Consider the following 72,089-nt stretch of genomic DNA (forward strand, 5'->3'; position numbering starts at 1 on the left):
CTAGAGTTAAAATATCAGACAGGTAAGAAGAACCAGGGCCCTGCCAGGGTACGAGAGTTAAAATATCAGACAAGTAAGAAGAACCAGGGCCCTACCAGGGTCACTAGAGTTAAAATATCAGACAGGTAAGAAGAACCAGGGCCCTGCCAGGGTCACTAGAGTTAAAATATCAGACAGGTAAGAAGAACCAGGGCCCTCCAGGGTCACTAGAGTTAAAATATCAGACAGGTAAGAAGAACCAGGGCCCTGCCAGGGTCACTAGAGTTAAAATATCAGACAAGTAAGAAGAACCAGGGCCCTCCAGGGTCACTAGAGTTAAAATATCAGACAAGTAAGAAGAACCAGGGCCCTGCCAGGGTACGAGAGTTAAAATATCAGACAAGTAAGAAGAACCAGGGCCCTGCCAGGGTCACTAGAGTTAAAATATCAGACAAGTAAGAAGAACCAGGGCCCTGCCAGGGTACGAGAGTTAAAATGTCAGACAGGTAAGAAGAACCAGGGCCCTGCCAGGGTACGAGAGTTAAAATATCAGACAGGTAAGAAGAACCAGGGCCCTGCCAGGGTACGAGAGTTAAAATATCAGACAGGTAAGAAGAACCAGGGCCCTGCCAGGGTCACTAGAGTTAAAATATCAGACAAGTAAGGACAACCAGGGCCCTGCCAGGGTCACTAGAGTTAAAATATCAGACAGGTAAGAAGAACCAGGGCCCTGCCAGGGTCACTAGAGTTAAAATATCAGACAGGTAAGAAGAACCAGGGCCCTCCAGGGTCACTAGAGTTAAAATATCAGACAAGTAAGAAGAACCAGGGCCCTGCCAGGGTCACTAGAGTTAAAATATCAGACAAGTAAGAAGAACCAGGGCCCTACCAGGGTCACTAGAGTTAAAATATCAGACAGGTAAGAAGAACCAGGGCCCTGCCAGGGTCACTAGAGTTAAAATATCAGACAAGTAAGAAGAACCAGGGCCCTCCAGGGTCACTAGAGTTAAAATATCAGACAAGTAAGGACAACCAGGGCCCTGCCAGGGTCACTAGAGTTAAAATATCAGACAGGTAAGAAGAACCAGGGCCCTGCCAGGGTCACTAGAGTTAAAATATCAGACAAGTAAGAAGAACCAGGGCCCTGCCAGGGTCACTAGAGTTAAAATATCAGACAAGTAAGAAGAACCAGGGCCCTGCCAGGGTACGAGAGTTAAAATATCAGACAGGTAAGAAGAACCAGGGCCCTGACAGGGTCACTAGAGTTAAAATGTCAGACAGGTAAGAAGAACCAGGGCCCTGCCAGGGTACGAGAGTTAAAATATCAGACAAGTAAGAAGAACCAGGGCCCTGCCAGGGTCACTAGAGTTAAAATATCAGACAGGTAAGAAGAACCAGGGCCCTGCCAGGGTACGAGAGTTAAAATATCAGACAGGTAAGAAGAACCAGGGCCCTGACAGGGTCACTAGAGTTAAAATGTCAGACAGGTAAGAAGAACCAGGGCCCTGCCAGGGTCACTAGAGTTAAAATATCAGACAGGTAAGAAGAACCAGGGCCCTGCCAGGGTCACTAGAGTTAAAATATCAGACAGGTAAGAAGAACCAGGGCCCTGCCAGGGTCACTAGAGTTAAAATATCAGACAGGTAAGAAGAACCAGGGCCCTGCCAGGGTACGAGAGTTAAAATATCAGACAAGTAAGAAGAACCAGGGCCCTACCAGGGTCACTAGAGTTAAAATATCGGACAGGTAAGAAGAACCAGGGCCCTGCCAGGGTCACTAGAGTTAAAATATCAGACAGGTAAGAAGAACCAGGGCCCTCCAGGTTCACTAGAGTTAAAATATCAGACAGGTAAGAAGAACCAGGGCCCTGCCAGGGTCACTAGAGTTAAAATATCAGACAAGTAAGAAGAACCAGGGCCCTCCAGGGTCACTAGAGTTAAAATATCAGACAAGTAAGAAGAACCAGGGCCCTGCCAGGGTACGAGAGTTAAAATATCAGACAAGTAAGAAGAACCAGGGCCCTGCCAGGGTCACTAGAGTTAAAATATCAGACAAGTAAGAAGAACCAGGGCCCTGCCAGGGTCACTAGAGTTAAAATATCAGACAAGTAAGAAGAACCAGGGCCCTGCCAGGGTACGAGAGTTAAAATGTCAGACAGGTAAGAAGAACCAGGGCCCTGCCAGGGTACGAGAGTTAAAATATCAGACAGGTAAGAAGAACCAGGGCCCTGCCAGGGTACGAGAGTTAAAATATCAGACAGGTAAGAAGAACCAGGGCCCTGCCAGGGTCACTAGAGTTAAAATATCAGACAAGTAAGGACAACCAGGGCCCTGCCAGGGTCACTAGAGTTAAAATATCAGACAGGTAAGAAGAACCAGGGCCCTGCCAGGGTCACTAGAGTTAAAATATCAGACAGGTAAGAAGAACCAGGGCCCTCCAGGGTCACTAGAGTTAAAATATCAGACAAGTAAGAAGAACCAGGGCCCTGCCAGGGTCACTAGAGTTAAAATATCAGACAAGTAAGAAGAACCAGGGCCCTACCAGGGTCACTAGAGTTAAAATATCAGACAGGTAAGAAGAACCAGGGCCCTGCCAGGGTCACTAGAGTTAAAATATCAGACAAGTAAGAAGAACCAGGGCCCTCCAGGGTCACTAGAGTTAAAATATCAGACAAGTAAGGACAACCAGGGCCCTGCCAGGGTCACTAGAGTTAAAATATCAGACAGGTAAGAAGAACCAGGGCCCTGCCAGGGTACGAGAGTTAAAATATCAGACAGGTAAGAAGAACCAGGGCCCTGACAGGGTCACTAGAGTTAAAATGTCAGACAGGTAAGAAGAACCAGGGCCCTGCCAGGGTACGAGAGTTAAAATATCAGACAAGTAAGAAGAACCAGGGCCCTGCCAGGGTCACTAGAGTTAAAATATCAGACAGGTAAGAAGAACCAGGGCCCTGCCAGGGTCACTAGAGTTAAAATATCAGACAAGTAAGAAGAACCAGGGCCCTACCAGGGTCACTAGAGTTAAAATATCAGACAGGTAAGAAGAACCAGGGCCCTGCCAGGGTACGAGAGTTAAAATATCAGACAGGTAAGACGAACCAGGGCCCTGACAGGGTCACTAGAGTTAAAATGTCAGACAGGTAAGAAGAACCAGGGCCCTGCCAGGGTCACTAGAGTTAAAATATCAGACAGGTAAGAAGAACCAGGGCCCTGCCAGGGTCACTAGAGTTAAAATATCAGACAGGTAAGAAGAACCAGGGCCCTGCCAGGGTCACTAGAGTTAAAATATCAGACAGGTAAGAAGAACCAGGGCCCTGCCAGGGTACGAGAGTTAAAATATCAGACAAGTAAGAAGAACCAGGGCCCTACCAGGGTCACTAGAGTTAAAATATCGGACAGGTAAGAAGAACCAGGGCCCTGCCAGGGTCACTAGAGTTAAAATATCAGACAGGTAAGAAGAACCAGGGCCCTCCAGGGTCACTAGAGTTAAAATATCAGACAAGTAAGAAGAACCAGGGCCCTGCCAGGGTACGAGAGTTAAAATGTCAGACAGGTAAGAAGAACCAGGGCCCTGCCAGGGTACGAGAGTTAAAATATCAGACAGGTAAGAAGAACCAGGGCCCTGCCAGGGTCACTAGAGTTAAAATATCAGACAAGTAAGAAGAACCAGGGCCCTGCCAGGGTACGAGAGTTAAAATGTCAGACAGGTAAGAAGAACCAGGGCCCTGCCAGGGTACGAGAGTTAAAATATCAGACAGGTAAGAAGAACCAGGGCCCTGCCAGGGTCACTAGAGTTAAAATATCAGACAAGTAAGGACAACCAGGGCCCTGCCAGGGTCACTAGAGTTAAAATATCATACAGGTAAGAAGAACCAGGGCCCTGCCAGGGTCACTAGAGTTAAAATATCAGACAAGTAAGAAGAACCAGGGCCCTACCAGGGTCACTAGAGTTAAAATATCAGACAGGTAAGAAGAACCAGGGCCCTGCCAGGGTCACTAGAGTTAAAATATCAGACAAGTAAGAAGAACCAGGGCCCTCCAGGGTCACTAGAGTTAAAATATCAGACAAGTAAGGACAACCAGGGCCCTGCCAGGGTCACTAGAGTTAAAATATCAGACAGGTAAGAAGAACCAGGGCCCTGCCAGGGTCACTAGAGTTAAAATATCAGACAAGTAAGAAGAACCAGGGCCCTGCCAGGGTCACTAGAGTTAAAATATCAGACAGGTAAGAAGAACCAGGGCCCTGCCAGGGTACGAGAGTTAAAATATCAGACAGGTAAGAAGAACCAGGGCCCTGACAGGGTCACTAGAGTTAAAATGTCAGACAGGTAAGAAGAACCAGGGCCCTGCCAGGGTACGAGAGTTAAAATATCAGACAAGTAAGAAGAACCAGGGCCCTGCCAGGGTCACTAGAGTTAAAATATCAGACAGGTAAGAAGAACCAGGGCCCTGCCAGGGTCACTAGAGTTAAAATATCAGACAAGTAAGAAGAACCAGGGCCCTACCAGGGTCACTAGAGTTAAAATATCAGACAGGTAAGAAGAACCAGGGCCCTGCCAGGGTACGAGAGTTAAAATATCAGACAGGTAAGAAGAACCAGGGCCCTGACAGGGTCACTAGAGTTAAAATGTCAGACAGGTAAGAAGAACCAGGGCCCTGCCAGGGTCACTAGAGTTAAAATATCAGACAGGTAAGAAGAACCAGGGCCCTGCCAGGGTCACTAGAGTTAAAATATCAGACAGGTAAGAAGAACCAGGGCCCTGCCAGGGTCACTAGAGTTAAAATATCAGACAGGTAAGAAGAACCAGGGCCCTGCCAGGGTACGAGAGTTAAAATATCAGACAAGTAAGAAGAACCAGGGCCCTACCAGGGTCACTAGAGTTAAAATATCGGACAGGTAAGAAGAACCAGGGCCCTGCCAGGGTCACTAGAGTTAAAATATCAGACAGGTAAGAAGAACCAGGGCCCTCCAGGGTCACTAGAGTTAAAATATCAGACAGGTAAGAAGAACCAGGGCCCTGCCAGGGTCACTAGAGTTAAAATATCAGACAAGTAAGAAGAACCAGGGCCCTCCAGGGTCACTAGAGTTAAAATATCAGACAAGTAAGAAGAACCAGGGCCCTGCCAGGGTACGAGAGTTAAAATATCAGACAAGTAAGAAGAACCAGGGCCCTGCCAGGGTCACTAGAGTTAAAATATCAGACAAGTAAGAAGAACCAGGGCCCTGCCAGGGTACGAGAGTTAAAATGTCAGACAGGTAAGAAGAACCAGGGCCCTGCCAGGGTACGAGAGTTAAAATATCAGACAGGTAAGAAGAACCAGGGCCCTGCCAGGGTCACTAGAGTTAAAATATCAGACAAGTAAGGACAACCAGGGCCCTGCCAGGGTCACTAGAGTTAAAATATCATACAGGTAAGAAGAACCAGGGCCCTGCAAGGGTCACTAGAGTTAAAATATCAGACAAGTAAGAAGAACCAGGGCCCTGCCAGGGTACGAGAGTTAAAATATCAGACAGGTAAGAAGAACCAGGGCCCTGCCAGTGTCACTAGAGTTAAAATATCAGACAGGTAAGAAGAACCAGGGCCCTGCCAGGGTCACTAGAGTTAAAATATCAGACAAGTAAGAAGAACCAGGGCCCTGCCAGGGTACGAGAGTTAAAATATCAGACAAGTAAGAAGAACCAGGGCCCTGCCAGGGTCACTAGAGTTAAAATATCAGACAAGGAAGAAGAACCAGGGCCCTGCCAGGGTACGAGAGTTAAAATGTCAGACAGGTAAGAAGAACCAGGGCCCTGCCAGGGTACGAGAGTTAAAATATCAGACAGGTAAGAAGAACCAGGGCCCTGCCAGGGTACGAGAGTTAAAATATCAGACAGGTAAGAAGAACCAGGGCCCTGCCAGGGTCACTAGAGTTAAAATATCAGACAAGTAAGGACAACCAGGGCCCTGCCAGGGTCACTAGAGTTAAAATATCAGACAGGTAAGAAGAACCAGGGCCCTGCCAGGGTCACTAGAGTTAAAATATCAGACAAGTAAGAAGAACCAGGGCCCTGCCAGGGTCACTAGAGTTAAAATATCAGACAGGTAAGAAGAACCAGGGCCCTGCCAGGGTACGAGAGTTAAAATATCAGACAGGTAAGAAGTACCAGGGCCCTGACAGGGTCACTAGAGTTAAAATGTCAGACAGGTAAGAAGAACCAGGGCCCTGCCAGGGTCACTAGAGTTAAAATATCAGACAAGTAAGAAGAACCAGGGCCCTGCCAGGGTCACTAGAGTTAAAATATCAGACAGGTAAGAAGAACCAGGGCCCTGCCAGGGTACGAGAGTTAAAATATCAGACAGGTAAGAAGAACCAGGGCCCTGACAGGGTCACTAGAGTTAAAATGTCAGACAGGTAAGAAGAACCAGGGCCCTGCCAGGGTCACTAGAGTTAAAATATCAGACAGGTAAGAAGAACCAGGGCCCTGCCAGGGTCACTAGAGTTAAAATATCAGACAGGTAAGAAGAACCAGGGCCCTGCCAGGGTACGAGAGTTAAAATATCAGACAAGTAAGAAGAACCAGGGCCCTACCAGGGTCGCTAGAGTTAAAATATCAGACAGGTAAGAAGAACCAGGGCCCTGCCAGGGTCACTAGAGTTAAAATATCAGACAGGTAAGAAGAACCAGGGCCCTCCAGGGTCACTAGAGTTAAAATATCAGACAGGTAAGAAGAACCAGGGCCCTGCCAGGGTCACTAGAGTTAAAATATCAGACAAGTAAGAAGAACCAGGGCCCTCCAGGGTCACTAGAGTTAAAATATCAGACAAGTAAGAAGAACCAGGGCCCTGCCAGGGTACGAGAGTTAAAATATCAGACAAGTAAGAAGAACCAGGGCCCTGCCAGGGTCACTAGAGTTAAAATATCAGACAAGTAAGAAGAACCAGGGCCCTGCCAGGGTACGAGAGTTAAAATGTCAGACAGGTAAGAAGAACCAGGGCCCTGCCAGGGTACGAGAGTTAAAATATCAGACAGGTAAGAAGAACCAGGGCCCTGCCAGGGTACGAGAGTTAAAATATCAGACAGGTAAGAAGAACCAGGGCCCTGCCAGGGTCACTAGAGTTAAAATATCAGACAAGTAAGGACAACCAGGGCCCTGCCAGGGTCACTAGAGTTAAAATATCAGACAGGTAAGAAGAACCAGGGCCCTGCCAGGGTCACTAGAGTTAAAATATCAGACAGGTAAGAAGAACCAGGGCCCTGCCAGGGTCACTAGAGTTAAAATATCAGACAAGTAAGAAGAACCAGGGCCCTGCCAGGGTCACTAGAGTTAAAATATCAGACAGGTAAGAAGAACCAGGGCCCTGCCAGGGTCACTAGAGTTAAAATATCAGACAGGTAAGAAGAACCAGGGCCCTGCCAGGGTCACTAGAGTTAAAATATCAGACAAGTAAGAAGAACCAGGGCCCTCCAGGGTCACTAGAGTTAAAATATCAGACAAGTAAGAAGAACCAGGGCCCTGCCAGGGTACGAGAGTTAAAATATCAGACAAGTAAGAAGAACCAGGGCCCTGCCAGGGTCACTAGAGTTAAAATATCAGACAAGTAAGAAGAACCAGGGCCCTGCCAGGGTACGAGAGTTAAAATGTCAGACAGGTAAGAAGAACCAGGGCCCTGCCAGGGTACGAGAGTTAAAATATCAGACAGGTAAGAAGAACCAGGGCCCTGCCAGGGTACGAGAGTTAAAATATCAGACAGGTAAGAAGAACCAGGGCCCTGCCAGGGTCACTAGAGTTAAAATATCAGACAGGTAAGAAGAACCAGGGCCCTGCCAGGGTCACTAGAGTTAAAATATCAGACAGGTAAGAAGAACCAGGGCCCTCCAGGGTCACTAGAGTTAAAATATCAGACAGGTAAGAAGAACCAGGGCCCTGCCAGGGTCACTAGAGTTAAAATATCAGACAAGTAAGAAGAACCAGGGCCCTCCAGGGTCACTAGAGTTAAAATATCAGACAAGTAAGAAGAACCAGGGCCCTGCCAGGGTACGAGAGTTAAAATATCAGACAAGTAAGAAGAACCAGGGCCCTGCCAGGGTCACTAGAGTTAAAATATCAGACAAGTAAGAAGAACCAGGGCCCTGCCAGGGTACGAGAGTTAAAATGTCAGACAGGTAAGAAGAACCAGGGCCCTGCACGGGTACGAGAGTTAAAATATCAGACAGGTAAGAAGAACCAGGGCCCTGCCAGGGTACGAGAGTTAAAATATCAGACAGGTAAGAAGAACCAGGGCCCTGCCAGGGTCACTAGAGTTAAAATATCAGACAAGTAAGGACAACCAGGGCCCTGCCAGGGTCACTAGAGTTAAAATATCAGACAGGTAAGAAGAACCAGGGCCCTGCCAGGGTCACTAGAGTTAAAATATCAGACAAGTAAGAAGAACCAGGGCCCTGCCAGGGTCACTAGAGTTAAAATATCAGACAAGTAAGAAGAACCAGGGCCCTACCAGGGTCACTAGAGTTAAAATATCAGACAGGTAAGAAGAACCAGGGCCCTGCCAGGGTCACTAGAGTTAAAATATCAGACAAGTAAGAAGAACCAGGGCCCTCCAGGGTCACTAGAGTTAAAATATCAGACAAGTAAGAAGAACCAGGGCCCTGCCAGGGTACGAGAGTTAAAATATCAGACAAGTAAGAAGAACCAGGGCCCTGCCAGGGTCACTAGAGTTAAAATATCAGACAAGTAAGAAGAACCAGGGCCCTCCAGGGTCACTAGAGTTAAAATATCAGACAAGTAAGAAGAACCAGGGCCCTGCCAGGGTACGAGAGTTAAAATGTCAGACAGGTAAGAAGAACCAGGGCCCTGCCAGGGTACGAGAGTTAAAATATCAGACAGGTAAGAAGAACCAGGGCCCTGCCAGGGTACGAGAGTTAAAATATCAGACAGGTAAGAAGAACCAGGGCCCTGCCAGAGTCACTAGAGTTAAAATATCAGACAAGTAAGAAGAACCAGGGCCCTGCCAGGGTACGAGAGTTAAAATGTCAGACAGGTAAGAAGAACCAGGGCCCTGCCAGGGTACGAGAGTTAAAATATCAGACAGGTAAGAAGAACCAGGGCCCTGCCAGGGTACGAGAGTTAAAATATCAGACAGGTAAGAAGAACCAGGGCCCTGCCAGGGTCACTAGAGTTAAAATATCAGACAGGTAAGAAGAACCAGGGCCCTCCAGGGTCACTAGAGTTAAAATATCAGACAGGTAAGAAGAACCAGGGCCCTGCCAGGGTCACTAGAGTTAAAATATCAGACAAGTAAGAAGAACCAGGGCCCTCCAGGGTCACTAGAGTTAAAATATCAGACAAGTAAGAAGAACCAGGGCCCTGCCAGGGTACGAGAGTTAAAATATCAGACAAGTAAGAAGAACCAGGGCCCTGCCAGGGTCACTAGAGTTAAAATATCAGACAAGTAAGAAGAACCAGGGCCCTGCCAGGGTACGAGAGTTAAAATGTCAGACAGGTAAGAAGAACCAGGGCCATGCCAGGGTCACTAGAGTTAAAATATCAGACAGGTAAGAAGAACTAGGGCCCTGCCAGGGTCACTAGAGTTAAAATATCAGACAGGTAAGAAGAACCAGGGCCCTGCCAGGGTACGAGAGTTAAAATATCAGACAAGTAAGAAGAACCAGGGCCCTACCAGGGTCACTAGAGTTAAAATATCAGACAGGTAAGAAGAACCAGGGCCCTGCCAGGGTCACTAGAGTTAAAATATCAGACAGGTAAGAAGAACCAGGGCCCTCCAGGGTCACTAGAGTTAAAATATCAGACAGGTAAGAAGAACCAGGGCCCTGCCAGGGTCACTAGAGTTAAAATATCAGACAAGTAAGAAGAACCAGGGCCCTCCAGGGTCACTAGAGTTAAAATATCAGACAAGTAAGAAGAACCAGGGCCCTGCCAGGGTCACTAGAGTTAAAATATCAGACAAGTAAGAAGAACCAGGGCCCTGCCAGGGTACGAGAGTTAAAATGTCAGACAGGTAAGAAGAACCAGGGCCCTGCCAGGGTACGAGAGTTAAAATATCAGACAGGTAAGAAGAACCAGGGCCCTGCCAGGGTACGAGAGTTAAAATGTCAGACAGGTAAGAAGAACCAGGGCCCTGCACGGGTACGAGAGTTAAAATATCAGACAGGTAAGAAGAACCAGGGCCCTGCCAGGGTACGAGAGTTAAAATATCAGACAGGTAAGAAGAACCAGGGCCCTGCCAGGGTCACTAGAGTTAAAATATCAGACAAGTAAGGACAACCAGGGCCCTGCCAGGGTCACTAGAGTTAAAATATCAGACAGGTAAGAAGAACCAGGGCCCTGCCAGGGTCACTAGAGTTAAAATATCAGACAAGTAAGAAGAACCAGGGCCCTGCCAGGGTCACTAGAGTTAAAATATCAGACAAGTAAGAAGAACCAGGGCCCTACCAGGGTCACTAGAGTTAAAATATCAGACAGGTAAGAAGAACCAGGGCCCTGCCAGGGTCACTAGAGTTAAAATATCAGACAAGTAAGAAGAACCAGGGCCCTCCAGGGTCACTAGAGTTAAAATATCAGACAAGTAAGAAGAACCAGGGCCCTGCCAGGGTACGAGAGTTAAAATATCAGACAAGTAAGAAGAACCAGGGCCCTGCCAGGGTCACTAGAGTTAAAATATCAGACAAGTAAGAAGAACCAGGGCCCTCCAGGGTCACTAGAGTTAAAATATCAGACAAGTAAGAAGAACCAGGGCCCTGCCAGGGTACGAGAGTTAAAATGTCAGACAGGTAAGAAGAACCAGGGCCCTGCCAGGGTACGAGAGTTAAAATATCAGACAGGTAAGAAGAACCAGGGCCCTGCCAGGGTACGAGAGTTAAAATATCAGACAGGTAAGAAGAACCAGGGCCCTGCCAGAGTCACTAGAGTTAAAATATCAGACAAGTAAGAAGAACCAGGGCCCTGCCAGGGTACGAGAGTTAAAATGTCAGACAGGTAAGAAGAACCAGGGCCCTGCCAGGGTACGAGAGTTAAAATATCAGACAGGTAAGAAGAACCAGGGCCCTGCCAGGGTACGAGAGTTAAAATATCAGACAGGTAAGAAGAACCAGGGCCCTGCCAGGGTCACTAGAGTTAAAATATCAGACAAGTAAGGACAACCAGGGCCCTGCCAGGGTCACTAGAGTTAAAATATCAGACAGGTAAGAAGAACCAGGGCCCTGCCAGGGTCACTAGAGTTAAAATATCAGACAGGTAAGAAGAACCAGGGCCCTGCCAGGGTCACTAGAGTTAAAATATCAGACAGGTAAGAAGAACCAGGGCCCTCCAGGGTCACTAGAGTTAAAATATCAGACAGGTAAGAAGAACCAGGGCCCTGCCAGGGTCACTAGAGTTAAAATATCAGACAAGTAAGAAGAACCAGGGCCCTCCAGGGTCACTAGAGTTAAAATATCAGACAAGTAAGAAGAACCAGGGCCCTGCCAGGGTACGAGAGTTAAAATATCAGACAAGTAAGAAGAACCAGGCCCCTGCCAGGGTCACTAGAGTTAAAATATCAGACAAGTAAGAAGAACCAGGGCCCTGCCAGGGTCACTAGAGTTAAAATATCAGACAAGTAAGAAGAACCAGGGCCCTGCCAGGGTACGAGAGTTAAAATGTCAGACAGGTAAGAAGAACCAGGGCCCTGCCAGGGTACGAGAGTTAAAATATCAGACAGGTAAGAAGAACCAGGGCCCTGCCAGGGTACGATAGTTAAAATATCAGACAGGTAAGAAGAACCAGGGCCCTGCCAGGGTCACTAGAGTTAAAATATCAGACAAGTAAGGACAACCAGGGCCCTGCCAGGGTCACTAGAGTTAAAATATCAGACAGGTAAGAAGAACCAGGGTCCTGCCAGGGTCACTAGAGTTAAAATATCAGACAGGTAAGAAGAACCAGGGCCCTCCAGGGTCACTAGAGTTAAAATATCAGACAAGTAAGAAGAACCAGGGCCCTGCCAGGGTCACTAGAGTTAAAATATCAGACAAGTAAGAAGAACCAGGGCCCTACCAGGGTCACTAGAGTTAAAATATCAGACAGGTAAGAAGAACCAGGGCCCTGCCAGGGTCACTAGAGTTAAAATATCAGACAAGTAAGAAGAACCAGGGCCCTCCAGGGTCACTAGAGTTAAAATATCAGACAAGTAAGAAGAACCAGGGCCCTGCCAGGGTACGAGAGTTAAAATATCAGACAAGTAAGAAGAACCAGGGCCCTGCCAGGGTACGAGAGTTAAAATGTCAGACAGGTAAGAAGAACCAGGGCCCTGCCAGGGTACGAGAGTTAAAATATCAGACAGGTAAGAAGAACCAGGGCCCTGCCAGGGTACGAGAGTTAAAATATCAGACAGGTAAGAAGAACCAGGGCCCTGCCAGGGTCACTAGAGTTAAAATATCAGACAAGTAAGGACAACCAGGGCCCTGCTAGGGTCACTAGAGTTAAAATATCAGACAGGTAAGAAGAACCAGGGCCCTGCCAGGGTCACTAGAGTTAAAATATCAGACAAGTAAGAAGAACCAGGGCCCTGCCAGGGTACGAGAGTTAAAATATCAGACAGGTAAGAAGAACCAGGGCCCTGCCAGGGTCACTAGAGTTAAAATGTCAGACAGGTAAGAAGAACCAGGGCCCTGCCAGGGTCACTAGAGTTAAAATATCAGACAAGTAAGGACAACCAGGGCCCTGCTAGGGTCACTAGAGTTAAAATATCAGACAGGTAAGAAGAACCAGGGCCCTGCCAGGGTCACTAGAGTTAAAATATCAGACAGGTAAGAAGAACCAGGGCCCTGCCAGGGTACGAGAGTTAAAATATCAGACAGGTAAGAAGAACCAGGGCCCTGCCAGGGTCACTAGAGTTAAAATATCAGACAGGTAAGAAGAACCAGGGCCCTGCCAGGGTCACTAGAGTTAAAATATCAGACAGGTAAGAAGAACCAGGGCCCTGCCAGGGTCACTAGAGTTAAAATATCAGACAGGTAAGAAGAACCAGGGCCCTCCAGGGTCACTAGAGTTAAAATATCAGACAGGTAAGAAGAACCAGGGCCCTGCCAGGGTCACTAGAGTTAAAATATCAGACAAGTAAGAAGAACCAGGGCCCTCCAGGGTCACTAGAGTTAAAATATCAGACAAGTAAGAAGAACCAGGGCCCTGCCAGGGTACGAGAGTTAAAATATCAGACAAGTAAGAAGAACCAGGGCCCTGCCAGGGTCACTAGAGTTAAAATATCAGACAAGTAAGAAGAACCAGGGCCCTGCCAGGGTACGAGAGTTAAAATGTCAGACAGGTAAGAAGAACCAGGGCCCTGCCAGGGTACGAGAGTTAAAATATCAGACAGGTAAGAAGAACCAGGGCCCTGCCAGGGTACGATAGTTAAAATATCAGACAGGTAAGAAGAACCAGGGCCCTGCCAGGGTCACTAGAGTTAAAATATCAGACAAGTAAGGACAACCAGGGCCCTGCCAGGGTCACTAGAGTTAAAATATCAGACAGGTAAGAAGAACCAGGGCCCTGCCAGGGTCACTAGAGTTAAAATATCAGACAGGTAAGAAGAACCAGGGCCCTCCAGGGTCACTAGAGTTAAAATATCAGACAAGTAAGAAGAACCAGGGCCCTGCCAGGGTCACTAGAGTTAAAATATCAGACAAGTAAGAAGAACCAGGGCCCTACCAGGGTCACTAGAGTTAAAATATCAGACAGGTAAGAAGAACCAGGGCCCTGCCAGGGTCACTAGAGTTAAAATATCAGACAAGTAAGAAGAACCAGGGCCCTCCAGGGTCACTAGAGTTAAAATATCAGACAAGTAAGAAGAACCAGGGCCCTGCCAGGGTACGAGAGTTAAAATATCAGACAAGTAAGAAGAACCAGGGCCCTGCCAGGGTCACTAGAGTTAAAATATCAGACAAGTAAGAAGAACCAGGGCCCTGCCAGGGTACGAGAGTTAAAATGTCAGACAGGTAAGAAGAACCAGGGCCCTGCCAGGGTACGAGAGTTAAAATATCAGACAGGTAAGAAGAACCAGGGCCCTGCCAGGGTACGAGAGTTAAAATATCAGACAGGTAAGAAGAACCAGGGCCCTGCCAGGGTCACTAGAGTTAAAATATCAGACAAGTAAGGACAACCAGGGCCCTGCCAGGGTCACTAGAGTTAAAATATCAGACAAGTAAGAAGAACCAGGGCCCTGCCAGTGTACGAGAGTTAAAATGTCAGACAGGTAAGAAGAACCAGGGCCCTGCCAGGGTCACTAGAGTTAAAATATCAGACAAGTAAGGACAACCAGGGCCCTGCTAGGGTCACTAGAGTTAAAATATCAGACAGGTAAGAAGAACCAGGGCCCTGCCAGGGTCACTAGAGTTAAAATATCAGACAGGTAAGAAGAACCAGGGCCCTGCCAGGGTACGAGAGTTAAAATATCAGACAGGTAAGAAGAACCAGGGCCCTGCCAGGGTCACTAGAGTTAAAATATCAGACAAGTAAGGACAACCAGGGCCCTGCCAGGGTCACTAGAGTTAAAATATCAGACAGGTAAGAAGAACCAGGGCCCTGCCAGGGTCACTAGAGTTAAAATATCAGACAGGTAAGAAGAACCAGGGCCCTGCCAGGGTCACTAGAGTTAAAATATCAGACAGGTAAGAAGAACCAGGGCCCTCCAGGGTCACTAGAGTTAAAATATCAGACAGGTAAGAAGAACCAGGGCCCTGCCAGGGTCACTAGAGTTAAAATATCAGACAAGTAAGAAGAACCAGGGCCCTCCAGGGTCACTAGAGTTAAAATATCAGACAAGTAAGAAGAACCAGGGCCCTGCCAGGGTACGAGAGTTAAAATATCAGACAAGTAAGAAGAACCAGGGCCCTGCCAGGGTCACTAGAGTTAAAATATCAGACAAGTAAGAAGAACCAGGGCCCTGCCAGGGTACGAGAGTTAAAATGTCAGACAGGTAAGAAGAACCAGGGCCCTGCCAGGGTACGAGAGTTAAAATATCAGACAGGTAAGAAGAACCAGGGCCCTGCCAGGGTACGATAGTTAAAATATCAGACAGGTAAGAAGAACCAGGGCCCTGCCAGGGTCACTAGAGTTAAAATATCAGACAAGTAAGGACAACCAGGGCCCTGCCAGGGTCACTAGAGTTAAAATATCAGACAGGTAAGAAGAACCAGGGCCCTGCCAGGGTCACTAGAGTTAAAATATCAGACAGGTAAGAAGAACCAGGGCCCTCCAGGGTCACTAGAGTTAAAATATCAGACAAGTAAGAAGAACCAGGGCCCTGCCAGGGTCACTAGAGTTAAAATATCAGACAAGTAAGAAGAACCAGGGCCCTACCAGGGTCACTAGAGTTAAAATATCAGACAGGTAAGAAGAACCAGGGCCCTGCCAGGGTCACTAGAGTTAAAATATCAGACAAGTAAGAAGAACCAGGGCCCTCCAGGGTCACTAGAGTTAAAATATCAGACAAGTAAGAAGAACCAGGGCCCTGCCAGGGTACGAGAGTTAAAATATCAGACAAGTAAGAAGAACCAGGGCCCTGCCAGGGTCACTAGAGTTAAAATATCAGACAAGTAAGAAGAACCAGGGCCCTGCCAGGGTACGAGAGTTAAAATGTCAGACAGGTAAGAAGAACCAGGGCCCTGCCAGGGTACGAGAGTTAAAATATCAGACAGGTAAGAAGAACCAGGGCCCTGCCAGGGTACGAGAGTTAAAATATCAGACAGGTAAGAAGAACCAGGGCCCTGCCAGGGTCACTAGAGTTAAAATATCAGACAAGTAAGGACAACCAGGGCCCTGCCAGGGTCACTAGAGTTAAAATATCAGACAAGTAAGAAGAACCAGGGCCCTGCCAGTGTACGAGAGTTAAAATGTCAGACAGGTAAGAAGAACCAGGGCCCTGCCAGGGTACGAGAGTTAAAATATCAGACAGGTAAGAAGAACCAGGGCCCTGCCAGGGTACGAGAGTTAAAATATCAGACAGGTAAGAAGAACCAGGGCCCTGCCAGGGTCACTAGAGTTAAAATGTCAGACAGGTAAGAAGAACCAGGGCCCTGCCAGGGTCACTAGAGTTAAAATATCAGACAGGTAAGAAGAACCAGGGCCCTGCCAGGGTCACTAGAGTTAAAATATCAGACAAGTAAGAAGAACCAGGGCCCTGCCAGGGTACGAGAGTTAAAATATCGGACAGGTAAGAAGAACCAGGGCCCTGCCAGGGTCACTAGAGTTAAAATATCAGACAAGTAAGGACAACCAGGGCCCTGCCAGGGTCACTAGAGTTAAAATATCAGACAGGTAAGAAGAACCAGGGCCCTCCAGGGTCACTAGAGTTAAAATATCAGACAGGTAAGAAGAACCAGGGCCCTGCCAGGGTCACTAGAGTTAAAATATCAGACAAGTAAGAAGAACCAGGGCCCTCCAGGGTCACTAGAGTTAAAATATCAGACAAGTAAGAAGAACCAGGGCCCTGCCAGGGTACGAGAGTTAAAATATCAGACAAGTAAGAAGAACCAGGGCCCTGCCAGGGTCACTAGAGTTAAAATATCAGACAAGTAAGAAGAACCAGGGCCCTGCCAGGGTACGAGAGTTAAAATGTCAGACAGGTAAGAAGAACCAGGGCCCTGCCAGGGTACGAGAGTTAAAATATCAGACAGGTAAGAAGAACCAGGGCCCTGCCAGGGTACGATAGTTAAAATATCAGACAGGTAAGAAGAACCAGGGCCCTGCCAGGGTCACTAGAGTTAAAATATCAGACAAGTAAGGACAACCAGGGCCCTGCCAGGGTCACTAGAGTTAAAATATCAGACAGGTAAGAAGAACCAGGGCCCTGCCAGGGTCACTAGAGTTAAAATATCAGACAGGTAAGAAGAACCAGGGCCCTCCAGGGTCACTAGAGTTAAAATATCAGACAAGTAAGAAGAACCAGGGCCCTGCCAGGGTCACTAGAGTTAAAATATCAGACAAGTAAGAAGAACCAGGGCCCTACCAGGGTCACTAGAGTTAAAATATCAGACAGGTAAGAAGAACCAGGGCCCTGCCAGGGTCACTAGAGTTAAAATATCAGACAAGTAAGAAGAACCAGGGCCCTCCAGGGTCACTAGAGTTAAAATATCAGACAAGTAAGAAGAACCAGGGCCCTGCCAGGGTACGAGAGTTAAAATATCAGACAAGTAAGAAGAACCAGGGCCCTGCCAGGGTCACTAGAGTTAAAATATCAGACAAGTAAGAAGAACCAGGGCCCTGCCAGGGTACGAGAGTTAAAATGTCAGACAGGTAAGAAGAACCAGGGCCCTGCCAGGGTACGAGAGTTAAAATATCAGACAGGTAAGAAGAACCAGGGCCCTGCCAGGGTACGAGAGTTAAAATATCAGACAGGTAAGAAGAACCAGGGCCCTGCCAGGGTCACTAGAGTTAAAATATCAGACAAGTAAGGACAACCAGGGCCCTGCCAGGGTCACTAGAGTTAAAATATCAGACAAGTAAGAAGAACCAGGGCCCTGCCAGTGTACGAGAGTTAAAATGTCAGACAGGTAAGAAGAACCAGGGCCCTGCCAGGGTACGAGAGTTAAAATATCAGACAGGTAAGAAGAACCAGGGCCCTGCCAGGGTACGAGAGTTAAAATATCAGACAGGTAAGAAGAACCAGGGCCCTGCCAGGGTCACTAGAGTTAAAATATCAGACAAGTAAGAAGAACCAGGGCCCTGCCAGGGTACGAGAGTTAAAATATCAGACAGGTAAGAAGAACCAGGGCCCTGCCAGGGTCACTAGAGTTAAAATGTCAGACAGGTAAGAAGAACCAGGGCCCTGCCAGGGTCACTAGAGTTAAAATATCAGACAGGTAAGAAGAACCAGGGCCCTGCCAGGGTCACTAGAGTTAAAATATCAGACAAGTAAGAAGAACCAGGGCCCTGCCAGGGTACGAGAGTTAAAATGTCAGACAGGTAAGAAGAACCAGGGCCCTGCCAGGGTACGAGAGTTAAAATATCAGACAGGTAAGAAGAACCAGGGCCCTGCCAGGGTACGATAGTTAAAATATCAGACAGGTAAGAAGAACCAGGGCCCTGCCAGGGTCACTAGAGTTAAAATATCAGACAAGTAAGGACAACCAGGGCCCTGCCAGGGTCACTAGAGTTAAAATATCAGACAGGTAAGAAGAACCAGGGCCCTGCCAGGGTCACTAGAGTTAAAATATCAGACAGGTAAGAAGAACCAGGGCCCTCCAGGGTCACGAGAGTTAAAATGTCAGACAGGTAAGAAGAACCAGGGCCCTGCCAGGGTACGAGAGTTAAAATATCAGACAAGTAAGAAGAACCAGGGCCCTGCCAGGGTCACTAGAGTTAAAATATCAGACAAGTAAGAAGAACCAGGGCCCTGCCAGGGTACGAGAGTTAAAATGTCAGACAGGTAAGAAGAACCAGGGCCCTGCACGGGTACGAGAGTTAAAATATCAGACAGGTAAGAAGAACCAGGGCCCTGCCAGGGTACGAGAGTTAAAATATCAGACAGGTAAGAAGAACCAGGGCCCTGCCAGGGTCACTAGAGTTAAAATATCAGACAAGTAAGGACAACCAGGGCCCTGCCAGGGTCACTAGAGTTAAAATATCAGACAGGTAAGAAGAACCAGGGCCCTGCCAGGGTCACTAGAGTTAAAATATCAGACAGGTAAGAAGAACCAGGGCCCTCCAGGGTCACTAGAGTTAAAATATCAGACAAGTAAGAAGAACCAGGGCCCTGCCAGGGTCACTAGAGTTAAAATATCAGACAAGTAAGAAGAACCAGGGCCCTACCAGGGTCACTAGAGTTAAAATATCAGACAAGTAAGAAGAACCAGGGCCCTCCAGGGTACGAGAGTTAAAATATCAGACAGGTAAGAAGAACCAGGGCCCTGCCAGGGTACGAGAGTTAAAATATCAGACAGGTAAGAAGAACCAGGGCCCTGCCAGGGTCACTAGAGTTAAAATATCAGACAAGTAAGGACAACCAGGGCCCTGCCAGGGTCACTAGAGTTAAAATATCAGACAGGTAAGAAGAACCAGGGCCCTGCCAGGGTCACTAGAGTTAAAATATCAGACAGGTAAGAAGAACCAGGGCCCTGCCAGGGTACGAGAGTTAAAATATCAGACAGGTAAGAAGAACCAGGGCCCTGCCAGGGTCACTAGAGTTAAAATATCAGACAAGTAAGGACAACCAGGGCCCTGCCAGGGTCACTAGAGTTAAAATATCAGACAGGTAAGAAGAACCAGGGCCCTGCCAGGGTCACTAGAGTTAAAATATCAGACAGGTAAGAAGAACCAGGGCCCTGCCAGGGTCACTAGAGTTAAAATATCAGACAGGTAAGAAGAACCAGGGCCCTCCAGGGTCACTAGAGTTAAAATATCAGACAGGTAAGAAGAACCAGGGCCCTGCCAGGGTCACTAGAGTTAAAATATCAGACAAGTAAGAAGAACCAGGGCCCTCCAGGGTCACTAGAGTTAAAATATCAGACAAGTAAGAAGAACCAGGGCCCTGCCAGGGTACGAGAGTTAAAATATCAGACAAGTAAGAAGAACCAGGGCCCTGCCAGGGTCACTAGAGTTAAAATATCAGACAAGTAAGAAGAACCAGGGCCCTGCCAGGGTACGAGAGTTAAAATGTCAGACAGGTAAGAAGAACCAGGGCCCTGCCAGGGTACGAGAGTTAAAATATCAGACAGGTAAGAAGAACCAGGGCCCTGCCAGGGTACGATAGTTAAAATATCAGACAGGTAAGAAGAACCAGGGCCCTGCCAGGGTCACTAGAGTTAAAATATCAGACAAGTAAGGACAACCAGGGCCCTGCCAGGGTCACTAGAGTTAAAATATCAGACAGGTAAGAAGAACCAGGGCCCTGCCAGGGTCACTAGAGTTAAAATATCAGACAGGTAAGAAGAACCAGGGCCCTCCAGGGTCACTAGAGTTAAAATATCAGACAAGTAAGAAGAACCAGGGCCCTGCCAGGGTCACTAGAGTTAAAATATCAGACAAGTAAGAAGAACCAGGGCCCTACCAGGGTCACTAGAGTTAAAATATCAGACAGGTAAGAAGAACCAGGGCCCTGCCAGGGTCACTAGAGTTAAAATATCAGACAAGTAAGAAGAACCAGGGCCCTCCAGGGTCACTAGAGTTAAAATATCAGACAAGTAAGAAGAACCAGGGCCCTGCCAGGGTACGAGAGTTAAAATATCAGACAAGTAAGAAGAACCAGGGCCCTGCCAGGGTCACTAGAGTTAAAATATCAGACAAGTAAGAAGAACCAGGGCCCTGCCAGGGTACGAGAGTTAAAATGTCAGACAGGTAAGAAGAACCAGGGCCCTGCCAGGGTACGAGAGTTAAAATATCAGACAGGTAAGAAGAACCAGGGCCCTGCCAGGGTACGAGAGTTAAAATATCAGACAGGTAAGAAGAACCAGGGCCCTGCCAGGGTCACTAGAGTTAAAATATCAGACAAGTAAGGACAACCAGGGCCCTGCCAGGGTCACTAGAGTTAAAATATCAGACAAGTAAGAAGAACCAGGGCCCTGCCGGGTCACTAGAGTTAAAATATCAGACAAGTAAGAAGAACCAGGGCCCTGCCAGGGTACGAGAGTTAAAATATCAGACAAGTAAGAAGAACCAGGGCCCTGCCAGGGTCACTAGAGTTAAAATATCAGACAAGTAAGAAGAACCAGGGCCCTGCCAGGGTACGAGAGTTAAAATGTCAGACAGGTAAGAAGAACCAGGGCCCTGCCAGGGTACGAGAGTTAAAATATCAGACAGGTAAGAAGAACCAGGGCCCTGCCAGGGTACGATAGTTAAAATATCAGACAGGTAAGAAGAACCAGGGCCCTGCCAGGGTCACTAGAGTTAAAATATCAGACAAGTAAGGACAACCAGGGCCCTGCCAGGGTCACTAGAGTTAAAATATCAGACAGGTAAGAAGAACCAGGGCCCTGCCAGGGTCACTAGAGTTAAAATATCAGACAGGTAAGAAGAACCAGGGCCCTCCAGGGTCACTAGAGTTAAAATATCAGACAAGTAAGAAGAACCAGGGCCCTGCCAGGGTCACTAGAGTTAAAATATCAGACAAGTAAGAAGAACCAGGGCCCTACCAGGGTCACTAGAGTTAAAATATCAGACAGGTAAGAAGAACCAGGGCCCTGCCAGGGTCACTAGAGTTAAAATATCAGACAAGTAAGAAGAACCAGGGCCCTCCAGGGTCACTAGAGTTAAAATATCAGACAAGTAAGAAGAACCAGGGCCCTGCCAGGGTACGAGAGTTAAAATATCAGACAAGTAAGAAGAACCAGGGCCCTGCCAGGGTCACTAGAGTTAAAATATCAGACAAGTAAGAAGAACCAGGGCCCTGCCAGGGTACGAGAGTTAAAATGTCAGACAGGTAAGAAGAACCAGGGCCCTGCCAGGGTACGAGAGTTAAAATATCAGACAGGTAAGAAGAACCAGGGCCCTGCCAGGGTACGAGAGTTAAAATATCAGACAGGTAAGAAGAACCAGGGCCCTGCCAGGGTCACTAGAGTTAAAATATCAGACAAGTAAGAAGAACCAGGGCCCTGCCAGGGTACGAGAGTTAAAATATCAGACAAGTAAGAAGAACCAGGGCCCTGCCAGGGTCACTAGAGTTAAAATATCAGACAAGGAAGAAGAACCAGGGCCCTGCCAGGGTACGAGAGTTAAAATATCAGACAAGTAAGAAGAACCAGGGCCCTGCCAGGGTCACTAGAGTTAAAATATCAGACAAGTAAGAAGAACCAGGGCCCTCCAGGGTCACTAGAGTTAAAATATCAGACAAGTAAGAAGAACCAGGGCCCTGCCAGGGTACGAGAGTTAAAATGTCAGACAGGTAAGAAGAACCAGGGCCCTGCCAGGGTACGAGAGTTAAAATATCAGACAGGTAAGAAGAACCAGGGCCCTGCCAGTGTACGAGAGTTAAAATATCAGACAGGTAAGAAGAACCAGGGCCCTGCCAGGGTCACTAGAGTTAAAATATCAGACAAGTAAGAAGAACCAGGGCCCTGCCAGGGTACGAGAGTTAAAATGTCAGACAGGTAAGAAGAACCAGGGCCCTGCCAGGGTACGAGAGTTAAAATATCAGACAGGTAAGAAGAACCAGGGCCCTGCCAGGGTACGAGAGTTAAAATATCAGACAGGTAAGAAGAACCAGGGCCCTGCCAGGGTACGAGAGTTAAAATATCAGACAGGTAAGAAGAACCAGGGCCCTGCCAGGGTCACTAGAGTTAAAATATCAGACAAGTAAGGACAACCAGGGCCCTGCCAGGGTCACTAGAGTTAAAATATCAGACAAGTAAGAAGAACCAGGGCCCTGCCAGGGTACGAGAGTTAAAATGTCAGACAGGTAAGAAGAACCAGGGCCCTGCCAGGGTACAAGAGTTAAAATATCAGACAGGTAAGAAGAACCAGGGCCCTGCCAGGGTACGAGAGTTAAAATATCAGACAGGTAAGAAGAACCAGGGCCCTGCCAGGGTCACTAGAGTTAAAATATCAGACAAGTAAGGACAACCAGGGCCCTGCTAGGGTCACTAGAGTTAAAATATCAGACAGGTAAGAAGAACCAGGGCCCTGCCAGGGTCACTAGAGTTAAAATATCAGACAAGTAAGAAGAACCAGGGCCCTGCCAGGGTCACTAGAGTTAAAATGTCAGACAGGTAAGAAGAACCAGGGCCCTGCCAGGGTCACTAGAGTTAAAATATCAGACAGGTAAGAAGAACCAGGGCCCTGCCAGGGTCACTAGAGTTAAAATATCAGACAAGTAAGAAGAACCAGGGCCCTGCCAGGGTACGAGAGTTAAAATATCAGACAAGTAAGAAGAACCAGGGCCCTGCCAGGGTCACTAGAGTTAAAATATCAGACAAGGAAGAAGAACCAGGGCCCTGCCAGGGTACGAGAGTTAAAATATCAGACAAGTAAGAAGAACCAGGGCCCTGCCAGGGTACGATAGTTAAAATATCAGACAGGTAAGAAGAACCAGGGCCCTGCCAGGGTCACTAGAGTTAAAATATCAGACAAGTAAGGACAACCAGGGCCCTGCCAGGGTCACTAGAGTTAAAATATCAGACAGGTAAGAAGAACCAGGGCCCTGCCAGGGTCACTAGAGTTAAAATATCAGACAGGTAAGAAGAACCAGGGCCCTCCAGGGTCACTAGAGTTAAAATATCAGACAAGTAAGAAGAACCAGGGCCCTGCCAGGGTCACTAGAGTTAAAATATCAGACAAGTAAGAAGAACCAGGGCCCTACCAGGGTCACTAGAGTTAAAATATCAGACAGGTAAGAAGAACCAGGGCCCTGCCAGGGTCACTAGAGTTAAAATATCAGACAAGTAAGAAGAACCAGGGCCCTCCAGGGTCACTAGAGTTAAAATATCAGACAAGTAAGAAGAACCAGGGCCCTGCCAGGGTACGAGAGTTAAAATATCAGACAAGTAAGAAGAACCAGGGCCCTGCCAGGGTCACTAGAGTTAAAATATCAGACAAGTAAGAAGAACCAGGGCCCTGCCAGGGTACGAGAGTTAAAATGTCAGACAGGTAAGAAGAACCAGGGCCCTGCCAGGGTACGAGAGTTAAAATATCAGACAGGTAAGAAGAACCAGGGCCCTGCCAGGGTACGAGAGTTAAAATATCAGACAGGTAAGAAGAACCAGGGCCCTGCCAGGGTCACTAGAGTTAAAATATCAGACAAGTAAGAAGAACCAGGGCCCTGCCAGGGTACGAGAGTTAAAATATCAGACAAGTAAGAAGAACCAGGGCCCTGCCAGGGTCACTAGAGTTAAAATATCAGACAAGGAAGAAGAACCAGGGCCCTGCCAGGGTACGAGAGTTAAAATATCAGACAAGTAAGAAGAACCAGGGCCCTGCCAGGGTCACTAGAGTTAAAATATCAGACAAGTAAGAAGAACCAGGGCCCTCCAGGGTCACTAGAGTTAAAATATCAGACAAGTAAGAAGAACCAGGGCCCTGCCAGGGTACGAGAGTTAAAATGTCAGACAGGTAAGAAGAACCAGGGCCCTGCCAGGGTACGAGAGTTAAAATATCAGACAGGTAAGAAGAACCAGGGCCCTGCCAGTGTACGAGAGTTAAAATATCAGACAGGTAAGAAGAACCAGGGCCCTGCCAGGGTCACTAGAGTTAAAATATCAGACAAGTAAGAAGAACCAGGGCCCTGCCAGGGTACGAGAGTTAAAATGTCAGACAGGTAAGAAGAACCAGGGCCCTGCCAGGGTACGAGAGTTAAAATATCAGACAGGTAAGAAGAACCAGGGCCCTGCCAGGGTACGAGAGTTAAAATATCAGACAGGTAAGAAGAACCAGGGCCCTGCCAGGGTACGAGAGTTAAAATATCAGACAGGTAAGAAGAACCAGGGCCCTGCCAGGGTCACTAGAGTTAAAATATCAGACAAGTAAGGACAACCAGGGCCCTGCCAGGGTCACTAGAGTTAAAATATCAGACAAGTAAGAAGAACCAGGGCCCTGCCAGGGTACGAGAGTTAAAATGTCAGACAGGTAAGAAGAACCAGGGCCCTGCCAGGGTACAAGAGTTAAAATATCAGACAGGTAAGAAGAACCAGGGCCCTGCCAGGGTACGAGAGTTAAAATATCAGACAGGTAAGAAGAACCAGGGCCCTGCCAGGGTCACTAGAGTTAAAATATCAGACAGGTAAGAAGAACCAGGGCCCTGCCAGGGTCACTAGAGTTAAAATATCAGACAAGTAAGAAGAACCAGGGCCCTGCCAGGGTACGAGAGTTAAAATATCAGACAAGTAAGAAGAACCAGGGCCCTGCCAGGGTCACTAGAGTTAAAATATCAGACAAGGAAGAAGAACCAGGGCCCTGCCAGGGTACGAGAGTTAAAATATCAGACAAGTAAGAAGAACCAGGGCCCTGCCAGGGTCACTAGAGTTAAAATGTCAGACAGGTAAGAAGAACCAGGGCCCTGCCAGGGTCACTAGAGTTAAAATATCAGACAGGTAAGAAGAACCAGGGCCCTGCCAGGGTCACTAGAGTTAAAATATCAGACAAGTAAGAAGAACCAGGGCCCTGCCAGGGTACGAGAGTTAAAATATCAGACAAGTAAGAAGAACCAGGGCCCTGCCAGGGTCACTAGAGTTAAAATATCAGACAAGGAAGAAGAACCAGGGCCCTGCCAGGGTACGAGAGTTAAAATATCAGACAAGTAAGAAGAACCAGGGCCCTGCCAGGGTCACTAGAGTTAAAATATCAGACAAGTAAGAAGAACCAGGGCCCTCCAGGGTCACTAGAGTTAAAATATCAGACAAGTAAGAAGAACCAGGGCCCTGCCAGGGTACGAGAGTTAAAATGTCAGACAGGTAAGAAGAACCAGGGCCCTGCCAGGGTACGAGAGTTAAAATATCAGACAGGTAAGAAGAACCAGGGCCCTGCCAGGGTACGAGAGTTAAAATATCAGACAGGTAAGAAGAACCAGGGCCCTGCCAGGGTCACTAGAGTTAAAATATCAGACAAGTAAGAAGAACCAGGGCCCTGCCAGGGTACGAGAGTTAAAATGTCAGACAGGTAAGAAGAACCAGGGCCCTGCCAGGGTACGAGAGTTAAAATATCAGACAAGTAAGAAGAACCAGGGCCCTGCCAGGGTACGAGAGTTAAAATATCAGACAGGTAAGAAGAACCAGGGCCCTGCCAGGGTACGAGAGTTAAAATATCAGACAGGTAAGAAGAACCAGGGCCCTGCCAGGGTCACTAGAGTTAAAATATCAGACAAGTAAGGACAACCAGGGCCCTGCCAGGGTCACTAGAGTTAAAATATCAGACAGGTAAGAAGAACCAGGGCCCTGCCAGGGTCACTAGAGTTAAAATATCAGACAGGTAAGAAGAACCAGGGCCCTCCAGGGTCACTAGAGTTAAAATATCAGACAAGTAAGAAGAACCAGGGCCCTGCCAGGGTCACTAGAGTTAAAATTTCAGACAAGTAAGAAGAACCAGGGCCCTACCAGGGTCACTAGAGTTAAAATATCAGACAGGTAAGAAGAACCAGGGCCCTGCCAGGGTCACTAGAGTTAAAATATCAGACAAGTAAGAAGAACCAGGGCCCTCCAGGGTCACTAGAGTTAAAATATCAGACAAGTAAGAAGAACCAGGGCCCTGCCAGGGTACGAGAGTTAAAATATCAGACAAGTAAGAAGAACCAGGGCCCTGCCAGGGTCACTAGAGTTAAAATATCAGACAGGTAAGAAGAACCAGGGCTATGACAGGGTCACTAGAGTTAAAATGTCAGACAGGTAAGAAGAACCAGGGCCCTGCCAGGGTCACTAGAGTTAAAATATCAGACAGGTAAGAAGAACCAGGGCCCTGCCAGGGTCACTAGAGTTAAAATATCAGACAGGTAAGAAGAACCAGGGCCCTGCCAGGGTACGAGAGTTAAAATATCAGACAAGTAAGAAGAACCAGGGCCCTACCAGGGTCACTAGAGTTAAAATATCAGACAGGTAAGAAGAACCAGGGCCCTGCCAGGGTCACTAGAGTTAAAATATCAGACAGGTAAGAAGAACCAGGGCCCTCCAGGGTCACTAGAGTTAAAATATCAGACAGGTAAGAAGAACCAGGGCCCTGCCAGGGTCACTAGAGTTAAAATATCAGACAAGTAAGAAGAACCAGGGCCCTCCAGGGTCACTAGAGTTAAAATATAAGACAAGTAAGAAGAACCAGGGCCCTGCCAGGGTACGAGAGTTAAAATATCAGACAAGTAAGAAGAACCAGGGCCCTGCCAGGGTACGAGAGTTAAAATGTCAGACAGGTAAGAAGAACCAGGGCCCTGCCAGGGTACGAGAGTTAAAATATCAGACAAGTAAGGACAACCAGGGCCCTGCCAGGGTCACTAGAGTTAAAATATCAGACAGGTAAGAAGAACCAGGGCCCAGTCAGGGTCACTAGAGTTAAAATATCAGACAAGTAAGAAGAACCAGGGCCCTGCCAGGGTCACTAGAGTTAAAATATCAGACAAGTAAGAAGAACCAGGGCCCTGCCAGGGTCACTAGAGTTAAAATATCAGACAAGTAAGAAGAACCAGGGCCCTGCCAGGGTCACTAGAGTTAAAATATCAGACAGGTAAGAAGAACCAGGGCCCTGTCAGGGTCACTAGAGTTAAAATATCAGACAAGTAAGAAGAACCAGGGCCCTGCCAGGGTCACTAGAGTTAAAATATCAGACAAGTAAGAAGAACCAGGGCCCTGCCAGGGTCACTAGAGTTAAAATATCAGACAGGTAAGAAGAACCAGGGCCCTGCCAGGGTACGAGAGTTAAAATACCAGACAAGTAAGAAGAACCAGGGCCCTACCAGGGTCACTAGAGTTAAAATATCAGACAGGTAAGAAGAACCAGGGCCCTGCCAGGGTACGAGAGTTAAAATATCAGACAAGTAAGAAGAACCAGGGCCCTGCCAGGGTCACTAGAGTTAAAATATCAGACAAGGAAGAAGAACCAGGGCCCTGCCAGGGTACGAGAGTTAAAATGTCAGACAGGTAAGAAGAACCAGGGCCCTGCCAGGGTACGAGAGTTAAAATATCAGACAGGTAAGAAGAACCAGGGCCCTGCCAGGGTACGAGAGTTAAAATATCAGACAGGTAAGAAGAACCAGGGCCCTGCCAGGGTACGAGAGTTAAAATATCAGACAAGTAAGAAGAACCAGGGCCCTGCCAGGGTCACTAGAGTTAAAATATCAGACAAGTAAGAAGAACCAGGGCCCTGCCAGGGTACGAGAGTTAAAATGTCAGACAGGTAAGAAGAACCAGGGCCCTGCCAGGGTACGAGAGTTAAAATATCAGACAAGTAAGAAGAACCAGGGCCCTGCCAGGGTCACTAGAGTTAAAATATCAGACAGGTAAGAAGAACCAGGGCCCTGCCAGGGTACGAGAGTTAAAATATCAGACAAGTAAGAAGAACCAGGGCCCTACCAGGGTCACTAGAGTTAAAATATCAGACAGGTAAGAAGAACCAGGGCCCTCCAGGGTCACTAGAGTTAAAATATCAGACAGGTAAGAAGAACCAGGGCCCTGTCAGGGTCACTAGAGTTACAATATCAGACAAGTAAGAAGAACCAGGGCCCTGCCAGGGTCACTAGAGTTAAAATATCAGACAGGTAAGAAGAACCAGGGCCCTGCCAGGGTCACTAGAGTTAAAATATCAGACAAGTAAGAAGAACCAGGGCCCTGCCAGGGTCACTAGAGTTAAAATATCAGACAGGTAAGAAGAACCAGGGCCCTGCCAGGGTCACTAGAGTTAAAATATCAGACAGGTAAGAAGAACCAGGGCCCTCCAGGGTCACTAGAGTTAAAATATCAGACAGGTAATAAGAACCAGGGCCCTGTCAGGGTCACTAGAGTTAAAATATCAGACAAGTAAGAAGAACCAGGGCCCTGCCAGGGTCACTAGAGTTAAAATATCAGACAAGTAAGAAGAACCAGGGCCCTGCCAGGGTCACTAGAGTTAAAATATCAGACAAGTAAGAAGAACCAGGGCCCTGCCAGGGTCACTAGAGTTAAAATATCAGACAGGTAAGAAGAACCAGGGCCCTGCCAGGGTACGAGAGTTAAAATATCAGACAAGTAAGAAGAACCAGGGCCCTACCAGGGTCACTAGAGTTAAAATATCAGACAGGTAAGAAGAACCAGGGCCCTGCCAGGGTACGAGAGTTAAAATATCAGACAAGTAAGAAGAACCAGGGCCCTGCCAGGGTCACTAGAGTTAAAATATCAGACAAGGAAGAAGAACCAGGGCCCTGCCAGGGTACGAGAGTTAAAATGTCAGACAGGTAAGAAGAACCAGGGCCCTGCCAGGGTACGAGAGTTAAAATATCAGACAGGTAAGAAGAACCAGGGCCCTGCCAGGGTACGAGAGTTAAAATATCAGACAGGTAAGAAGAACCAGGGCCCTGCCAGGGTACGAGAGTTAAAATATCAGACAAGTAAGAAGAACCAGGGCCCTGCCAGGGTCACTAGAGTTAAAATATCAGACAAGTAAGAAGAACCAGGGCCCTGCCAGGGTACGAGAGTTAAAATGTCAGACAGGTAAGAAGAACCAGGGCCCTGCCAGGGTACGAGAGTTAAAATATCAGACAAGTAAGAAGAACCAGGGCCCTGCCAGGGTCACTAGAGTTAAAATATCAGACAGGTAAGAAGAACCAGGGCCCTGCCAGGGTACGAGAGTTAAAATATCAGACAAGTAAGAAGAACCAGGGCCCTACCAGGGTCACTAGAGTTAAAATATCAGACAGGTAAGAAGAACCAGGGCCCTCCAGGGTCACTAGAGTTAAAATATCAGACAGGTAAGAAGAACCAGGGCCCTGTCAGGGTCACTAGAGTTACAATATCAGACAAGTAAGAAGAACCAGGGCCCTGCCAGGGTCACTAGAGTTAAAATATCAGACAGGTAAGAAGAACCAGGGCCCTGCCAGGGTCACTAGAGTTAAAATATCAGACAAGTAAGAAGAACCAGGGCCCTGCCAGGGTCACTAGAGTTAAAATATCAGACAGGTAAGAAGAACCAGGGCCCTGCCAGGGTCACTAGAGTTAAAATATCAGACAGGTAAGAAGAACCAGGGCCCTCCAGGGTCACTAGAGTTAAAATATCAGACAGGTAAGAAGAACCAGGGCCCTGCCAGGGTCACTAGAGTTAAAATATCAGACAGGTAAGAAGAACCAGGGCCCTGCCAGGGTACGAGAGTTAAAATATCAGACAGGTAAGAAGAACCAGGGCCCTGCCAGGGTCACTAGAGTTAAAATATCAGACAAGTAAGGACAACCAGGGCCCTGCCAGGGTCACTAGAGTTAAAATATCAGACAGGTAAGAAGAACCAGGGCCCTCCAGGGTCACTAGAGTTAAAATATCAGACAGGTAAGAAGAACCAGGGCCCTGCCAGGGTCACTAGAGTTAAAATATCAGACAAGTAAGAAGAACCAGGGCCCTACCAGGGTCACTAGAGTTAAAATATCAGACAGGTAAGAAGAACCAGGGCCCTGCCAGGGTCACTAGAGTTAAAATATCAGACAGGTAAGAAGAACCAGGGCCCTCCAGGGTCACTAGAGTTAAAATATCAGACAAGTAAGAAGAACCAGGGCCCTGCCAGGGTCACTAGAGTTAAAATATCAGACAAGTAAGAAGAACCAGGGCCCTACCAGGGTCACTAGAGTTAAAATATCAGACAGGTAAGAAGAACCAGGGCCCTGCCAGGGTCACTAGAGTTAAAATATCAGACAAGTAAGAAGAACCAGGGCCCTCCAGGGTCACTAGAGTTAAAATATCAGACAAGTAAGAAGAACCAGGGCCCTGCCAGGGTACGAGAGTTAAAATATCAGACAAGTAAGAAGAACCAGGGCCCTGCCAGGGTCACTAGAGTTAAAATATCAGACAAGTAAGAAGAACCAGGGCCCTGCCAGGGTACGAGAGTTAAAATGTCAGACAGGTAAGAAGAACCAGGGCCCTGCCAGGGTACGAGAGTTAAAATATCAGACAGGTAAGAAGAACCAGGGCCCTGCCAGGGTACGAGAGTTAAAATATCAGACAGGTAAGAAGAACCAGGGCCCTGCCAGGGTCACTAGAGTTAAAATATCAGACAAGTAAGGACAACCAGGGCCCTGCCAGGGTCACTAGAGTTAAAATATCAGACAAGTAAGAAGAACCAGGGCCCTGCCAGTGTACGAGAGTTAAAATGTCAGACAGGTAAGAAGAACCAGGGCCCTGCCAGGGTACGAGAGTTAAAATATCAGACAGGTAAGAAGAACCAGGGCCCTGCCAGGGTACGAGAGTTAAAATATCAGACAGGTAAGAAGAACCAGGGCCCTGCCAGGGTCACTAGAGTTAAAATATCAGACAAGTAAGAAGAACCAGGGCCCTGCCAGGGTACGAGAGTTAAAATATCAGACAGGTAAGAAGAACCAGGGCCCTGCCAGGGTCACTAGAGTTAAAATGTCAGACAGGTAAGAAGAACCAGGGCCCTGCCAGGGTCACTAGAGTTAAAATATCAGACAGGTAAGAAGAACCAGGGCCCTGCCAGGGTCACTAGAGTTAAAATATCAGACAGGTAAGAAGAACCAGGGCCCTCCAGGGTCACTAGAGTTAAAATATCAGACAGGTAAGAAGAACCAGGGCCCTGCCAGGGTCACTAGAGTTAAAATATCAGACAAGTAAGAAGAACCAGGGCCCTCCAGGGTCACTAGAGTTAAAATATCAGACAAGTAAGAAGAACCAGGGCCCTGCCAGGGTACGAGAGTTAAAATATCAGACAAGTAAGAAGAACCAGGGCCCTGCCAGGGTCACTAGAGTTAAAATATCAGACAAGTAAGAAGAACCAGGGCCCTGCCAGGGTACGAGAGTTAAAATGTCAGACAGGTAAGAAGAACCAGGGCCCTGCCAGGGTACGAGAGTTAAAATATCAGACAGGTAAGAAGAACCAGGGCCCTGCCAGGGTACGATAGTTAAAATATCAGACAGGTAAGAAGAACCAGGGCCCTGCCAGGGTCACTAGAGTTAAAATATCAGACAAGTAAGGACAACCAGGGCCCTGCCAGGGTCACTAGAGTTAAAATATCAGACAGGTAAGAAGAACCAGGGCCCTGCCAGGGTCACTAGAGTTAAAATATCAGACAGGTAAGAAGAACCAGGGCCCTCCAGGGTCACTAGAGTTAAAATATCAGACAAGTAAGAAGAACCAGGGCCCTGCCAGGGTCACTAGAGTTAAAATATCAGACAAGTAAGAAGAACCAGGGCCCTACCAGGGTCACTAGAGTTAAAATATCAGACAGGTAAGAAGAACCAGGGCCCTGCCAGGGTCACTAGAGTTAAAATATCAGACAAGTAAGAAGAACCAGGGCCCTCCAGGGTCACTAGAGTTAAAATATCAGACAAGTAAGAAGAACCAGGGCCCTGCCAGGGTACGAGAGTTAAAATATCAGACAAGTAAGAAGAACCAGGGCCCTGCCAGGGTCACTAGAGTTAAAATATAAGACAAGTAAGAAGAACCAGGGCCCTGCCAGGGTACGAGAGTTAAAATGTCAGACAGGTAAGAAGAACCAGGGCCCTGCCAGGGTACGAGAGTTAAAATATCAGACAGGTAAGAAGAACCAGGGCCCTGCCAGGGTACGAGAGTTAAAATATCAGACAGGTAAGAAGAACCAGGGCCCTGCCAGGGTCACTAGAGTTAAAATATCAGACAAGTAAGGACAACCAGGGCCCTGCCAGGGTCACTAGAGTTAAAATATCAGACAAGTAAGAAGAACCAGGGCCCTGCCAGTGTACGAGAGTTAAAATGTCAGACAGGTAAGAAGAACCAGGGCCCTGCCAGGGTACGAGAGTTAAAATATCAGACAGGTAAGAAGAACCAGGGCCCTGCCAGGGTACGAGAGTTAAAATATCAGACAGGTAAGAAGAACCAGGGCCCTGCCAGGGTCACTAGAGTTAAAATATCAGACAAGTAAGAAGAACCAGGGCCCTGCCAGGGTACGAGAGTTAAAATATCAGACAGGTAAGAAGAACCAGGGCCCTGCCAGGGTCACTAGAGTTAAAATGTCAGACAGGTAAGAAGAACCAGGGCCCTGCCAGGGTCACTAGAGTTAAAATATCAGACAGGTAAGAAGAACCAGGGCCCTGCCAGGGTCACTAGAGTTAAAATATCAGACAAGTAAGAAGAACCAGGGCCCTGCCAGGGTACGAGAGTTAAAATGTCAGACAGGTAAGAAGAACCAGGGCCCTGCCAGGGTACGAGAGTTAAAATATCAGACAGGTAAGAAGAACCAGGGCCCTGCCAGGGTACGATAGTTAAAATATCAGACAGGTAAGAAGAACCAGGGCCCTGCCAGGGTCACTAGAGTTAAAATATCAGACAAGTAAGGACAACCAGGGCCCTGCCAGGGTCACTAGAGTTAAAATATCAGACAGGTAAGAAGAACCAGGGCCCTGCCAGGGTCACTAGAGTTAAAATATCAGACAGGTAAGAAGAACCAGGGCCCTCCAGGGTCACTAGAGTTAAAATATCAGACAAGTAAGAAGAACCAGGGCCCTGCCAGGGTACGAGAGTTAAAATATCAGACAAGTAAGAAGAACCAGGGCCCTGCCAGGGTCACTAGAGTTAAAATATCAGACAAGTAAGAAGAACCAGGGCCCTGCCAGGGTACGAGAGTTAAAATGTCAGACAGGTAAGAAGAACCAGGGCCCTGCACGGGTACGAGAGTTAAAATATCAGACAGGTAAGAAGAACCAGGGCCCTGCCAGGGTACGAGAGTTAAAATATCAGACAGGTAAGAAGAACCAGGGCCCTGCCAGGGTCACTAGAGTTAAAATATCAGACAAGTAAGGACAACCAGGGCCCTGCCAGGGTCACTAGAGTTAAAATATCAGACAGGTAAGAAGAACCAGGGCCCTGCCAGGGTCACTAGAGTTAAAATATCAGACAGGTAAGAAGAACCAGGGCCCTCCAGGGTCACTAGAGTTAAAATATCAGACAAGTAAGAAGAACCAGGGCCCTGCCAGGGTCACTAGAGTTAAAATATCAGACAAGTAAGAAGAACCAGGGCCCTACCAGGGTCACTAGAGTTAAAATATCAGACAAGTAAGAAGAACCAGGGCCCTCCAGGGTCACTAGAGTTAAAATATCAGACAAGTAAGAAGAACCAGGGCCCTGCCAGGGTACGAGAGTTAAAATGTCAGACAGGTAAGAAGAACCAGGGCCCTGCCAGGGTCACTAGAGTTAAAATATCAGACAAGTAAGGACAACCAGGGCCCTGCCAGGGTCACTAGAGTTAAAATATCAGACAGGTAAGAAGAACCAGGGCCCTGCCAGGGTCACTAGAGTTAAAATATCAGACAGGTAAGAAGAACCAGGGCCCTGCCAGGGTCACTAGAGTTAAAATATCAGACAGGTAAGAAGAACCAGGGCCCTCCAGGGTCACTAGAGTTAAAATATCAGACAGGTAAGAAGAACCAGGGCCCTGCCAGGGTCACTAGAGTTAAAATATCAGACAAGTAAGAAGAACCAGGGCCCTCCAGGGTCACTAGAGTTAAAATATCAGACAAGTAAGAAGAACCAGGGCCCTGCCAGGGTACGAGAGTTAAAATATCAGACAAGTAAGAAGAACCAGGGCCCTGCCAGGATCACTAGAGTTAAAATATCAGACAAGTAAGAAGAACCAGGGCCCTGCCAGGGTACGAGAGTTAAAATGTCAGACAGGTAAGAAGAACCAGGGCCCTGCCAGGGTACGAGAGTTAAAATATCAGACAGGTAAGAAGAACCAGGGCCCTGCCAGGGTACGATAGTTAAAATATCAGACAGGTAAGAAGAACCAGGGCCCTGCCAGGGTCACTAGAGTTAAAATATCAGACAAGTAAGGACAACCAGGGCCCTGCCAGGGTCACTGGAGTTAAAATATCAGACAGGTAAGAAGAACCAGGGCCCTGCCAGGGTCACTAGAGTTAAAATATCAGACAGGTAAGAAGAACCAGGGCCCTGCCAGGGTCACTAGAGTTAAAATATCAGACAAGTAAGAAGAACCAGGGCCCTGCCAGGGTACGAGAGTTAAAATATCAGACAGGTAAGAAGAACCAGGGCCCTGCCAGGGTCACTAGAGTTAAAATGTCAGACAGGTAAGAAGAACCAGGGCCCTGCCAGGGTCACTAGAGTTAAAATATCAGACAAGTAAGGACAACCAGGGCCCTGCTAGGGTCACTAGAGTTAAAATATCAGACAGGTAAGAAGAACCAGGGCCCTGCCAGGGTCACTAGAGTTAAAATATCAGACAGGTAAGAAGAACCAGGGCCCTGCCAGGGTACGAGAGTTAAAATATCAGACAGGTAAGAAGAACCAGGGCCCTGCCAGGGTCACTAGAGTTAAAATATCAGACAAGTAAGGACAACCAGGGCCCTGCCAGGGTCACTAGAGTTAAAATATCAGACAGGTAAGAAGAACCAGGGCCCTGCCAGGGTCACTAGAGTTAAAATATCAGACAGGTAAGAAGAACCAGGGCCCTGCCAGGGTCACTAGAGTTAAAATATCAGACAGGTAAGAAGAACCAGGGCCCTCCAGGGTCACTAGAGTTAAAATATCAGACAGGTAAGAAGAACCAGGGCCCTGCCAGGGTCACTAGAGTTAAAATATCAGACAAGTAAGAAGAACCAGGGCCCTCCAGGGTCACTAGAGTTAAAATATCAGACAAGTAAGAAGAACCAGGGCCCTGCCAGGGTACGAGAGTTAAAATATCAGACAAGTAAGAAGAACCAGGGCCCTGCCAGGGTCACTAGAGTTAAAATATCAGACAAGTAAGAAGAACCAGGGCCCTGCCAGGGTACGAGAGTTAAAATGTCAGACAGGTAAGAAGAACCAGGGCCCTGCCAGGGTACGAGAGTTAAAATATCAGACAGGTAAGAAGAACCAGGGCCCTGCCAGGGTACGATAGTTAAAATATCAGACAGGTAAGAAGAACCAGGGCCCTGCCAGGGTCACTAGAGTTAAAATATCAGACAAGTAAGGACAACCAGGGCCCTGCCAGGGTCACTAGAGTTAAAATATCAGACAGGTAAGAAGAACCAGGGCCCTGCCAGGGTCACTAGAGTTAAAATATCAGACAGGTAAGAAGAACCAGGGCCCTCCAGGGTCACTAGAGTTAAAATATCAGACAAGTAAGAAGAACCAGGGCCCTGCCAGGGTCACTAGAGTTAAAATATCAGACAAGTAAGAAGAACCAGGGCCCTACCAGGGTCACTAGAGTTAAAATATCAGACAGGTAAGAAGAACCAGGGCCCTGCCAGGGTCACTAGAGTTAAAATATCAGACAAGTAAGAAGAACCAGGGCCCTCCAGGGTCACTAGAGTTAAAATATCAGACAAGTAAGAAGAACCAGGGCCCTGCCAGGGTACGAGAGTTAAAATATCAGACAAGTAAGAAGAACCAGGGCCCTGCCAGGGTCACTAGAGTTAAAATATCAGACAAGTAAGAAGAACCAGGGCCCTGCCAGGGTACGAGAGTTAAAATGTCAGACAGGTAAGAAGAACCAGGGCCCTGCCAGGGTACGAGAGTTAAAATATCAGACAGGTAAGAAGAACCAGGGCCCTGCCAGGGTACGAGAGTTAAAATATCAGACAGGTAAGAAGAACCAGGGCCCTGCCAGGGTCACTAGAGTTAAAATATCAGACAAGTAAGAAGAACCAGGGCCCTGCCAGGGTACGAGAGTTAAAATATCAGACAAGTAAGAAGAACCAGGGCCCTGCCAGGGTCACTAGAGTTAAAATATCAGACAAGGAAGAAGAACCAGGGCCCTGCCAGGGTACGAGAGTTAAAATATCAGACAAGTAAGAAGAACCAGGGCCCTGCCAGGGTCACTAGAGTTAAAATATCAGACAAGTAAGAAGAACCAGGGCCCTCCAGGGTCACTAGAGTTAAAATATCAGACAAGTAAGAAGAACCAGGGCCCTGCCAGGGTACGAGAGTTAAAATGTCAGACAGGTAAGAAGAACCAGGGCCCTGCCAGGGTACGAGAGTTAAAATATCAGACAGGTAAGAAGAACCAGGGCCCTGCCAGTGTACGAGAGTTAAAATATCAGACAGGTAAGAAGAACCAGGGCCCTGCCAGGGTCACTAGAGTTAAAATATCAGACAAGTAAGAAGAACCAGGGCCCTGCCAGGGTACGAGAGTTAAAATGTCAGACAGGTAAGAAGAACCAGGGCCCTGCCAGGGTACGAGAGTTAAAATATCAGACAGGTAAGAAGAACCAGGGCCCTGCCAGGGTACGAGAGTTAAAATATCAGACAGGTAAGAAGAACCAGGGCCCTGCCAGGGTACGAGAGTTAAAATATCAGACAGGTAAGAAGAACCAGGGCCCTGCCAGGGTCACTAGAGTTAAAATATCAGACAAGTAAGGACAACCAGGGCCCTGCCAGGGTCACTAGAGTTAAAATATCAGACAAGTAAGAAGAACCAGGGCCCTGCCAGGGTACGAGAGTTAAAATGTCAGACAGGTAAGAAGAACCAGGGCCCTGCCAGGGTACAAGAGTTAAAATATCAGACAGGTAAGAAGAACCAGGGCCCTGCCAGGGTACGAGAGTTAAAATATCAGACAGGTAAGAAGAACCAGGGCCCTGCCAGGGTCACTAGAGTTAAAATATCAGACAAGTAAGGACAACCAGGGCCCTGCTAGGGTCACTAGAGTTAAAATATCAGACAGGTAAGAAGAACCAGGGCCCTGCCAGGGTCACTAGAGTTAAAATATCAGACAAGTAAGAAGAACCAGGGCCCTGCCAGGGTCACTAGAGTTAAAATGTCAGACAGGTAAGAAGAACCAGGGCCCTGCCAGGGTCACTAGAGTTAAAATATCAGACAGGTAAGAAGAACCAGGGCCCTGCCAGGGTCACTAGAGTTAAAATATCAGACAAGTAAGAAGAACCAGGGCCCTGCCAGGGTACGAGAGTTAAAATATCAGACAAGTAAGAAGAACCAGGGCCCTGCCAGGGTCACTAGAGTTAAAATATCAGACAAGGAAGAAGAACCAGGGCCCTGCCAGGGTACGAGAGTTAAAATATCAGACAAGTAAGAAGAACCAGGGCCCTGCCAGGGTCACTAGAGTTAAAATATCAGACAAGTAAGAAGAACCAGGGCCCTCCAGGGTCACTAGAGTTAAAATATCAGACAAGTAAGAAGAACCAGGGCCCTGCCAGGGTACGAGAGTTAAAATGTCAGACAGGTAAGAAGAACCAGGGCCCTGCCAGGGTACGAGAGTTAAAATATCAGACAGGTAAGAAGAACCAGGGCCCTGCCAGGGTACGAGAGTTAAAATATCAGACAGGTAAGAAGAACCAGGGCCCTGCCAGGGTCACTAGAGTTAAAATATCAGACAAGTAAGAAGAACCAGGGCCCTGCCAGGGTACGAGAGTTAAAATGTCAGACAGGTAAGAAGAACCAGGGCCCTGCCAGGGTACGAGAGTTAAAATATCAGACAGGTAAGAAGAACCAGGGCCCTGCCAGGGTACGAGAGTTAAAATATCAGACAGGTAAGAAGAACCAGGGCCCTGCCAGGGTACGAGAGTTAAAATATCAGACAGGTAAGAAGAACCAGGGCCCTGCCAGGGTCACTAGAGTTAAAATATCAGACAAGTAAGGACAACCAGGGCCCTGCCAGGGTCACTAGAGTTAAAATATCAGACAGGTAAGAAGAACCAGGGCCCTGCCAGGGTCACTAGAGTTAAAATATCAGACAGGTAAGAAGAACCAGGGCCCTCCAGGGTCACTAGAGTTAAAATATCAGACAAGTAAGAAGAACCAGGGCCCTGCCAGGGTCACTAGAGTTAAAATATCAGACAAGTAAGAAGAACCAGGGCCCTACCAGGGTCACTAGAGTTAAAATATCAGACAGGTAAGAAGAACCAGGGCCCTGCCAGGGTCACTAGAGTTAAAATATCAGACAAGTAAGAAGAACCAGGGCCCTCCAGGGTCACTAGAGTTAAAATATCAGACAAGTAAGAAGAACCAGGGCCCTGCCAGGGTACGAGAGTTAAAATATCAGACAAGTAAGAAGAACCAGGGCCCTGCCAGGGTCACTAGAGTTAAAATATCAGACAGGTAAGAAGAACCAGGGCTATGACAGGGTCACTAGAGTTAAAATGTCAGACAGGTAAGAAGAACCAGGGCCCTGCCAGGGTCACTAGAGTTAAAATATCAGACAGGTAAGAAGAACCAGGGCCCTGCCAGGGTCACTAGAGTTAAAATATCAGACAGGTAAGAAGAACCAGGGCCCTGCCAGGGTACGAGAGTTAAAATATCAGACAAGTAAGAAGAACCAGGGCCCTACCAGGGTCACTAGAGTTAAAATATCAGACAGGTAAGAAGAACCAGGGCCCTGCCAGGGTCACTAGAGTTAAAATATCAGACAGGTAAGAAGAACCAGGGCCCTCCAGGGTCACTAGAGTTAAAATATCAGACAGGTAAGAAGAACCAGGGCCCTGCCAGGGTCACTAGAGTTAAAATATCAGACAAGTAAGAAGAACCAGGGCCCTCCAGGGTCACTAGAGTTAAAATATAAGACAAGTAAGAAGAACCAGGGCCCTGCCAGGGTACGAGAGTTAAAATATCAGACAAGTAAGAAGAACCAGGGCCCTGCCAGGGTACGAGAGTTAAAATATCAGACAAGTAAGAAGAACCAGGGCCCTGCCAGGGTACGAGAGTTAAAATGTCAGACAGGTAAGAAGAACCAGGGCCCTGCCAGGGTACGAGAGTTAAAATATCAGACAAGTAAGGACAACCAGGGCCCTGCCAGGGTCACTAGAGTTAAAATATCAGACAGGTAAGAAGAACCAGGGCCCTGCCAGGGTCACTAGAGTTAAAATATCAGACAGGTAAGAAGAACCAGGGCCCTGCCAGGGTCACTAGAGTTAAAATATCAGACAGGTAAGAAGAACCAGGGCCCTCCAGGGTCACTAGAGTTAAAATATCAGACAAGTAAGAAGAACCAGGGCCCTGCCAGGGTCACTAGAGTTAAAATATCAGACAAGTAAGAAGAACCAGGGCCCTACCAGGGTCACTAGAGTTAAAATATCAGACAGGTAAGAAGAACCAGGGCCCTGCCAGGGTCACTAGAGTTAAAATATCAGACAAGTAAGAAGAACCAGGGCCCTCCAGGGTCACTAGAGTTAAAATATCAGACAAGTAAGAAGAACCAGGGTCCTGCCAGGGTACGAGAGTTAAAATATCAGACAAGTAAGAAGAACCAGGGCCCTGCCAGGGTCACTAGAGTTAAAATATCAGACAAGTAAGAAGAACCAGGGCCCTGCCAGGGTACGAGAGTTAAAATGTCAGACAGGTAAGAAGAACCAGGGCCCTGCCAGGGTACGAGAGTTAAAATATCAGACAGGTAAGAAGAACCAGGGCCCTGCCAGGGTACGAGAGTTAAAATATCAGACAGGTAAGAAGAACCAGGGCCCTGCCAGGGTCACTAGAGTTAAAATATCAGACAGGTAAGAAGAACCAGGGCCCTGCCAGGGTACGAGAGTAAAAATATCAGACAGGTAAGAAGAACCAGGGCCCTGCCAGGGTCACTAGAGTTAAAATATCAGACAAGTAAGGACAACCAGGGCCCTGCCAGGGTCACTAGAGTTAAAATATCAGACAGGTAAGAAGAACCAGGGCCCTGCCAGGGTCACTAGAGTTAAAATATCAGACAAGTAAGAAGAACCAGGGCCCTGCCAGGGTACGAGAGTTAAAATATCAGACAGGTAAGAAGAACCAGGGCCCTGCCAGGGTCACTAGAGTTAAAATGTCAGACAGGTAAGAAGAACCAGGGCCCTGCCAGGGTCACTAGAGTTAAAATATCAGACAGGTAAGAAGAACCAGGGCCCTCCAGGCTCACTAGAGTTAAAATATCAGACAGGTAAGAAGAACCAGGGCCCAGTCAGGGTCACTAGAGTTAAAATATCAGACAAGTAAGAAGAACCAGGGCCCTGCCAGGGTCACTAGAGTTAAAATATCAGACAAGTAAGAAGAACCAGGGCCCTGCCAGGGTCACTAGAGTTAAAATATCAGACAAGTAAGAAGAACCAGGGCCCTGCCAGGGTCACTAGAGTTAAAATATCAGACAGGTAAGAAGAACCAGGGCCCTGTCAGGGTCACTAGAGTTAAAATATCAGACAAGTAAGAAGAACCAGGGCCCTGCCAGGGTCACTAGAGTTAAAATATCAGACAAGTAAGAAGAACCAGGGCCCTGCCAGGGTCACTAGAGTTAAAATATCAGACAGGTAAGAAGAACCAGGGCCCTGCCAGGGTACGAGAGTTAAAATACCAGACAAGTAAGAAGAACCAGGGCCCTACCAGGGTCACTAGAGTTAAAATATCAGACAGGTAAGAAGAACCAGGGCCCTGCCAGGGTACGAGAGTTAAAATATCAGACAAGTAAGAAGAACCAGGGCCCTGCCAGGGTCACTAGAGTTAAAATATCAGACAAGGAAGAAGAACCAGGGCCCTGCCAGGGTACGAGAGTTAAAATGTCAGACAGGTAAGAAGAACCAGGGCCCTGCCAGGGTACGAGAGTTAAAATATCAGACAGGTAAGAAGAACCAGGGCCCTGCCAGGGTACGAGAGTTAAAATATCAGACAGGTAAGAAGAACCAGGGCCCTGCCAGGGTACGAGAGTTAAAATATCAGACAAGTAAGAAGAACCAGGGCCCTGCCAGGGTCACTAGAGTTAAAATATCAGACAAGTAAGAAGAACAAGGGCCCTGCCAGGGTACGAGAGTTAAAATGTCAGACAGGTAAGAAGAACCAGGGCCCTGCCAGGGTACGAGAGTTAAAATATCAGACAAGTAAGAAGAACCAGGGCCCTGCCAGGGTCACTAGAGTTAAAATATCAGACAGGTAAGAAGAACCAGGGCCCTGCCAGGGTACGAGAGTTAAAATATCAGACAAGTAAGAAGAACCAGGGCCCTACCAGGGTCACTAGAGTTAAAATATCAGACAGGTAAGAAGAACCAGGGCCCTCCAGGGTCACTAGAGTTAAAATATCAGACAGGTAAGAAGAACCAGGGCCCTGTCAGGGTCACTAGAGTTACAATATCAGACAAGTAAGAAGAACCAGGGCCCTGCCAGGGTCACTAGAGTTAAAATATCAGACAGGTAAGAAGAACCAGGGCCCTGCCAGGGTCACTAGAGTTAAAATATCAGACAAGTAAGAAGAACCAGGGCCCTGCCAGGGTCACTAGAGTTAAAATATCAGACAGGTAAGAAGAACCAGGGCCCTGCCAGGGTCACTAGAGTTAAAATATCAGACAGGTAAGAAGAACCAGGGCCCTCCAGGGTCACTAGAGTTAAAATATCAGACAGGTAATAAGAACCAGGGCCCTGTCAGGGTCACTAGAGTTAAAATATCAGACAAGTAAGAAGAACCAGGGCCCTGCCAGGGTCACTAGAGTTAAAATATCAGACAAGTAAGAAGAACCAGGGCCCTGCCAGGGTCACTAGAGTTAAAATATCAGACAAGTAAGAAGAACCAGGGCCCTGCCAGGGTCACTAGAGTTAAAATATCAGACAGGTAAGAAGAACCAGGGCCCTGCCAGGGTACGAGAGTTAAAATATCAGACAAGTAAGAAGAACCAGGGCCCTACCAGGGTCACTAGAGTTAAAATATCAGACAGGTAAGAAGAACCAGGGCCCTGCCAGGGTACGAGAGTTAAAATATCAGACAAGTAAGAAGAACCAGGGCCCTGCCAGGGTCACTAGAGTTAAAATATCAGACAAGGAAGAAGAACCAGGGCCCTGCCAGGGTACGAGAGTTAAAATGTCAGACAGGTAAGAAGAACCAGGGCCCTGCCAGGGTACGAGAGTTAAAATATCAGACAGGTAAGAAGAACCAGGGCCCTGCCAGGGTACGAGAGTTAAAATATCAGACAGGTAAGAAGAACCAGGGCCCTGCCAGGGTACGAGAGTTAAAATATCAGACAAGTAAGAAGAACCAGGGCCCTGCCAGGGTCACTAGAGTTAAAATATCAGACAAGTAAGAAGAACCAGGGCCCTGCCAGGGTACGAGAGTTAAAATGTCAGACAGGTAAGAAGAACCAGGGCCCTGCCAGGGTACGAGAGTTAAAATATCAGACAAGTAAGAAGAACCAGGGCCCTGCCAGGGTCACTAGAGTTAAAATATCAGACAGGTAAGAAGAACCAGGGCCCTGCCAGGGTACGAGAGTTAAAATATCAGACAAGTAAGAAGAACCAGGGCCCTACCAGGGTCACTAGAGTTAAAATATCAGACAGGTAAGAAGAACCAGGGCCCTCCAGGGTCACTAGAGTTAAAATATCAGACAGGTAAGAAGAACCAGGGCCCTGTCAGGGTCACTAGAGTTACAATATCAGACAAGTAAGAAGAACCAGGGCCCTGCCAGGGTCACTAGAGTTAAAATATCAGACAGGTAAGAAGAACCAGGGCCCTGCCAGGGTCACTAGAGTTAAAATATCAGACAAGTAAGAAGAACCAGGGCCCTGCCAGGGTCACTAGAGTTAAAATATCAGACAGGTAAGAAGAACCAGGGCCCTGCCAGGGTCACTAGAGTTAAAATATCAGACAGGTAAGAAGAACCAGGGCCCTCCAGGGTCACTAGAGTTAAAATATCAGACAGGTAAGAAGAACCAGGGCCCTGCCAGGGTCACTAGAGTTAAAATATCAGACAGGTAAGAAGAACCAGGGCCCTGCCAGGGTCACTAGAGTTAAAATATCAGACAGGTAAGAAGAACCAGGGCCCTCCAGGGTCACTAGAGTTAAAATATCAGACAAGTAAGAAGAACCAGGGCCCTCCAGGGTCACTAGAGTTAAAATATCAGACAGGTAATAAGAACCAGGGCCCTGCCAGGGTCACTAGAGTTAAAATATCAGACAGGTAAGAAGAACCAGGGCCCTGCCAGGGTCACTAGAGTTAAAATATCAGACAGGTAAGAAGAACCAGGGCCCTCCAGGGTCACTAGAGTTAAAATATCAGACAAGTAAGAAGAACCAGGGCCCTCCAGGGTCACTAGAGTTAAAATATCAGACAAGTAAGAAGAACCAGGGCCCTCCAGGGTCACTAGAGTTAAAATATCAGACAAGTAAGAAGAACCAGGGCCCTGCCAGGGTCACGTAGGGTTCAAATGTCAGACAGGTAAGAGGGACCCTGGCCAGTGATGGCATTAAAAACAAACAACTGTTGTCGAAAAAGTTAGCTTTACAGCCTGGGTGGCGCCATGTTGGATTGCACTGGATTACGTCACACTGGAATCTCTCACTGCGCATGCTCCTCGAGTCCCAGCTGCTCCCTCGCTGGATGTGAATCCAACGCGCAGACACAGACTGCTTGAAAACACGGGATTGGCGTCCCGAGTTCAAACATTAATAAAAACACACTGCAAATGTTTTTTTTTTTGGTAACACTTTGTAATAACTTCGTTATAAGTAGTTAATAAACCATTAATAGCCATTAGTAAATGAGTTATACATTGCTTGTTGAATATTTGCTAACAGTTTATTAAGGATTTATAACTGCCTTATAGATTGGTAATACATCATTTAAAGCTGTATTCCCCAAAATTACATGTTAACTGTATGTTAATGATTTAGAACTATACCTTATAAACTAGTAATATATCATGAACAAGCCATTAGTAAACTACTTACTAGTGACTTGTTAAGTATCAGTTAATACTTTATATACATTATTAGGACGTTATTCTAAAGTTGCAACTATTCCTCATTTACTAACTATTAGTAAATGAGGAATAGTTGCAACTTTAGAATAACGTCCTAATAATGTAAATAAAGTATTAACTGATACTTAACTAACATATTAACTCACACTTTCATTTAACTTTATCTTGTGTTTGCATTTTTGGCCTGGCGTTCATCTTCTTACAAGCTTTTTCTCCTGCAGCCATTTGATCATGTCTCTGTGTCTTCTTTTAGATTTGCTTCTGCTTTCAACAAGCTCTCTTCTCTCAGTGGCTAAACCAGGTATTGTTTGACCATATATGAAGTTTAGGGCCTACCTATTGGTTTTATTTGATCTCTGTTCTTTTCACACACATTAACAATCTTCCTGAGTTTCTGTAACTGGCTCCCGCCAGATCACCTGCTTGAATTGTACCAGGGGGCGGGGCTACGGGGTGAAACCAACCAATCACAATTGGATTTAGGTGTTGGAGGAGGAGCGATCCGGCCTCGTCCACCATATTGGTTAGTTATCAACTTGTCAATCACCTCATATTACCACTTAACGTTGACGAGCGACAACCTAGACAGACACGCCCCCTTCTCTCACCAGCAAGTTCTTCTCTGGATGATCAGATTCTGATCATTATCGAAGCTCACATTCGCATTGATTTCAGGAAATGAATACCCAGTCGTTTAAAAAGTCATAAACCAGTGTTCCCAGCGGAAGTGGCGATGCGCAAAATGCCTAAATGAATCCAGGTACTTAGGGAGAAAGAGAAAAAAAGTCACCAGCGGGTAGAAGTGAAAGGAAAACTGCACCTGTGGACCATGTGCGCACATGAACAACAACGGTAAGCTAGGTTGTGTGTTATCTTTTCATTAGAACTGTATGATTAGGATAACACAGGTTGATAGTTCTACTGCATCATCCAACCGGTTTGATTAATTGCCCAATTACTCATTTGCGTGTGCATGTTTTCCCCGAAAAAAAAAGATTTATGAATTGTAAGACCTGTTGTGTGTGTGTGTGTGTGTGTGTGTGTGTGTGTGTGTGTGTGTGTGTGTGTGTGTGTGTGTGTGTGTGTGTACCTATCCACCCATATATTTGCCAGCTGCTCATTATTTTATTTGACCTTCACCTGGCTTATATCACTTTTTTAATGCTCTGTCCTCTCATTTCAGATACTGAGGCCACTCTAGCTCCAACAGCTTTTTAAATGTTAAGAAGAGCATCTTGTTAAGAAGAGGCACACTGCCACAGAAGAAACCAGTGACCTGACCCAGGAGAAATCCTCCTCCTCCAACCACCTGGTCAAAGGAAGTAGTCGCGGTGCACAAATCACCATTTGTTTTCTCCAAAGCCTGACCTGCAGATCCCGATTTTTTTTTAACAGAGCATACAATGTTCCAATCTTTTTTTATTGTGAAACATTGAACAATACCTGTGAAAAGAATGCAGACTTGTTGTTTTAACTGCACATGAGGTGGTGATCTCAAATATAAAATAAAAGTTTAGAACATTGCTGTTCAAAATACTAAATTGTTTAATGTAAAAGCGCTTTGGGTGGTCAATGATGAGAATGTGCTATATAAGCACAGTCCATCTACCAATTAACATTTAATACATGTTAAATGCTATTGATAAGAATGTATGAGTTGACTTTATGTATTTTCTGTTTGTCTGAATCAGGTGTGTTGGAAGAAGGAAACATGTAAAACATGCAGCAGAGTGGCCCTGAGGATCAGGATTGGCTCCCCCTGTCCAAGTTGTGCTAATATTTGTTCTATATGTTTTATGTTCATGTCTGGATAAATCCATGGCATTGTTGTGATGTTTGGTTATAAAATGTCCCTCTAAAATTCTGTTTAGCACAAAAAGTGCTATATTGTTGTATATTGTTTGTGTTTCGAAACATTAAACACATCTGTGTTATTGATAACAATTTCACTTGTGGTGTTTGTTGTTTTCTTTTGGAGGGGGGGGGTAAAATACAGCACACACAAAAGCCAATGGGTGGAACAACACTCAAAAAAATGATTCAAGCCCTTCTTAGATGTGACACATTAATGTTTTGTTTGTCTAATGAAAATATATCAATTAAAATCAAATCAAAAGTAATTTAAGAAGTGTAACCTAAAATATATTCATTGACTCCCCTGTCCTACTCTTCAACCCAAAAAGAATGAGTTTGATTGATTGTTACTTTATTGTCATTGTACAGGTACAGGTACAGGTACAGGTACAGGTACAGGTACAGGTACAGGTACAGGTACAACGAAATTGCATTCACATAGAAAGTTTTGGGGAAAGAAGGACACATGAGGTGAGGAGAGGAGGGAAAAAGGCAGATTAAAGACTGTGTTCTAAGGAGCACAGTCTGTAATTGGGAAAAAACCCACCTCGGGCACGTTTAGCATCAACACAGACAGGTTACAACATTTCTCGAGACAGCATTTGGGATACATGAAGGGTAGTTCTGCAGTCCGCCACTAGGAGAAGGTTTTTTCAGGCGCGACGCCTTCACCAGGCACGCAGCCGCCCTCTCCAGTGGCCTCTGCTGGTGGTTGGGGGTAGGGGCACAGCGAAAGCGGTGAATGTCCTGGGTTCCAGAGGCAAGAATGTCCGGGGAGGGAGGGTGGGAGGAGGGGTAGTAAGGGGTGAGGGGTGGGGGCAGAGCCTTGATTCACACGCGCATCCAGGAGATATGAAGACAAAACACAGCTTTGGCAGCTGTGTGTCTGGGAGCCAAATCTTGATTTTCTTTGTTTTCGTTCAGGCGCGTCAGCTTTATCCGTCGACCTTGAGTGTCTCTGGTCTCACACTGCTGCTCCAATTGTGGCAGAATAATGATGATTAGCTTCCCTCCGAGCTCGAATATCCTCCAAGATCGATCCAATTTCACGTAAACGTTCAAGAATCGTGGCCTGCACGCGCTTGAGTTCGTTTAACATCTGAGTCTGAGTGTTCAAAGCTCGGCACAGTCCTTCAGTGACGATAGGCAGCACTTCCAATGCGGCGGCCTGCGTCTTCTCAACTTTTCGATAGATCAGAAAGCCGCCAGCTCCAATCATCAGCATACCTGCTATCATGAATCCCAATATGTAGAGGTCCTCCACATCCTCCATGGAAAGAATGGCCAAACACAGGGACCTCCAGGAACCTCCAGGGACCTCCAGGAACCTCCAGGAACCCCAGGAACCTCCAGGAACCCCAGGAACCTCCAGGGACCTCCAGGACTTCCAGGAACCCCAGGAATCCAGCATGTACCCGGCTGCAAACGTCCCATCAGGACATGCAGGCTCTCCTTTGCCCGATCGTCGTGTCGTAAAAATTTGGTCGATCGCATTGAGAAACCAGCTGATCAATTCCATGGTTCCGGTTAGGTTCGGATGCGGGTCTGAAGATATTCTCTTGATAGATCAGACACAGGACAGTACAGTACAGGACGAAGCTGCAAGCGGGGAGGGCAAGTGGGAGAGGAGAGGAGAAAAAAGCGTCCGCCTTCGCTGAGAGCCGGAAGATTTAATTTGGGGGAGCATGTGCAGGTGACCACCGTGACCACACCCTCTCAGCCTAACGTTCCATGCAAACCGGTGCGCACCATTTTGAACCTCCTGAGCCTTCTGGACTGTTAATCCAATTTTGGGTAAGTTTTCGGGGTTTTTTCAGTAGTAGCCTACTTTACTGTGAGATATTGTGTATGTCGTAATGTATTATAAATTGACATATGTGCAGTTGTCATTATAATGTAAAGAATATAGACGAATTTCACTCGGAGTTGGCGGACATTGGCTGTATGAGGCCTCATTTCAGATTTTAGCTAGGCTACTAATCGGTATATACTAAATGCTCACTCAGGCGGGCGTTGACATAAGTACACAGTAGTTCACGGTTTACTTTTTTACTAGATATAGATAGTTTTTAATGGTCTCTTATTGACTTAAGCCAATTTGCTCGTTCCCGGGCATGAACGCGGCGGAGGGCACGGCCATGGACATGCACAGTGCCCGCAAGTGGTTCAGAAGAGTAAGTCTGCAGGAGTAGCCCCACATGGAAAGAACCTATATGAGGATATATGCACATATATGAAACCTATATGCAGCATATATGCACATATATGACAATATATATGCTGCATATATGCACATATATGCTGCATATATATACAAATATGTGACAATATATGGGCTGCATATATGCACATATATGACAATATATGCTGCATATATGCACATATATGCTGCATATATGCACATATATGACAATATATATGCTGCACATATACGTTTTCCTATATGTTATGTACATATATGTACATATATGTGCGCATGTATGCACACATATATGTACATATATGTAAAAAACATATAGGAAAACGGCCAATTTTATATATGTCACATATATTCCAAAACCTATATCAAAACCTATATTAAAACATATATGTTTATATAGGTTCTGTCCATGTGGGACTTTCCATATATGCAGCATATATATTGTCATATATATTGTCATATATGCAGCATATATGTGCATATATGCAGCATATATATGGTAATATATGTGCATATATGCAGCATTTATGTGCATATATGCAGCATATATATGGTCATATATGTGCATATATGCAGCATATATATTGTCATATATGTGCATATATATTGTCATATATGTGCATATATGCTGCATATAGGTTTCATATATGTGCATATATCCTCATATAGGTTCTTTCCATGTGGGTGTTTACCTTCGTGTATTGCTGGGCTAGCGTTACTCCTTTGCTGATAACTTATTGCACTTCAATGTGTATCATGCGGTGTTAGGCTTCCTGGCCTCATGCACACGGACCTGCTGGCTAAACGGACCTCAGTCGCTGTAATACCATAGACCAGGGGTGGCCAACCCTGGTCCCCGAGAGTCGCAGTCTGCATGTTTTAGATGTTTCCCTGCTCAAACACACCTGTTGTCATGATGAGGCTCTGCAGGAAGCTGGACAAGGAGCCACTAATTGCTGTATTGATGTGAGGAGACATCTAAAACGTGCAGGGCTGCGGCTCTCGAGGACCAGGGTTGGCCACCCCCGCCATAGACTGTAAAATGCATGCCAGGCCAGCAGTTAGCATTCTGTTGCAATTCAGCGCAAGTAAACAGTCCGCCGCTGATCACGGTGCAGCAGACACACACAGGAAGCAAAAATACACTTTGTTGGACGAGCATTAATAAACTTACGAGAGATAACGACACAAACACGCGCGTAAACTGCAAATGTATGTGTGGAGTAAAGCAGTGATACAAGCGTTATCACAGGGAACAGAATCGCTTTGTTGACTGTTCAGGATATGACGTTAGGTCAGTCTCAATGATGGCAGAGTTGGCTTCATTAATGTATCTCAAGAAGTGATTTTCCACATGAATACACTGAAAATATTACATAAATATTCACTGTACTGTTTATTGTTGATACACTCAAATTATGTTTTTATGTAATTGTAATTTAAATTAAAGAATATATTTAATCTAAAGTATAAGCCACTTTCATGATATTGTCATTGTAATTTTTTTCGAACACAAATATCAAACTAAGCTGATTGTTGTTCATTAAACTCCTAATGCAGATTATTAAGGCTATGATTTACTTAAAAAGCCAAAAATAAGATTAGTTTGACACGCTTTCATGATCTGATCAAGTATATGTAACTTAATTGTTTCCGTGAAAAATATAGTTCTTCATAATGTTATTGTTTTTATGTAAAATAAACATTTGGGGCAGTGATTATTAGGGTGAAGCCCTGAAGAGAGGTCATGTTAAATATATCAATTAAACACTTATTGTAAAGTGAAATAAGTTTGAAATTACCATTAAAAATTAGGATTTGTTTTTTAAAAGCTATGACAGTGAATAATACAGCTGTGGTATTGAAATCGCGAGCAATACTTCATTTGTCTGACCTAGATTAACAGGTGTTACACCATATTTGGTGAAATGTGACACTTGTCGTGTATCTTTATATCGATGATTGGGCTCTTGTGTTGAACAGACTTGTGGTTAAAAGTTTGGGTGGGCCTCATGATTTTCAGATTTAAAATTGTGACATTAGAAGAAGAGTGGCTGCTGTCCCACATGGAAAGAACCTATATGAGGATATATGCACATATATGAAACCTATATGCAGCATATATGCACATATATGACAATATATATGCTGTATATATGCACATATATGACAATATATATGCTGCATATATGCACATAAATGCTGCATATATGCACATATATGACCATATATATGCTGCATATATGCACATATATGACCATATATGCTGCATATATGCACATATATGCTGCATATATGACCATATATATGCTGCATATATGCACATATATGCACATATAGGCTGCATATATGCTGCATATATGCACATAAATGCTGCATATATGCACATATATGACAATGTATGTGCTGCATATATGCACATATATGACCATATATATGCTGCATATATGCACATATATGACCATATATATGCTGCATATATGCACATATATGACCATATAGGCTGCATATATGCACATATATGCTGCATATATGACCATATATATGCTGCATATATGCACATGTATGCTGCATATATGCTGCATATATGCACATATATGCTGCATATATGACCATATATATGCTGCATATATGCACATGTATGCTGCATATATGCTGCATATATGCACATATATGACAATATATGGGCTGCATATATGCACATAAATTCTGCATATATGCACATAAATGCTGCATATATGCACATATATGCTACATCTATGCACATAAATGCTGCATATATGCACATATATGACAATATATGGGCTGCATATATGCACATATATGACCATATATATGCTCCATATATGCACAACGGCCAATTTTATATATGTCACATATATGCCAAACCTATATCAAAACCTATATTAAAACATATATGTTTATATAGGTTCTTTCCATGTGGGGTAGGACGCTACCCTTTGAAAAAAAGCACTTTGAATTGTCTATGTATAAATTGTGTTATATAACTACATTTTACTTTTAAATCTTCAAGTATTTACAAATGTTTTCATACTTCCAATATGTTTATCTGATCGTTTGCAGTTATCTCATGTTTTGCAACTTTTGCTGTGTTACCAAGCTACTTGATAACAATAAAATGTTTATCAGTGCACTATTACTCCAGGTAATATCTGCACCTCTTTCAACTGACATTTGTTTCTTCTCCCTTGTTCTCCTAGACTAAAGGTGTTCTATAATGGAAGCTCCTGCTGTTCTACGGATCATCTTCACTGATGAGTCTGACTCAAGGAAACTGCCACTTCTGACTGGCATCCCAGCCACATTGGAAGAACTGAAAACAACACTAAAGACATACTTTCAGTTGAAAGAAGAGTTTCGGTTGCAGTATATGGATACTGACTTTGATGCATTTATGAATCTCAGTTCAGTGTCAGAAATTCAAAACAAAAGTACAGTTAAAGTAATATTTACCCCAGTCTTGACACCTGAGGAGCCCTACATCACCTTGTACCCAGTGAACCTGACTGATGGAACCTCAAGCTCCACTATTCCAGATCCTCAAACACCTTCATCCACAGCCTCATCCTGCAGTGATGATACTCTCTACACGTCAACCCCACATTCATCCCCAGGACTTCAGCTCTCAGGATTGTCCTCATGGCCAGTGGTTTTTGTTGTCCCTAAGCTCACATATGAGGCTGAATTTGAACTACAGCAGAAGAATGCAGAGTTTGAAAAAAATGGCACATACTTCAACCCTGGCCCAACGCTGAAAACAGTCATTCTTGATGGCCTAGCTCAAGTACACAAAATATCCTGAAGACTATCACTGTGAAGAGGTAGCAGAAGCTTTAACAAGGGCTCATCCTTGTTTGGGACAGCTTGGAACCAGGAAAGGTTTTTGGGGTTGGAAACAATCACTGAAATATAAAGTGCAGAACTATCGAACAAAACTGGGGCGACTGGGACATCCTGAAATACGTGTGAACTCTTTGAAACACAAAAGAGAAGGCCAGGGCAAAGCTGCAGCCAACATTAAAAAACCAAGCAAGGCTGAAGTAAACTACATACCTCTGCACCCAAGAGGGGAAACTGCAGAAAGTTTGGAGAATGAGAGAATCACTTTATTAGTGTCCGTTCTTTGTCTCTGTATCCCATCGCACGGAGGGTTAGGGTTAGGGTTAGGGTCCGGAGATCTCCTCTGGAAGGAAGGAGCGGCGAACAGTGAGTCATAGTTCTACAAACCTTGAGATTGGATGAACACAGTAATTTATTACAAAAGACAGAAATACTGGCCTTCCAGAGAATCGCCTTATACTTAGCCGTTAAACGCGGAGTAAAGCAGCCGAGGATAAACGCGCGTCAGGTCAGTCGAAGAGCGGAAACAAGAGAGAGAGAGAGCCTGAGCAGGCGGGAGTTCAAACCCGCGCTTCGCTCAATCCCCTCTTCCCATTGGCCACCACTAGAAAGAGGCGTAAGCAACGTAATCTCCTATTGGCGGGCCTTCACACAGACAGAAAAAGACTTCGCTTCCCATAATGCATTTCAGTATTCTTCCACCATCTACAGCTCGATAACAAAACAGTCCGCCGCCATCTTGACAGTTTTAAGTAAGTCCATGCATGAAACATCACAGTTCGGAGGTCAAAGAAAACATCATAACTCTAACATTAGCAGAACTGACAAAGCGTGACAATGAAGAGGTGATAAAAGCCAAAATGGAGAAGACCTTCTCCCTCAGACGCCTCGAGATTGTGGAGGAGAGACCCATGATTGGAGAGTTCAAAGACAGATGGCCTGCCCTTTTCCAAGAAAGTGGAGAAAGTACACCTGTATGCAGGGGTGAGAATAGCTTCTACTAAAATTAGTCGCTTGTTGACTTTTTATTTGTCCATAGTAGTTAATGGTAGTTTATGGTTGCGCAATTATAATTTGAATTTGGTGATAGTTCAACAACCCTATTTCAGAGTAATTATAACAATCAATCAATAAATGGCTTTTTTCTCGAAATGTTTTCGAGGCGAATGAAGAGTTCCTGCGGATCACCACAAAGCCTCTGCAAGCAAAGTTCCTGGCCCAGCTGGACCACTTCTCAGAGAAACTCTTCCACATTTTTGAGAGCAAAGGAGGAGTAAAGGGACAGAAGATAAAAAGGATCCTGGCAATCAAAGATGAGGTTAGTGAAAATGTTATAGGGAAGTTATTTTTATGGTTCTCTCAACATAGTTGCTCATTTAAACAATTTGAGAAATATTAAGAGAGTACTTAAATGCCCTAATATGAACAAGCATACAACAAAATTGTGATCGATGTGCATAATTATAAATCTTACCACATGAACAGCCAACCACCTTGTAAAAGAGTTGTGTGTTGGGGGCATTTTTTAGGGTGTTGGTGTCCTTCATAGTGGTACGTCTGCTCTACTTGCAGTTCCACCATTGCCCCACATTTGGCTGAATGTTCTCCTGTTTTATGGCCTGTGTCTTAGTTTGACAACATCAACATCAGGAGGGAGTGTGTCCTCAAAAGCCTGATCATATACCTCAACGAGGATCCAGACTCTCTCTTCAAGGAATACCTGGTAAGTTTCAGTGTTTCCCATGTTGTACAGGGCAGTGTTTTTCAAGTTAACTCCCCACATATTGCAGTGTTTCCCACAGGATCTTGAGAGAGTGGGGGTAGACAGCGGACCTTCTAGGAGGGTTCGGGGTCATGCCCCTCTGGAAGAACATGTTGACTCCTTAACGTTAAATGCATCAATGTGGTGCTTTTGAGAAATTAATAAGCTAGAACACACGAACTGGAAGCTATTGAAGAATAACACATGTATTTTCCTTTAAACTATTATTATAAAATACAATATGCACTAAAATCCAATTTAAAGAGCTGTATCCACTATTTTCTGGAATAATTTGACACTAGGTCACATGACATGGAAGCTAATGAAGTAAAATGTATTTTTATTTACACAAGCTATTTGTTCCATGTGTATTTTGAGATGTAATGACACATAAAATATTTCTCAGCATATATAAATACAAAGAAAATGCGCACTGTACTCTTCCGTGATGATGACACCTGCAGTTAAAAAATAAAATTAAACTCATTTTAAAGTTAGGGGAACGTGTCCACTGTGGAAATTATATATAAAATATATCTGGAACTTCAAAACATTCCAGGCTGAACCCCTGGTAAAATGACGTGGCAACAGCGACACACCTCAAAGTTCTTGAAATGTGCGGTATAGACTAATCTTTTTGTTGTTGTATTCGATAACACCAGTGATTTATGCAGTGGGAAATTTTCCACACCGCAGCAACCCTAGCATGGACCTCTGCAATATTCACTGTATTCATCAATATTTCAATGTTTGTGGGAGGGTTATGTTTATGATCTGTGCAAATAGTGTATCTTTTATGTTAAATGATTGTGTGTTTCTGCTTTTTTCAGCCATCTGCTGTTGAGGATGCTGAGAATGACATTGTCACTACAGTTCTGGGCATCCACACAGTCCGAAGCCATGAGTTTGGGGAGCCAGGTGACGTGTGGGTCGTCATTGAAGGTGTGAAAGTCCTAACTAATGTAGGAAGTGCCATAAGTGCTTTCATCTCACTCTTTGGGCTAATGTATGCGCTGGATCTTAGTTTTCCAGAGAACCTGAAATACACTTTTGAGTTTGTCCAAAAAATCCTGATGAATCTGGATGCACACCGGCTCAACGCCAAAATACAGCAGCTGAAAATCAAGCTGTTCATGTAAAAGGAGGCACAGGTGACAAAAAGCACTTGGACTGGGGACTTGTTTTTGTTCTGTCTGAACTGAGCTTTGAGCCATAGATAGTAGAGCGTTGTACTGTGACTGCTCCTACCTGATGTTTTGCTTCTGGAGCAGTTGGAATTTGGAACTGCATTTATAAAATGGACAGTATTATCCAAATATGTTATGATGCACTTTTACTGTTGAGTACCTTACTCAAAAAAAGGAAAGGAAGGATGTGTTGTGCATTTAACTTTGAAAATTGTGATACCTACTAGCCAATGACTTCCTGTTTTTGTGAATGGTTCAAAGTGCCTACCTCCTTAGTATCACTGTTTGCAACTGTGGGGCATTAAGGAGACTTGGGTTTGACGATTTGAAAATGTTATGGCTGCACTGGCTGCCAAAAAAGTGTTTTAACGTAGCTTCCTGTATTAACTACAGTAGTTGATGTACGTGTTCAGGTGCTGACGTTTATGAGGGAATGTCATTGACCTTACAGAATGCATTTTATGGTTTGTAAAATCTATACACTGCATTGTTGATCTGAGTTTCAACTGGTTTTAAATAAAAGCACCTCAACCAGGTATGCTCTCACGTGTGTCCTATTTGGGTGCGGTGGGTGGCGGTGGGTTGGCTAATTCAATTGAATTTAATTTAATTAATTAAATCTTTTTAGGTTGAACAAACACAAATAATTTTCATTACTTTAGTATATTTACTTTGCTTTAGCTCTCCTTGACATAAATGAGTTGAGGTAACTCAATTTAATTACACTACATTGAAGTGTTTAATTTGAGTTGGACCAAATGTAAAAAAATAAGTTACATTAACTCAAATACATTATATTACATCGATGCACTTGTTTTGAGTTGGGGCTACATATATTTTTTGGATGGAAATTTTGCGCACAATTTAATTGAGTTAATCCAATGAGTTATTTTTTTGAGTGAAGGCTGAGGCACAATAATGTGATATTTTGCTGTTCCACAAAGTATATTATTATTAGTAGATGGTTAACAAACTGTTAATAACTGGTCTGTAAAGTATGAGTTAATATATTAGTTAAGTATCAGTTAATACTTTATATACATTATTAGGACGTTATTCTAAAGTTGCAACTATTCCTCATTTACTAACAATTAGTAGTAAATCATTAACATACAGTTAACATGTAATTCATAAATTGTTATTAAATGCTTGTAAATTATCTATTACCAATCTATAAGGCAGTTATAAATCCTTAATAAACTATTAGCACATATTCAACAAGCAATCTATAACTCATTAACAAATGGCTATTAATGGTTTATTAACTACTTATAACGGATAGTTATTATAAAGTGTTACCTTTTTTCTAATTAAAAAAGAAATTTTTAAATACATCACAGTCATTCCAATGTGCTTTTCTAGAGAAAATAGAAAAGGCCAACATCCACATGAGCAGCAGGTTTGTTTGTGACTGTGGAAAGAAAAACTCTCCAACAGGGAGAAACTTTGTAGAAACCAGAGTCAGAGGTGGAGGAGAGGAGAGGAGAGGAGGGGAGAGGAGAGGAGAGGAGAGGAGAGGAGAGGAGAGGAGAGGAGAGGAGAGGAGAGGAGAGGAGAGGAGAGGAGAGGAGGAGAGGGGAGAGGAGAGGAGAGGAGAGGAGAGGAGAGGAGAGGAGGAGAGGGGAGAGGAGAGGAGAGGAGAGGAGAGGAGAGGAAAGACTTGGTGGGGAGAAACATACAATACCCTTGTTAGTGCTACATTTAAAAAAAAAAAAAAAATTTTTAAATACAATAATCACAGTGATCCAAATATTTTCCAACTGCCATGAGATTAAACCAGCCTGAGCAACAACAGAGCAAAAACCACACTGCAATATTAAAGTCACGTTATTCTAATTGCCTGCTTAGTTGGACGAGGGTGAACGTGCTTCGTGGCCGGTTGAAGTCCATTGATTTTCGGCCACGGTTTCTCTGGCGTCCCAGAGAAAGGAACCTGAACTGGTCTGTGGACAGGGGAAAGTCCACAGGATGATCCCAGGGTGATCAGACACTTCTTGTGAGGAGGGAGAAGAAGCGGGTTCAGGTCGGCATGCGGGAGTGTGCGGTCGCAGCACACACTCAGGATCCGGGTGAAGAAAGAAAAGAAAAAACAAAAGTAATTCCACGGATGGTTCTCGGGTCGTCCAGCGAGGTGAAGAAAACGCCGGGCCAGATCGTCGTGTGTTAACACATGTGGTACTTCGTCCCCGTGTGAAGAGGTGCATCCGGCCCGGAGCACTTTGGGCTTGGAAGAGGCAGAAGTTACCTGCACGGGTGATTTTATACCTCTTCGCTTGGTTCCGGGTTCCCGCTGTGCCCAGGGCCATGTGAACCAATCCTGAGGCGGGGCTCGCCCCGGAGTTCCCGGCTGGTGAGGAAGGTTTGGATTCCCCTGCTGTTGACCTCCACTGTTGCACCTTGCTGGTGGGGGGGAGACCCGGGGGGAGGGTCACCTGACCAATGGTGAACCTTTCCAGTCCTGAGCATGTGGTCTCTTTGTTCTTAAAACGTGGTCCCCCCTCCCCCCTTCCATGAGGTTGAGTGGCCACTGGACTTTGGCTCCAACATGAGGTTTAACTGTAATGAGAGACTACAATGGGGGCAATATTATAATCAGAAGGGGTGAGGTGACATGAGAGGGGGTGAGGTAAAATGAGAGGGGATGATGTGACATGAGAAGGTGTGATGTGACATGAGAGGGTGTGAGGTGAAAGGAGAGGGTGTGATGTGACATGAGAAGGTGTGATGTGACATGAGAGGGTGTGAGGTGAAAGGAGAGGGTGTGATGTGACATGAGAAGGTGTGATGTGACATGAGAGGGTGTGATGTGACATGAGAGGGTGTGAGGTGAAATGAGAGGGTGTGAGGTGAAATGAGATGGGGTGAGGTGAAATGAGAGGAGGTGAGGTGGCATGAGAGGGTTTGAGGTGACATTAGAGAGGGTGAGATGATTTGAGAGAGCGTGTTGTGACATGAGAGGGTGTGATGTGACATGAGAAGGTGTGTTGTGACATGAGAGGGTGTGAGGTGAAAATAGAGGGGGTGAGGTGAAAATAGAGGGGGTGAGGTGAAATGAGTGGGTTCAAGGTGACATGATAGGGTGTGAGGTGAAATGAGACGGTGTGAGGTGACATGAGAAGGCGTGAGGTGAAAGGAGAGGGTGTGAGGTGAAAGGAGAGGGTGTGAGGTGACATGAGACGGTGTGAGGTGAAAGGAGAGGGTGTGAGGTGACATGAGACGGTGTGAGGTGAAAGGAGAGGGTGTGAGGTGACATGAGATGGTGTGAGATGTCTCTGTAAAGACTGTGTGGTGTTGCCAGGATCTCGAACTGTTAGCCGCTAGTCTTATTACCTAGTCATATTACCTGGCGAGGGAGTTCAGTCACGTGTTCTCCATCGGTGTTTACATCCAACCGAGGGCGGACGCAGCCACCGCATGTGAGAAGATCCTGAGACACTGTTTTAATACCACGGACTGGGATGTGCTGATCAACCCACACAGTGAGGACATAGAGGGACTGACACACTGTCTGATGGACTACCTAAACTTCTGCACAGACGTGGTCTGCCCGGTTAAGACTGTCCGCTGTTACCTTCACAACCAGCCCTGGGGAACACAGGAAGTAAAAGCTGTCCTCAGCAAGAAGAAGGCTGCCTTCAAGAGCAAGGACAGGGAGGCCATGAAAGCAGCACAGCGGGAGGTGAAACACTGTGTGAGGGAAGCCGAGGACAGCTACAGGAGAAAGGTGGAGCAGAAGCTCAGGGAGAACAACATGAGGGAGGTCTGGGAAGGTGTGAGGACCATCACAGGCCACAACAGCAAGACCAGAGTTGAGGGGGGGACAGTGGAGTGGCGAACCAACTGAACGACTTCTTCAACAGGTTCAACCAGTCCATGCCCCTCCCTCCCCCACCTTCACGGCTGCCACCTCTCCCCCCAGACACCACAGCACCTTCCTCCCCCTCCCCCCCACCTCAACAAAATCACAAGACACTGCAGCAACACCCTCCTCCCCCTCCCCTCTCACTTGAACCCAACCACCGCCTCACATCACCACAGACCAGGTCAGAGGACAGCTGTGGAAGCTTAAGCCCAGGAAGGCAGCAGGCCCAGACAAGGTTTGTCCAAGAATGCTGAAGACCTGCGCTACAGAACTAGGGGAATCGCTACAACGGGTCTTCAACCTCAGTGTGCAGCTGGGGAGGGTAAAAAACCTAAAAAGAAACGGCCCAGTGAGCTGAACGACTTCCGACCGGTGGCACTTACATCTCACCTCATGAAGACGTTCCAGCGGCTCTTCCTCAGCCTCCTCAGACCCCAGGTACAACATATCCAGGACCGCCTGCAGTTTGCCTACCAGCCAGATGTTGGTGTGGAGGATGCCATCCTCTACCTCCTACATCGGGCCCAGTCCCACCTAGACAAGGGAAGTGGCACAGTGAGGATCCTTTTCCTGGACTTCTCAAGTGCCTTCAACACGATCCAGCCCCTTTTGCTCCAGGACAAACTAAAGAGCATGGGAGAGGAGCCCTACCTGGTGGCCTGGATCTCCTGCTACCTTACCGACAGGCCACAGTATGTCAGGCTGAAAGACATCATGTCTGACACTGTGATCAGCAGCACTGGAGCCCCCCAGGGCACAGTGCTGGCCCCTCTTCTCTTCACCCTGTACACCTCGGACTTCTGCTACAACTCAGAGCTGTGTCACATACAGAAGTATGCTGATGACACAGCCATCGTTGGATGTATCAGGGATGACAGAGAGGAGGAGTACCGGGGTCTGGTGGGTGATTTCGCTGTCTGGTGCCACAGTAACCGCCTGGAGCTCAACACTTCCAAGACGAAGGAGCTGGTCATAGACTTTGGGAAGTCCAGACCAAAGCTGAGACCAGTCTTTCTGGAGGGAGAGGAGGTGGAGGTTGTTGACTCCTACAAATACCTGGGACTGTGGCTGGACAACAAACTGGACAGGGCAACACACACCAGCTGCCTGTACAGGAAGACACAGAGCTGTACTTCCTGAGGAGACTGCACTCCTTCAACATTGGCAGCAAACTGCTGTGGATGTTTCACCAGTCTGTTGTGGCCAGTGTCCTCTTTTACACCGTGGTGTGCTGGGGGGGGGCCAGTACATCCAAGAAGGACACGTCCAGACTGGACAAACTGATCAGGCGGGCCAGCTCTGTGGTCGGTATGAAGCTGGACTCTCCGGTGACGGTGGCAGAGGCGAGAACCCTGAACAAACTGCTGGACATTATGGACGATACCAGCCACCCTCTGCACACCGTCATCATCAACCAGAGGAGCCTGATTAGTGATAGAATGTTGCTCCCCAAATGTCGTACAAACAGACTAAAGAACTCCTTTGTCCCTCAGGCCATCAAACTGTACAACTCCTCACTGGGGGGGAGGAGGGGTCAGAGGACAGAAGGGAAGTAGCAGCTATCCACCTCATAACCCTTTCTGTAACCACAGTGCATTTTAACGTCACATGTCACTAATCACTTCTATATTTTATTTGGAGTTTTTATTCTTTTTTGCTATTTCTATTTAGTAAAGGTTAGTTAAGAGTCTATATAATACTGTACATAATTATGAATTTTATTTATTTATTTTTTTTAGACTTATCCTATTTTATTTATTCTTTATTCTTTGCTCTCAGTGTGCTGCTCCTGTCCTGTAAAAAGCTGCTGGAACTTGAATTTCCCTGAGGGAGTCATCCCAAGGGATTCATAAAGTCATTCTGAATCTGATTGTTCTGATCCTGATTCTGAAGATGTGGTTACGGAATCCAGATTCATTGAATCTTGGAACCGGCTTGTGCTCACATGGAGTTTTAAAGTAATGCCTTTAGCAGAGTGTTGCTTCACTATGGCATGTTGGTCGTAACTGTGCTAATTGAACAAACTGAAGTCCCTTTTCCCAGTTGCGTGATGTTTAAGAGCTTATTTGCTGTGATGAGGAAACAAGCTTAAAATGCCAGTTGAGATTAGTGTCAGTGAGCAGGAAGTGAGACCTGCTGGGTGAGCGGCGCCAGGGCATTTCATACAACACTGCTCCCAGAAGGAAGAACAGCAGAGGATTTGGAATGGAAGGGAGATTACCGTTTCATTAAGACAAGTTCAGACTCTGTTCATGTTCAGATGGGGTAAATATGCAATGACGGCCTGGTCCGCAGGAATCCCTAAATAACAAGTAGTGATGGTTCAGACTGGATGCCCCTGACTGGGCTCAATGTTCTTGTTTGGCCTAAAGCTGCAGGTCATGTTTCCCCACTCATCCATGTTACCTTATCTCCAGGTATGTACAGTGGAGGGGCTCACCTGCCCCTTCTGCCCCAAGCGAGTAAGTGTCTTTTTGTCAAGTTTTTTTTTTTTAAAGTACATTTTGTTTGCACCTCATAATGCAATATCTATCTATATCTATATCTATATCTATATCTATGTCCTTCTATCTATCTATCTATCTATCTATCTATCTATCTATCTATCTATCTATCTATCTATCTATCTATCTTTCTATCTATCTATCTATAATCTATCTATCTATTTATCTATCTATCCATATATATATATGCTTATCTCTCTCTCTCTCTCTCTCTCTCTCTCTCTCTCTCTCTCTCTATCTATCTATCTATCTATCTATCTATCCATATATATATATGCTTATCTCTCTCTCTCTCTCTCTCTCTCTCTCTCTCTCTCTCTCTCTCTCTCTCTCTATCCATATATATATGCTTATCTCTCTCTCTCTCACTCTCTCTCTCTCTCTCTCTCTCTCTCTCTCTCTCTCTCTCTCTCTCTCTCTCTCTCTCTCTCTCTCTCTCTCTCTCTATCCATATATATATATGCTTATCTCTCTCTCTCTCACTCTCTCTCTCTCTCTCTCTCTCTCTCTCTCTCTCTCTCTCTCTCTCTCTCTCTCTCGGTGCATGCTGGGAGTGCGGAAGGGCTGGGAGCGTGTGTGAGCGGGGAGCGTTTGTCACAGTTTTATGTGATTTTTTTTCTTGTTCTGTTCTTTGTTAATGTTCACAATCACTGTAGTTTAATAATCACAGAGCACCTTTTGTTTTATTTCAATCTTTCTTGGGTTTCGGTGGGTTTGTGTGGTCCGTGTTTGCCGGGGACTGGCTGCTGCCATGTCGGAGCTCAGGAAGCTCACCCGCAAACACGGGGTGCGCATCTCTGCACCTTTCCCCTGCAGCGTGGAGCAGGATGCTCTGGCTGTGGGGGAGAAGGTGGGTTACAGCAGCGTGAAGGCGGCGGCCCGGATGAACGGTGCCGTGGTGGTCTTTGTGGACCAGGTGGAGAAGGCCAACTCCGTAGTGGAGACAGGAATCACCGTGTCGGACAGGTTCGTCCAGGTGCAGCCGCTGTCTCAGCCGGCTGTCCGGGTCATCCTGTCCAATGTCCCTCCTTATGCGCCAGACGAGCTCCTAACTAAGGAGCTTTCCAGATTTGGCAAAGTAGTTTCCAGCTACAAAGACATGGCCTCTGGAATTAAGTCTCCGCTGCTGAAACACACGACATGTTTCAGGAGACAAGTCTTTATGATACTCAATAACCGGTGTGAGGAGCTCAGCCTCCGTTTCCGTGTGAGAGTAAATGATTATGACTACATTGTTTTCGCGAGCTCAGCTGGAATGAAATGTTTCGGCTGTGGTGAGGAGGAGCACACGGTGAAATCCTGTCCGCTGCGAGCTGAGTCGACTCAGCCCGGCTCTGCGGAGACCCCCGGCGCTGCCGCCGCGGCTACCGCCGCGGCTACCGCCGCGGCTGCCGCTACCCCGGTGCCGGGGCCGCGGACCTCCGCCTGGGGGGCCCCCCCCCCGGCGGTGACTCCGCGGTCCGGGCTCCCGGGAGATGCGGTGGCCGGGGCTCGATCTGAGCGACCGATCGCCGCTCCTCGGGCTTCACCGAGGAGACGCGCTGCTGTGACCGACCAGGAGAGCACCAAGCACGGGGTGAGTGATGTAAATACACCGGGTGAATGTGTGAATGTGAGCGTGAGTGAGGAGAGTGTGTCGGGTGGGGCTGGGGAGGAGGAAGAAAGAGTGAATGGCACTGAATGCAGCGTGAATGAAACAATTGTAAATATCACTGGTGAGGTGGAGGGAAAAAAAAGAAAAGGAGAAAAAGTAGGAGACAACAAAAAAAGTGAGCTTGTTGAGGAGCAGCAGGTGGAGGAGGAAGGAGAGGAGGCAGGAAGGAGCAGCAGAGCAGAACAGGTGGAGGAGCCAGAAAAGAGTGCAGCCTGGGCTGAGCAGGTGGAGGAGGCAGAAATGGAGGAGGAAAAGAGCGCAAAAAACAAACCTACAAAAAGGAGGAAAAAAACCAAAAACACAGATGCAAAGAAAAGCTGTGGAGAGAACAGAGTGTCAGAAGACGGTGAAAGTGAATGTGTGTCAGACAGCAGCGATATTTCTTTTAACAGTTCTCAAAAAACAACAAAAATACCCTACAGTGCAGAAAAATTTAAAATCTTTTTACAACAGACAAAAAATCAGCACGGAGTGAAAATAGAGGAGCATTTCCCAGACCTCAGTCTTTTTATTTTCTCGGCCAGACTCCATATGAGCAGCAGACAGTCTGGCCTCACAGAGCAGGAGGGTTTTAGACTCAGGAAACTTGTGCTGAAAACAAAAAAGCAGCTACGAGATGAAGCTGACAGCCAAGTTTATTTTAACTAATGTTATTGTTTTTATCCTGGTTTTAAACATCTCCTTTATTATGGATGTTTTTAAACTGGGTACTTTAAATGTAAACGGAGCCAGAGATCTGAGGAAAAGACAAACAATCTATGAGACAGCCACACTCAAAAAGATAGACGTCCTGTTCCTTCAGGAAACCCATAGTGATTTTAGCAATGAGGCTGAGTGGAGGCAGGAGTGGAAAGGGGAGGCCATTTTGAGCCACCACACTCCTCTCAGTGGAGGAGTGGGCCTCCTCTTCTCCTCCTTTTAACCCCAACTCACTGGAGGTCCAGCACTGTGTAGGGGGGAGGTTGCTTTTAGTTAAAGCTCAGTTCCACCATTTTAAATGTGTTTTTATTAATTGTTATGCCCCAACAGCCGGTGCAGAGAGGAAGCAGTTTTTCCTCAAGCTAACTGAGGTGGTAAGTGGGTGTGGGTCGGAGGACTATTTGTTTCTGGGTGGGGATTTTAACTGTACGGAAGACGCGGCTTTAGACCGCAACCATGCAGAGCCTCATCCAGCCTCTCAGCACGCCTTGAAGCAGCTGGTCCACTCTCAGGGCATAGTGGACGTCTGGAGGACAGTCCAGTCTTGAAGCAGCTGGTCCACTCTCAGGGCATAGTGGACGTCTGGAGGACAGTCCAGCCTTGAAGCAGCTGGTCCACTCTCAGGACATAGTGGACGTCTGGAGGACAGTCCAGCCTTGAAGCAGCTGGTCCACTCTCAGGGCATAGTGGACGTCTGGAGGACAGTCCAGCCTTGAAGCAGCTGGTCCACTCTCAGGGTATAGTGGACGTTTGGAGAAGGATGCATCCAGACTGCCGTCAGTATACCTGGTCCCACTTTAGAGAGAGCAGGATCTCCTCAGCCAGGTTAGATCGTATTTATTGTTTTAAACATCATTTTAATGTTTTTAAGAGATGTGACATTTTACCTGTTGGTTTTACTGATCATTGTTTACTTTTAAATAGTATTTGTGTCCGGAATGTTGTACCGAAAAGCGCCTACTGGCATTTTAACTCAGTTTTAACCTTAGACAGAAGTTTTAGAGAGGCTTTAGCATTTTTTTGGGAGGTTTTTAGACAGAGGAAAGGTGATTTTAGCAGTCTTAGGCAGTGGTGGGACCACGGTAAGACCCAAATCAAACTCCTGTGTCAGCAGCACACCCTAAATGTCACAAGTGACATCACCAGATCTTTGAAGAAACTAGAGACCGAGATAGTGGAACTGGAACATCTAAGAGAGTCCACAGGAGATCGAGGCTATTTTGAAAGCCTCAAAAGTAAAAAAAATGGCTTTAGCCGACCTGCTGAACGTTAAAGTGCAGGGCGCACTGGTCCGGTCCCGGTACCAAAATATCAATGAGATGGATGCTCCCTCTAGCTTCTTCTTCAGCCTGGAAAAAAAGAATGTCCAGGGGAAAGTGGTCCACGCACTGCTCTCAGACACGGGGCAGGAGATCTCGGAACCAAGCCAGATGAGGAAGAGAGCGGTGAGTTTTTACGCGTCCCTGTACAACAGCGAGTACAAGGAGGAGCAAGGTCTCCTCGAGGGGTTCCTGAGGGAACTGCTTCAAGTCTCCGAGGAGACCAACGAACATCTGGAGGCCTGCCTAGAAATGCAGGCGCTGCGGGCAGCACTGCAGGCGATGCCAACGGGCAGGTCTCCCGGGATTGACGGGCTCACCGCTGAATTTTATAAAACGTTCTGGGACATCCTGGACAAGGATGTCCTGGACGTATTCAATGAATGTCTGGCCTCTGGTTCCATGCCAGTGTCCTGCAGGAGGGCAGTCCTCACTCTGCTCCCTAAGAAAGGGAACCTGCAGGACATCAAAAACTGGCGCCCCGTGTCATTGCTCTGTGTGGACTACAAACTCCTTTCCAAGGTCCTGGCCTCCAGGCTGGGGAGAGCTATGGAGCAGGTCATCCACCGGGATCAGACCTACTGTGTCCCCGGCAGGTCCATGGTGGATAATATCCACCTGATTCGGGGTATTTTGGAAGTCTCTAGTTCTCTGGATATAGATGCTGGTCTGATTTCAGTAGACTAGGAAAAGGCTTTTGACCGTGTTGAACACGACTTCCTTTGGAGGGTCATGGAAAGCTTCGGTTTCAGCGCTGGTTTTATAGCCAAGATCAAGGTGCTGTACAGGGACATTGAGAGTGTGCTGAAGTTCAACAGCAGTCTGTGTGCTCCTTTTAGAGTGTGTAGAGGTGTCAGGCAGGGCTGCGCTCTGTCTGGGATGCTCTATGCACTCTCTCTGGAACCCCTCCTCAATAAGATACGTTCTAGTGTGGGGGGGGGTGTTTTTACCAGGTTTTAGTGAAGGCGTGATTTTATCCGCCTATGCGGATGACCTCATTGTTTTTATCAAGAACCAGGAAGAAATAGACCTTTTAAATAAAATAATCAGAGATTTTAACGTGACATCAGCAGCGAGGGTCAACTGGGAAAAAAGTGAAGCCCTCGCTGTCGGCAGGTGGCATGGCGGTCTCCCAGTTCTTCCCCAGAATTTAACATGGAAAAGAGATGGTATAAAATATTTAGGGATACATGTGGGTGAAGAACAATTTGTTCAGAAGAACTGGGAGACCGTCACGGAAAATATTGAGGGTAAGCTCTCCAAGTGGAGGTGGCTCCTCCCAAAAATGTCACTCCGAGGCAGGGTTCTTGTTTTAAACAATCTTGTAGCATCCCAGCTGTGGCATCGGCTCACCTGTGTAGACCCTCCTCCAGGTCTCCTGGCTCAAATTAAAAAGAAAATAGTAGATTTCTTCTGGGATGGTCTACACTGGGTGCCACAGGGGGTGCTCTTTTTAGACAGAGAGGAGGGGGGTCAGGGCCTAGTCCACTTGGCCAGCCGGACTGCCACTTTTAGACTCCAGTTCCTGCAGAGGTTCCTCACAGGCCCGGCAGATCTGGTGTGGAGAGGCGTGGCCAGCTGCATCCTGAGGCGTGCCAGTAAGTTGGGGTTGGATAATGTTCTGTTCCTAACTGATCCCAAATTACTAAATCTCAAGGGGCTTCCTCCATTTTATCAAAGTATTTTTAAATGCTGGGCTCTATTTACCCATAGAAGGTGCCTGAAAGCCGACTCTCTGCACTGGCTGTTGAAAGAACCCCTGATCCACGGAGCCAGACTGGACCTCAGCGGAGCAACAACTCCTGGGCTGACGGGAAGGCTGATCCAGTCTGGGACCCTCACCGTGGGTCAGCTTGTGGATGCTGTGGGGCCGGACCTGAGCAACATCAAGGCCCTGGGCTCTGTCCTGAAGCTGCAGTCTGTCCGGGTGTCCCAGAGGCTCCTGGAGACCTGGAGGAGGGTCCTCACAGCCAGAGACAGGAGCCTCCTGATGAAGTACGACCAAGGAGAACTCTCCCCGGACGCTGCAGACCCCTTCCCCGAGGTCCTGTTGAGTCCGGAGCTGGGGGGATTGTCCGGCCCCCTCCTAGAAACCACACAGCCTGAGAGACTGTCATTGCACAAGGCAGACAAACGAACATTTTATCAGAACTGTGTGAAGAGCATCCACAAGGGTGGACTGAGCAACAGACCCTCCACTGTTTGGTCACAAAGACTGGGTCAGGAGGGACCCGGTCCACAGTGGAGGATCTTCTACAAACCCCCCTTAAAGAAACGGACTGGAGACCTTCAGTGGAGGATTTTACATGGTGCGATCGCCTCAAACGCTTTTATCTCCATCATTAACCCTGCTGTTTTAAACACTTGTCCATTTTGTGCACAGAGAGAGACTGTTTTCCATGTTTTTATCGGGTGCAAGAGACTCGCAGGTTTCTTCACTCTTTTAACAATGGTTTTTAGTCTTTTTAGTATTGTTTTTACTGAGAGGAATTTTATCATGGGAGCTGGCTATAAAAAAAGCGCAAAAGAAAAATGGCAGCTCCTGAATTTCCTCTCAGGTGAGGCCAAGATGGCAATCTACGTCAGCAGGAGGAACATGGTGGAGAACAAAGAAGGGCAGGATGTCATGGAAGTGTGGCGAGTCAATGTCAAATCCAGACTCTGGCTTGAATACCGTTTTTTTAAGCAAAACAATAACCTGAATTCTTTTAAAGAGGTCTGGTGTTTTAAGAACATTCTGTGCTTTTTAAAAAACGAAGATTTGCAGTTTGCACGGTTTTTAAAAAAATGATTGTAAACAAAAATGTCTGACACACAATGTAACCGTCTTCTGACAATCTAGTGTAAATAAAAGTGTTTTAAAAATCAAAATCAAAATCTCTATCTATCTATCTATATATCTATCTATCTATATATACATATATGGATATTTACATATATCACATCACATCACATGTGTGCAGGACTCCTGAATTTAATTTCAATACCTTTTTTTAAAATCCTTTCAAAAGAAATTCAGACCTCATCACCACTTTAAGTTGTTGTCAGCAACACATCTTTAACAGTTGTAGTTTACAATTTAACAGAAATGAGGTAAGGTGAGAAGGAATAAAACTAAAAAGAATGAATTAAACTAAAGGCAGGTTTATTGACACTGCCCTCAGTTACAGCAAGTTAGCTGATTGAGAGACTCGTCAAGCATCAACACAAACGGGCCAGTTTTGTTGATGCTGTCAACAAGCTGCTGCTTAAAGTACGGTGCTCACCCGAATCTTGTGATGTATCCAGTTTTGTCCTTTGCCACAGGTGAATGTTTTCGCAATGTCCAAATCCGGAAACATTGACTTAAAAATGTCTTCTGTCTGGCACCCTGGATATGGGACTTAACTGCATTTCTGCCCATCAATGATACGCTAATCCTTTGCTTTCAAAGTATGCAATGGGTTTCCCGGCATCTTTTGCCAGGAGTCAGAGAACTTCCACTTTCCCATTTTTGTTTTATTCTGGTCTGTTTTCGCAGCGGGATATTCGCTGTGATGTGATGATGTCACACCCGTGCAGCCGTGCCGTGCGGCCCCCAGGTGATCTCGCTCTGAGAATGCAACCGAGTCAAAGCGTATAACATGTAATACCTATCGCGATTTTCTCTTTTTTAATACTTTTAATGGCATGGCAACATGGGGGCATCATTGACCTGAAAACAAGGATTGTTCAACATTATGCTTTAGGGGAAGGCTACAAAAAGCTATCGCAGAGATTTCAGCTATCAGTTTCCACTGTGAGGAACACAGTGAAGAAATGGAAAACCACAGACACAGTTCTTGTTAAGGCCAGAAGTGGCAGGCCAAGAAAATTATCAGAGAGGTGAAGAATGGTGAGAACGGTCAAAGACAACCCACAAACCACCTCCAAAGGCCTACAACATCATCTTGCTGCAGATGGTGTCACTGTGCATTGTTCAACAATTCAGCGCACTTTGCACAAGGAGAAGCTGAACGTGAGAGTGATGTGGAAGAAGCCTTTTCTGCACACACGCTACAAACAGAGTCGCTTGAGGTATGCAAAAGCACATTTGGACAAGCCAGCTTCGATTTGGAATAGGGTGCTGTGGACTGATGAAACCAAAAATGTTGTTATTTGGTCACAACAAGAGGCGATATGCATGGCAGCGAAAGAACACAGCATTCCAAGAAAAACACTGCTGGCAGTGCTGGTACTGGGAATCTTATAGTTGAGGGTCGCATCCACTCAATATCAGCAGATTCTTGAGAATAATGTTCAAGAATCAGTCACAAAGTTGAAGTTACGCCGAGGCTGGATATTCCAACAAGACAACAACCCAAAACACTGCTCAAAATCCACTCAGGCATTCATGCAGAGGAACAAGTACAATGTTGCTCAGTCACCCTTAGAGATAGGGGGAGGAGCTCCGTCACCCTTAGAGATAGGGTGAGGAGCTCAGTCACCCTTAGAGATAGGGGGAGGAGCTCAGTCACCCTTAGAGATAGGGTGAGGAGCTCAGCCACCCTTAGAGATAGGGTGAGGAGCTCAGTCACTCTTAGAGATAGGGTGAGGAGCTCAGTCACCCTTAGAGATAGGGTGAGGAGCTCAGTCACCCTTAGAGATAGGGGGAGGAGCTCAGTCACCCTTAGAGATAGGGTGAGGAGCTCAGTCACCCTTAGAGATAGGGGTGAGGAGCTCAGTCACCCTTAGAGATAGGGTGAGGAGCTCAGCCACCCTTAGAGATAGGGTGAGGAGCTCAGTCACTCTTAGAGATAGGGTGAGGAGCTCAGTCACCAGGGAGGAGCTCGGAGTAGAGCTGCTGCTCCTCCACATCCAGAGGAGCAGCTGAGGTGGCTCAGGTATGTGTTTCAGACGCCTCCCCAGGGAGGTGTTCCATCATGTCCCTCTGGTAGGAGGTCTCGGGGCAGACCTAGGACACACTGGAGGGACTATGTCTCTCTATGGCCTGGGAACACCTTGGGGTGCCACCAGAAGTGCTGGAGGAAGAGTCTGGGGTGAGGGAAGTCTGGGCAACTCTGCTCAGACTGCTGCCTCCGTGACCCGGCCTGGATAAGTGGCAGAAAATGGATGGATGGATGGATGGATGGATGGATGGATGGATGGATGGATGGATGGATGGATGGATGGATGGATGGATACACACACACACACACACACACACACACACACACACACACACACACACACACACACACACACACACACACACACACACACACACACACAGACACACACACACACATATATATATATATATATATATATATCCCTGATTCGATTCCCGCTTGGGGCACTGAGCAATTAACAGCATCCAGTGTGGGTCCTTGGGCAAGACCCTTCACACTACTGCCTACCTCATACCATGAGTCAAAATGAATCCAATGAGATGCCGGCTCAGACGTCGCCCGGCCAAACAAGGTCTGCGTCAGGTGCTGGGGAACCAGAGCACCTTGATGACAAATGGGCTACTGGAACAAAGCACAGATGGGTGAGATGCGAGAACAAGGCTCTGTTGAAATGCTACTACTCAAGCAATTCTAGTCATAGGGGGTACATGAAAAGGATGTGTGCTGAATGGTTACTTTGAAACCCACAGTCACAGTTGACCACGAAACAACTCGTAACTCAGTGTTCCAACATTCACAAACGGCAACTGCTATCACAGCTTGAGATTGAAGAGATACAACACGAATGCTGTGGCAAGGGGGAGCCCGGACACCAAGTCAGAGGGGAGAATATACCAACTCCCCAACCAGAGATTGGGAACGGAACCCCAATGAGTGCGGAACCAACAGCGCTGAGCAAGGCAGCGGCTGACCTGAAATATAAGATCACGGCGAGAATGAACACAAGGTAACCCCGACATCGATTGCAATGGCTAAGTGAAGTACCTTCAGAAAGTCTCCTGGAAACTGTGAATGCAGCAGTTAGAGTGATCGCTACCACAACAATCACTGAAACCAATGAGCTGATATACACTTCAGCAGCAGTGATCCTAGAGATGCTTGGCTATAAGAGCAACCATGAGAAACAATACCCACCATGGAAAAGACGGCTGGAGGCTAAGATCAAGGCAACACGGAGAGAAGTGAGTCAAGAGGCCCAGAGAGGTGCAATGAAAAGACCGTTACCCAAGAGGTACACCCAGATGCCCATACCTGAAGCCCTCGAAACTGCCAAACAAAGACTCCAAGCCTTGGCTAGCCGACTAAAGAAGTACACGAAAGACATTGAAGCCAGGCGAATAAACAGGCTGTTCGCAACGCAATCTGTGAAAGTGTACGCTCAGGGCAGGGTACTAACAGCAGAGTAGACCCACCAAGGCTGGAAACTGAAAGGTACTGGAAGAACATATGGGAGAAGGAGGCAGAACATAACATTGGTGCTCAATGGCTGGTGTCTCTGAGGGAGGAGCACAGCAACATCCCTGAACAGAATCCAGTTACCATCACAGCGGCAGACATCCAAGAAAGAGTCTCAGGTATGAAAATCTGGACAGCACCAGGCCCTGACATGATCCAGGCCTACTGGCTAAAGAAACTCACAGCTCTCCATGAGCGCCTGGCAGCACAAATGAACCAGCTGCTCAGAGATGGGACTCACCCAGAATGGCTAACCGAAGGGCGAACAATCCTGATCCTGAAGGATCCCACTAAAGGTGCAATAACCTGCCTCTCCACAACATGGAAGCTCATGATCATCATCGCGGCTAAGATAAGCGGGCACATGGATCAATACATGAGCAAAGCACAGAAGGGCATTGGTAGGGATACCAGATGAGCCAAACACCAGCTCCTAGTTGACAGAACAGTCGCCCAAGACTGCAGGTCCCGTAATACCAACCTGTGCACTGCCTGGATTGATTACAAGAAAGCCTACGACTCAATGCCACACACATGGATCACTGAATGCTTGGAGCTGTACAACATCAACAGGACTCTAAGAGCGTTCGTTGCAAACTCGATGAGGTTGTGCAAAACCACCCTCGAGGCCAATGGTAA

The sequence above is a fragment of the Blennius ocellaris genome, assembly GCF_963422515.1.
Source record: "Blennius ocellaris genome assembly, chromosome: 8".
NCBI classification, from domain to species: Eukaryota; Metazoa; Chordata; class Actinopteri; order Blenniiformes; family Blenniidae; genus Blennius; species Blennius ocellaris.